Raw genomic sequence first — 72089 nt, 5'->3', positions numbered from 1 at the left:
CCCCCCTTAGAAACATTCATCCTCGGATGTTAAACTCTTTAAGAATTCCATGAGAATTTCGCCAGAGTTTTCCCTGTAACTATACCACTACCATCCTGTCACAACAACCTAAAATATACAGTGCCTCATAGGGCTACAACAAAAAACAATAATAATGGCCCCACACGACCAAGAAACTATAAGAAGGAAAGCGTTACGCACTTGAAGACAATAACGTCTCTGTCTGAACTTCTTCTGGGAGTGGAAAAAAATGTGGATACCTGGACTTCATATTTTATTCAGCCTCCCAAGTAATTTCTTCCCTATTATTGTTTCTCCAAAGAACTTTCACTAAGGCTACATCTTTAGTTCTCAGCCTCCGAACTTGTCTATCCAGGATTACAATGGGAACCTTTTCATATGATAGTCGCTCGGTAACCTGAACATTATCGATGGGTACAACTCTTGAAGGGTCTCCAACACAAATACGGAGCATGGATACATGGAAAACTGGGTGTATAGACTCTAAGTTGGAAGGTAGATCCAATTCATAAGCTACCTTGCCCACTCTAAGAATAATCCTATAAGGCCCAAAATATCGAAGGCTAAGCTTACCCTTTTTACCAAATCTCATAACTCCTTTCATCGGCGACACCTTTAGGAATACCCAATCATTAACTTAGAACTCTAAGTCTCATCGGCGATTATCCGCGTAAGACTTCTGTCAACTTTGGGCTGTTAATAATCGATCCCGAATAAGCTTAACTTTAGCCACCGCTTGCTGAATTAAGTCTGGCCCTACTAATTTCATCTCTCCCACTTCAAACCATCCAATTGGTGATCTGCACTTCCGCCCATATAAAGCTTCATACGGGGCTATCTGAATACTGGCGTGGTAACTATTGTTGTACGCAAACTCAATAAGCGGCAGATGGTCATCCCAATTACCTCCAAAGTCTAGCACACATGCCCTTAACATATCTTCAAGGGTCTGAATAGTACGCTCAGCCTGACCATCTGTCTGGGGGTGAAATGTTGTGCTAAGATTCACCTGAGTCCCCAAACCCTCCTGAAAAGATCTCCAAAAATTAGCCGCAAACTGCGCACCCCTCTCGGAGATAATGGATACAGGTATACCATGAAGTCGGGCTATCTCCTTAATATAAAGCATTACATAATCCTCGGCAGTGTGAGTAGTCCGGAAAGGCAGAAAATATGCTGATTTTGTCAGTCTATCGATAATTACGCATATAGAGTTAAACCTACACTGAGATCGGAGTAAGCCTGAAATGAAATCCATATTAATTACTTCCCACTTTCAAGTCGGGATTTCCACAGGCTGTAATAATCCGCCGGGCTTCCGATGTTCAATCTTCACCCGTTGGCAATTAGGACACTGGGCTACGAACTCCACTATATCCTTTTTCATTCCATCCCACCAATAACCCTCTTTGATGTCACGGTACATCATTGTTGACCCTGGATGGATAGCATAGCAGGAGCAATGAGCCTCCTCCATAACCTTATGACGTAACCCCGCAACATCGGGAACACACAACCTACCTTGATATCGAAGGACTCCATCTCCAATAATTCCGAATGGTGATTTCTTCTTCTGTGGAGTTGTATCCTTGTAATTGGTCAATGAAGGGTCTTCATATTGAAGCCTTTTCACCTCAGCCACTAAGGATGATGTGGTCGTTGTTATATCCTGTATTTTGTACATCGGGACAATCCGGGTTAACTACGATAAGTTAGGGACAAGACTATTCTGGGATACGAGTAGAGATTTTTGTTTGTTTCAAAAGCATAAGTTGCGTATGATTTTATTGGCATGGAAATATTAAGGAAACATTTGGGGTCAAAAGTTATTTTAGGAAAGTATTTAGTTCATGAAAACAAAAACAAAAAACAAAAAAGAGAAAAATAAGGGGTCATGTGGCCGGCCAACTTAGTGTGGGCCATGGCCACATGGATGGCCATTATATGAAATTAAAAGATGACTAAGTAGTCATCATATTCATCTTCTTCTTCACTTTAGAAAATTCAAGAACCTTGGAGACAAAAAAAAACTCCATTCGGCCATAGCTTGCAATTTCAAGACCAAGATTAAGCCATCAAAAAAATTGTTTCTTCAAGCAAACCTACTAATTGGAGGGTGCTTATTAACGTGGGAGTGTTGTTGGGATCAATAGACTACTCGTTTTCACCCTTTGCCAACCTTAGGCAAGTTGTGAAGTTGTGAAGAAAGGTGAGTTTTAATCTTGCTTTTATGTGTTATGAATGGTTTATGTGTGTTGTAGTATGCCAAAATGGATGAAATTCATGAAAAACTTGCATGTGAAGTTGAGGCCGTGTGCATGGGTATATGGCCGTGTACATGTGACATTGTGTTTAACATTATGAATTAATCCTAGCTAGCATGTTTGGTTGTTGTAGTGTAAAGAAATGGATGAGAACCACCTATATGTGTGTGTGTATGGTGTTGGCCGAAAATAGGTCATGATGTATGACAAAGAATGGATCAAGCCTATTTAGTATGTTGATTGTTGTCGTAGTGAATTCTATGTTGATAATAAGGATTTAATGATCTAAGTGGAAGTTGTAGTTAATGTGGGACGTTTGGCACCTTAATGCGAATTTTATGTAATTCTTGTATTTATGGAAATGACATTGTTAAGGTGTGGATTATTGGTGTAATTCATGAATTTGGGGAGAAAGGAATATGGGTGTGTTGCCCTCGGGTTTGGGCTGATTTTTGGGTGAGATGGAACTTTGGTTGGGTTGTTTGAAATATTGTGTGAATTGTCTAAAGTGTTCTTGAATATTGTTTGAATGGTTTTGGATTAGTAATCGAATGTATAAACGTTGATATTGGTTGGAATGTAAGTAGTTGAAGTGAGTATAAAGGAATGTTGATAAATTGCGTAGAAAAGAGTTGTTAATGTTAGAATGCGTTTTGAATTGATTATTGATGTTGTTAGTTTGGTTGTTGGTATTGTTGTTGATGAATTTGGCCGAGTTGAATTCTCGGGGTTATTGTATTTATAGGGGAAATGCTGCTCAAATTTCTGTAGAATTTGGTGTTCGTTTGGAATTGAATGCCTAAATGCCTATAGCTAATGTTTGATATATATTGGCGTATATAGATCTTGGAGTGCCCGAGACTTGAGGTTTGGCTTAGCTTGAGAGCGGACGAGGTATGTAAAGCCCTATCTTTCTTTCTTTTGGCATGTCCTAGTGTTAAGTAGGCTATGACGCGAGCCTCGGGGTAACTCCGCTCTTGAGATCCGAGCTTATATACGTATCTTATTCGCTTCTAAAGATTTACTCTCTTAATGTAGCCTAACTAAGTCACTTATGGTTTCATTTGTTTGGATTTCAAAAGTTATGTAAAGAATTTTATTCCTAAAAGACTCCGTAACTACGAATGTCCGTAACTTCCGTAGATGAGCTCGGATCGCCCCGAAACGTTCATAGGAGATTCCATAAGGCATAACATTCCCCAAATTTCATAGGCGGGCTCGGATGGGGTTGGTACCCGTCCGTGGGCCCCGAGACTTTTCTATGTTCGTTTCTAGCGACTTTCAGAAAGGACTTAGTATGATTGTCACTTTAACTTCCGAGTATGGATTACTTATTTACTTATCGAGTTTATGATAATTATTTTATACATATGGTTACTCACGGCTCTGCTCGTGCATATGATTGTTACATCCTTCGCCGAGTCCCGGGCCGGTTATGTTCGTGCGCGCTATGATATATTCGAGTATGATGTGTCGGTTCGGCGAGCCTCGCTAGAGGGCCGGGTTTCGAGTATATTTGGCGTTATGATGTGTTATGGCGTTATGATGTGTTATGTGATATGTCGGGTTCGAAGATATGAAACCTTCTGGAGTATGATGTGTTATGGCGCCAATGTCGGAGGGCGACCATATTCTAAGAGCCTATGCATGATTTGTTTTTTTAAAAAGTAAATATTTGACATTTTGCATATTGTATTTATTTTCCGCATCCTTTGTTTCGATTATGATTCTATTCTTTGTATTCCTTGCTTTGCATACTCGGTACATATTCCGTCACCGACCCCCTTTCTTCGGGGCTGCGTTTCATGCCCGCGAGTACGGACGCCCGACTTGGTGATCCCCCCCTAGGACACCTATACCTTCCGTTTGGGAGTGCTCCGTCCGGAGCCTATATTTTGGTATATATACTTTTTCGTTGCATATGTATATATTCATTCGAAGTCAGACGGGGCCACGTCCCGTCATATGATTCCGTTGTTGTTTTGCGTACGTAGACATGTATGTGGGTTATGGTTATTTCTGTACAGATATGTTCGTATGCTTTATGTTTGGGCGGTCCTATTCGCCGTGGCAGCCTTGTCGGCTGCATATGCGTATATTGATATGTTATGTACATTATGACAGCCTCGCCGGCTTTGGGATATATGCTTGTTCTTATGCGATAATCTGAGACTATGTGTGACCATTTGTATTTATGCGAGTTTAGTATGTTGATTCTGAGTATCAGGTGCGTATGAGTGTCCAATTCGGGCACTAGTCATGGCCTACGGGGTTGGGTCGTGACAGTCGTAGTCTGAGTAGTGACTCCTACATCTCCCGAATCTATTACTGCGACCCCCAAGTTGGCCTAAGCGAAGAAGCTCATGAGCCCGGCTCCCTTTTCCGGCCTACGGTATGCTAAACTACCCGCGGATTTGTGGGCGGGGGCGTGCTACCACATTCGCTTTCCCTGGGTGGTATAAAATATCAACGTCGTATTCCTTCGGCAATTCCTAACCACCGCCTGCGCCGCGATACTGCTGCCACGTTCGCCTTCCTGGGTGGTACAAAATATCAACATCGTTGTCCTTCGACAATTCTAACCACCGCCTGCGCAAGTTTAGCTCATGCAGCGAAGATGTCTTGAAGACTCTTATGATCTATATAGATGTCGACATGAACGCCATATAAGTAATGTCTCCAGATTTTAAGTCCATGAATCACGGCTGCTAACTCTAGGTCATGAGTCGGATAGTTCTTCTAGTGCTTCTTGAGTCAGCAATCATGCCTGCCGCATCAATACACAACCCAATCTCACTAAGTCAGATTGATAACCCCATCCCTTGGTCATAGAAGTGCCGAACCTATTCTTTAATTCTTGAAAACTCTGCTTGCAAGCATTTGTCCATTAGAACTTGGCTGTCTTCTGAGTCAACTTCATCAATGGGGAAGAAAGAGAAGAGAAGCCCACAAACCTTCTATATACCTTTAAACCCGTAAAAAACTACGAACCTCCGTTGGCGTCGTAGGTCGAGCCCAACTTGCTCCTCTATCTTCTGAGTATCCACTTTGATGCCCTTATCTGAAACAATATGGCCTAAGAGAGCCACGGAGTTTAGCTAGAATTCACATTAGGAGAATTTCGCATATAACTTCTGGTCTTGAAGGACTCTAAGTATCGCGCGCAAATGATTTGCATGCTCAGTCTCCGATCGGGAATAAACCAAAATGTCATCTATAAACGCAATCACGAATAGGTCTAGGAAGGGTCTAAACACATAGTTCATTAGGTCCATGAATACAGCTAGAGCATTAGTCAACCCGAAAGACATAACAAGGAACTTGAAATGACAATATCTAGTCCTAAATACTGTCTTCAAAATGTCCTTCCCTCTGATCCTGACTGGTGATAACCTGATCTCAAGTTTATCTTCGAGATACATCGAGCACCCTGTAGTAGATTAAATAAATCATCTATCCTCCAAAGTGGATACTTATTCTTAATCGTCACCTTATTCAACTGCCTATAGTCGATACACATCCGTAGCAAACTGTCCTTCTATCTGACAAACATTGCTGGGGCTCCCAATGGTGACGTACTAGGCCTGATAAAGCCCTTCTCTAATAGATCCTTCAACTGTTCCTTCAACTCCTTCAACTCAGCAGGGGCCATCCTATAAAGAGGGATGGATATCGACTGAGTACCCGGTAGTACATCTATAGCGAAGTCAATTTCTCGCTCTGGCGGGAGACTTGGAAGCTTGTCTAGGAACATATCTGGGAACTCGTTAACTACAGGAATGGATGGAAGAGTTGGCAGTTTTGCTTCTGTATCTCGGACTCGAACTACATGATAGATACATCCCTTCGAAATCATCTTTTTTGCCTTGAGATAGGAAATAAACCTACCTCGCGGCGAAGCCGTATTACCTTTCCATTACAACACTAGTTCTCCCGGGACGTAAAATGTGACAGTCTTCGTCCAACACCCCACATTAGCATAAGCAGAAGCTAACCAATCCATTCCCATAATAATGTCAAAATCGACCATCTGCAATTCTATGAGATCTGCTATGGTTTGACGACCACAAACAACTACAGAACAACTATGATAAATCTTCCTAGCAATAACAGGTTCATCAACAGGTGTACACATAGAAAATGGCTCATTTAACAATTCTAGCGCTATACCGAATTTTCCCACGATAAGTGGAGTGACATAGGAAAAATTGGACCTCGGATCTATTAACTCGTAATGTTATATGAACAGGCTGTCAACGTACCTGTTACAACATCTTGTGAGGATTCCAAGTCCTGACGACCTGCTAATGCATAAATGCGGTTCTGAGCACCGCCTGCACCAGAAGCTCCTTCCCTACCTCTGCCTCTACCAGCTGAAGACTGAGGGCCACGCCCAGAGGGACGCACGGATGCGAATGTGATCCGGGCTACCACAGCCAAAGAAGACATTTGACCCAAACTGACAACGTCCGCAATGTGCTCTACCATAATTACCACAACCCCGTGGCGGTCGTCCGATCGTCCCGAACTCCTCTCGCCGCCGTGACCCCAACATACGGGAGAGCTTTCACACTGTTCCGGATGGAATATAATACCCTGACTTGTATCCTTGAGTTTGAGTTGATGGTGGCCTAAATGGCCTACCCTGGTGCTCGAGTCTGAAACTCCCACTACTATCACCTCGCTGACTAGTAGTCCTAGCCCTCTTATGATACTCCCTGTCCATGCTCTCAGCCGCCCGCCGCAAAAGTCTACGATCCTTGCAGTTTTGTGCGAATGCCTGGATATGAGCAAGGTCCATATTATTATTCACCGCCGCAGTGGTACAAGTCTCAACATAGTCGGGATGCAAACCCGCTATGAACCTGTGAATCATGGCCCTCGAAGAATCAAAGATGGAGCATATCCAGCTAAGGAATCAAATCAGAGGAAATAATCTCGTACGTTGGAACTACCTTGCTTCACAGTCAAGAACTGATCTAACCTCGCCTCTCGTACCTCCAAGGGTAAATAATGATCAAGAAAAGCCTCTGAAAACTCAGACCAATGCGCTCGAGGTGCTTGAGAATCTCTAGCATGCTGTCACCGCTCATATTATAAGACCACTACATCACGAAGCCTAGAAGCCGCTAGCTCTTCTGCCTCGGTCTCGGTAGCATGCATGACCCTAAATATACGCTGAAGCTTATCAACGAAGTTCTGCGGATCCTCGTCCCGCTTAACACCTGAGTGCTTAGGAGGGTCAAGTCTCTTAAAAACTCACGAACCATCGAACTGTGGGACGCATCAGCCGTTACTGCTCCAGCAGGTGCTCTCGGTGGTCTCTGTGTCGTCACAATCTGGGTCAATAAGTGCATCGCTCTCTCGGATCCCGTCCGTCCGTACGGTGAGGGAGTACCGGGAGGGGTCGTCTCCCTCGGGAGCTCTCGAGCAAAGTGGAGTCATCGACGATAGCGGGATAGATCTTACCCCTCGGGCCTCGGTGTCCCTCGATGTGCCCTACCGCTCCCGCGCCTGCTCGCATCACCTCTCCGGTTAGCTACGCGCTCTTCCTAGTCACTGGCATAGCTGCACACAAATATGAAACGGTAAGTTTCGCTCAAATCTCCTATGACTTGGCTCTACAGCACGATTTAGATTCGGAAGGAAGGTAACCAATCCCTAAACGCCCTGTAGCTTCCTGTTTATATGAGGTGGTGCACAACACATCTATAAATAAGACTCTACTAGACACGGCTTGTAGACTCCCAAGGACAGACCTGCTCTGATACCAAGTTTGTCACACCCCAATTTCGGAGAGGCGTGACTAGCATCCGAAGCCAAACCAAGCCCAAGCGAACCACTCTACATCTGGAACTCTGGGGGAGTAATTCCCAAATTGAACTGGCAAGGCCTACCTGTACACAGACAATACTCGCAAACCGCAATCTAGATATATATATATATATAAATAGATACTGACTATCTCGTCTAAACTAGGGCTACTGACTATCTCGTCTGAACTGGGCATACACACACAAAACATGTATATATATAACTGAGCAAGCTGACGAGGCTGCTATGATCGTACAAAGCCAATAGTAAGACTTGAGGGTTAGGCATAGATAACTCCATGACTCATAGGCTAGGTATAATCAACTCTATGACCCATAGGTCAAGTAACAACTGCATGACCCGTAGGCCAGGCAACAACTCCATGACCCGTAGGCCAGGCAACATAATAGTCTATAGGCAACATATACACTAATTATACCTTCTGACATTCGATTATCTTATATAACTCAACCATTCTTATACTCGGTCTTAACTAGAGAGGAGTACTACAATAGGGTTATGGTAACCCAAGAATAATCTTCGTGAATAGCACATCTTTGTGCGAGTAGTCAAGAATGTCTCAATAGTAGGAATCATGCCAATGAAAAGAATGAATAGCCTTAACATGCCTGTTCGGTCTCCTATTACTTAACGTTTAACCTCCCAAGCTTGTAAATCTACATTCAAAAGGATTCATACTACTGTTAGGCTTATCGTCATATACCTATCTCAAATCTTCAAATTTAACTCCTTTAGAATCTGCCAAAATTCGAGCAGCATCTCCCCTGTTTATCTCCCTAGCCTGAAATCACAAGACCAATCACCAACAAAACAACAACAACACCAACGACAATAACATAATCATCAACACCAAAATATTTCATAAAACATCCCACACGATGTGTATCCAATTTCTCAACCAACAAATTTGTTATATGACCATTTAATAGCTCTACTTCTGTAAATAAACCTAAACCAATATTAATAAGGGAAGATCCATACCTTACTTCCGCTGGAACCGCAATATCTTCACCTCTCACCTTGTATCCAACCCCAGATTCACCATAATATGATATTATAATAGCAACTATACACTGTCAGATCCTAAATCCGGAGTTTATACTTAATTCGCGTTCAAAATTAATGATTGGAAGTTAGGGAAAATTTCCAGAATATTTGGAGGAGGTTTAGGGGTGTTTTGATGAGAAATGAGGGGGTAAGCCCCCTTTTATAATGTTCTAGAGTCGGGTTGCACTGACCTAGAATTTTCCCAGCACATTCACGCCACCTTGGGGAGCATTAGCACTAAGTTGCTGCCTGCTCCTCTACGCGTTCGTGCCACTCTACGGCGCATTCGCGCAGGGTTATTCCCTGCCGTGGCAGTCTGTCTTAAAATGCTCATAACGTTTGATTCCGATGTCAGGTTGACGCGCGGATTATTGCGTTAGAAACTAGACATCCTGGACTTCAATTTAGGCTTTTACTTTACCTCAAAACTCCTCATATGCTAAAAGATATTCTTTCTCCAAGTTGGACTAAAATTATCACCCATCTTTTTCCCAAAGTTCCAACAACTTAATTTCCTTAATCCACTTGCCCTCCAATCCTTCCCTAGCTTATTATATGAACTTAAATCCTTATAATCATAAGGTAGGCGAATATAATCTCATATATCCTAGAAGGCCAAATCCATCGACAGACACCTGTGGTCGTCCACTTCTTTTACTTGAGCACCTAAAGTGACCCTTGTTCCATTTAAACACTTCAGGCGGGTCATTCCTATTCCACTTAGACACTTTTTGCACCGTTATCGGAGCAAAACCAACACCAAAGGGGGCGCCACCTCATTGCATATCCACCCCAAAAGCCCCAATTTTTAATGGTCAAAACTCCACGAATTTACAAATTAGTGAATTTACAATTAAAATGAGTTGGACACAATTTAATTGAATGGGCACAATTTAAAATGAGCCGGCACAATTTAATTGGCCACTTAATCCACGTAGGAGACGATCGGTGTTGGTTTTGCTCCGATAACGGTGCAAAAAGTGTCTAAGCGGAATAGAAATCGCCCAATTCGAAGTGTCTAAATGGAACAAGGGCACTTTAGGTGCTCAAGTGAAAGAAGTGACTCACCACATGTGTCTGTCGATGGGTTTGACCATCCTAAAAGGTACTCCAGTATCCACAATTACACAACTAACACCTAACGAGTTGTAACGTACAGAACTATGAGGTATAACAACAAGTCGGCAAGGCTATCACATAGACATATGATATGCAGGCCTCATCTACAAGCCTCTAAGGAAAGTATGACTATACTATGGTCGGGACAGGGCCCCGGCCTGCCCATCCAATCTGTAGTAAAATATGAGAGACTTTAAAAGACTTAGCAACCCCGAACCAAAGGGAGCTCACTAATCAGCCGATATCAGATCCTGCTTAATAGGGAGGTCTATCAATCTGTCTATCTGTACCTACAAGAATGAATGCAGCGCCCCCCGACAAAAGGAACGTCAGTACGAAACTATGTACCGAGTATGTCTGGCAATAGATAACTGAAATTGAAATACATCTGAATATGAAATACATAAATCTTCTGAAATAAATAAGGATTAGAGAAACCTGAGAAGTACATCTATCTGCCTCAACTCAAATCACAAGCAAACTGTACTATCGAGTCTACCCGGCCATATTTGAGGCTCGGTGCTAACTACCCAACTATGCTTGGCTCGGTGCATCTCTACTCGGCCATAGATAGCTCGGTGCATCTCTACTCGACCGTTGGAGTCTCGGTGCTCTGTCTACCCTGCAGTACAGGCTCGGTGCCATTTTCTTATAACAACCCAACATGCTATCAACAACGTCTATACCAAACTATCATAATTCTATTACACAACCACGAGATCTAACACTGAAAGTACTCCCGACACGGGACAAATCAGATAATAGCAATATAATTCTAACGAAATAGAAGTGGAATTCTTTTGGAATGCAAGTTCTTCTGCTAGTCGTTTCTGATTCGAAACATGTCAAGTATAAACAGAGATTCGTGAAGATGAGAACATGTCTATTTATACCTTTCTCTAGGATCATGAACACAAGAAGCTGATAAGAGTCTTTCGGAAATACAATACAACACTAAGGAGGCTATACGCCTCTAAGACAAGCTCTAGTCGATAATCTCGCTTTAAGAAGTTCGTTAAACTCTTACTTTATAAAATCTCACTAACGATAAGGCCAGGCAAATCTTGTCTTACTGATTCGTAGGCCAGGTACATCCGTCTCCCGACTCCAAGTACAAAGCAAAGAAAATATATGTATATCATGCAGTATATTATGCATATGCTGAAAAATACTGAAAAGTGATTGCTCTTGCTTCTACTTGAAGTTGTGGTGAGTTTGGTCTTCAAACAAGTTGTGTGAGTTGAAGTTCTTTAAGTATAAGGTATGTTCTTCATCTTGACTTTGATATTGAGTTATTTTTGGAGGATTTTACTGGTTTAAAGTGAAGGAAAACATAGTATAAAGGTCGTAGTTCGATATATTGACGTTGTTAGCTTATGGGCTGATTTTCGAATGAAGTCTTGGATGGATTTGTTTGTCATGTAGTATCTTGATTATGTTATTTTTGATTTTTTTTTAATAATGTTTGGGAGTTTTTTTGGAATTTGGAGGAAGTAGATGATATATGGGAAATGTTGTCCGAATTCCGTTAACTTATTATAGCTAAGTTATAGTGTGTAAGTATTCCTATGGCTTGATTGTTGTATGAATCATCTTAGATGTAGATTTGCATACTTTGAGTGGCTAAGTAAGAAGCAAGGTATGTTAAGGTGGTTCCTTCTTTTCTTGGCATGATTTCATATATAGTAAGAGCGTAACGAACCTTGTGACTAGAGATTTGTCAAGTCGAGCTTGTCATATTGTTGCATAGCTTCCTACTGTTATGTTTTTTCTTCTGAGGGGTCGTATCCCCTCCTTATGTCCTTGAGTTTATAGAGAAACAGAAGAGACATGTTACAGTATCAGTATTTTTCATCATATGGATGGTATTCAGCATGATATATATACATATATTTTCTTTAGCCTGGCCACTTAGTCAAAGAGACAGATATGCCTGGCCTACGGGTCAGTGAGACAGATTTGTCTAGCCTTATGGTCAGTGAAATTTTGTAAAGTAAGAGCTTAACAAACTTCTTAAAGCGAGATTATCGACTAGAGCATGTCTTAGAGGCTTATAGTATCACTAGTGTTGTGTTGTATTCCCGAAAGACTCTTATCAGCTTCTTGTTTTCATGATCCTAGAGAAAGGTATAAAGAGACATGTTATTGTCTTCGCGTATCTCAGTTTATACTTGACATGTTTCGAATCAGAAACGACTAGCAAAAGAACTTACTTTCTAAAAGAATTCCACTTATATTTCTTTAGAATTATATTGCTATTATCTAAGTTGTCCCTTGTTGGGAGTACGTTCAGTGTTAGATCTCGTGGTTGTGTAATAGAATTATCATAGTTTGGTATAGATGTTGTTGATAGTATGTTGGGTTGTTATAAGAGAAAAACACCGAGCCTGTACGGCCGGGTACACAGAGCACCGAGCCTCTAACGGCCGGGTAGAGATTGCACCGAGCCATATATGGCCGGGTAGAGATGCACCGAGCCACGCATGGCCGGGTAGTCAGCACCGAGCCTCAGATATGGCTGGGTAGACTCAATAGTACAGTTTACTTGTGAGTTGAGTATGGGCAGATAGATGTACTTCTCAGGTTTCTCTAATCCTTGTTTATTTCGGCAGATTTATGTATTTAAGATTCAGTTACAATTCAGTTTCAGTTATCTATTGCCTTACATACTCGGTACATTATTTTGTACTGACGCCCTTTTCTTCGGGAGCGCCTTGCATTCATGCCCTCGCATGCATCGACCAAGACCTCCTCAGTAGATAGGACTTTATATCAGTTGATTGGTGAGCTCCCCCTTGTTCGGAGTTGCGTGTCTATGTAGAGTCTTCTTTTTATGTTTATAGACATGACGGGTGAGCCGGGACCCTGTCCTGTCCATGATTCAATTATGCTTCTCTAGAGGCTTGTAGATGAGTCCTATATATAGTGTGCAGTGTGATAGCCTTGCCGACTTGTATATACCTATTTCAGTATTGTTGGTTTTGTACAATCATAGCAGCCTCGTCGGCTTGCTCAGTTATATATATATATATATATATATATATATATATATATATATATATATATATATATATATATATATATATATATATATATATATATATATATATATATTTTGGGTGTGTGTACCAAGTGTTTATGTTTATCAGATTGTGGCCTTGTTGGCCGGTTGGTATTGTTTGTGTTTGCAGGCTCGGAAGGTAGACTTTGAGTGACTTAGTAGCAGCAAGGTATGTTAAGGTTGTTCCTTCTTTTCTTGGCATGATTCCATATATAAAAAGAGTGTAACAAACCTTATGAATAGAGATTTGTCAAAGTAGAGATTGTCCTATTGTTGCATTGCTTCCAAGTGTTATGTTAGTCTTTCTGAGGTCCATACCCCCTCACTGTGTCCTTGAGATTATAGATAGACAGAAGAGACATGTTACAGTATCAGTTTTTGTAAGCACATGCATGATATGCATACATTTTCTTTAGCCTGACCACTTGGTCAGTGAGATAGATATGCCTGGCCACTTAGTCAGTAAGACAGATATGCCTGGTCTACAGGTCAATGAGACGGATTTGCCAAGCCTTATGGTCAGTGAGTTTTTATAAAGTAAGAGCTTAACGAACTTCTTAAAGCGAGATTATCGACTAGAGCTTGTCTTAGAGGCTTATAACCTCACTAGTGTTGTGTTGTATTTCTGAAAGACTCTTATCAGCTTCTTGTGTTCATGATCCTAGAGAAAGGTATAAGGAGACATGTTGTCGTCTTCACGTATCTCAGTTTATACTTGACATGTTTCGAATAAAAAATGACTAGCAAAAGAACTTGCTTTCCAGAAGAATTCCACTTCCATTACTTTAGAATTATATTACCATTATCAGATTGGTCCCTTGTCAGGAGTATTTTCAATGTTAGCTCTCGTGATTGTGTAATGGAATAATGATAGTTTGGTATAGATGTTGTTGATAGCATGTTGGGTTGTTATTTAAGAACGCCACCGAGCCTCCAACGGCCAGGTAGAGATTGCACCGAGCCATCTATGGCCTGGTAGAGATGCACCGAGCCTCCGACAACTGGATAGAGATTGTACCGAGCCATTTATGGCCGGGTAGAGATGCACCAAGCCACGCATGGCGGGTTGTTCGCACCGAGCCTCAGATGTGGCCGGGTAGACTCGATAGTACAGTTTACTTGTGAGTTGAGTAGAGGCATATAGATGTACTTCTCAAGTTTCTCAAATCCTTGTTTATTTATTGATTTATGTATTTCAGATTCAGTTGTATTTCAGTTTCAATATCTATTGCGTTATATACTCGGTACATTATTCGTACTGACGTCTCTTTTCCTGGGGGCGCTACATTCATACCTGCAGGTACAGATAGACAGATTGATAGACCTTCCCAGAAGGCAGGATCTGTTATCAGCTTATTGGTGAGCTCCCTTTTTGTTCGGAGTTTCCAGGTCTTTTGGAGTCTCTCCTTTTTTACTACAGATTAGATGAGCAGGCCGGGGCCCTGTCCCGATCAAGGTGCAGTCATACTTTTCTTAGAGTCTTGTAGACGAGTCCTGTATATAGTGTGTCTGTGTGATAGCCAGTGTTTATATATATATATATATATATATATACATATATCCAGATTGCGGCCTCGCCGGCTTGTTGGTATTGTCTGTGTGCATGTAGGCCTTATCGGCCTAAGTTGGGAGAGTGGATTTTGTATCCATCACATGAAATAAGTTAAGCGGAAGTACAAAGGATTAATTAGTCATTGAATTAAATTGTCAGTAATTTAATTTAATTGATTGATATCTGTAATCTTAACACAGGGAGTTAAATAAGTGTAAATGAAAGATTTTGAAATTAAATTGAGGAGTGCAATTACAATTTTTTAGTGGAATAAATTTTAATTTATTGTGGTAGGATTAAATCATTCATATTCCGAATTAATAACACAGTAGGGAGCCTCGTTATTAAATCTGTGGTCCCTGCTATGCAGATATTCTAGAACTGGAAAAATAATATTCTTGTGGGGAAGGAAAAGCTCACACGGTTTTGCTAGGGTTTCACACCCAAAGCATGGCTATATTGTTATATCCCGTATTTTGCACATTGGGACAATCCGGTTCAACTATGATAAGTTAGGGGCAAAATCATTCCGGGATACAAAGTCGGGACTTTTGACCTTTGATTTTTGTTTTGAGATATAATTTGTTCATGAATTTGTTGGCATGGAACATTTAGGAAAATTTGGGACCAAAAGTGATATAATTGGAAGTTGCAAATCATGCAATTTTTTGCCCTTTGGCCATGTGAGTGGGAGGTGGCTCCCACACATTTTGTGGCCAATTTTAATTGGTCCAACACATGTGTGGGCCATGGACACATGTATGACTTATATTAGTATGTAAAAGATTACTTCTAAGTCATTCATCTTCATTCCACTTAGAAAAAAAAATCAAGAAGTTGAAGAACAACGCCAACAACCTCTCGGCCAGACCAAGAAAAACCAAGTCCAAATTGAGCCATCCCAAAAATATTTCTTTGATGCAAATCCACTAATTGGAGGTCCCTAAGTAACGTGGAAGTGTTGTTTGGGTCATCAAACCATCCGTTTTGTAAATCGCAAACCCTAGCCTATTTGTGGAGTTGAAGAAGAAAGGTAAGATTTAATCTTGTTTTATGTGTTATGAATGGTGTATGCATGTTGTAGTATGTTAGTATGGATGAAATTCATGAAATATAGTGAGTTGGAGTTGGGGCCGTGTGTGTGAGGTTTGGCCGTGTGTGTGTGTGTGTTGTGTTGGGATGATGAAATGATTTTATGTAGCATGTTTAGTTGTGTAGTGTGAAGAAAAGAATGAGAGTCATGATCATATGTATATGTGTAGTGTTGGTCGAATATGGGTCATATTATATGACAATGAATGAATTAATTCTAGTTGGAATTTTGAATGTCGTCATTGTGAATTCTATGTTGGAAATGAGAGTTTAATGACTCAAGATTGATGTTGTAATTGTATGGGCTGATTTGGAAGTTAATGTGCTTTTGATGTAATTTTTATATTTATGAGAATGACATTGTTAGAGGGTGGTGTTGGTGCAAGTCATGATTTGGAAATGAGGAATGTGTTATAGTTGAGGTTCTCGGGTTTGGAAATTTGTTTCGGGTAAATTGGAGCAATTGTTGGATTGTTGGAAATGTTGTATGAATTTTTAAGATGTCTTTGAATATTGTTGGTATGGGTTCGGGTTAGTATTGGAATGTATGAGCGTTGATGTTGGCTTGAATGTAAGCCGTCGAATTGAATATATTGAAAGTTGTTGAATGATGTAAAAGAGAGTTACTAATGTTATATTGCCTTTCGGATTGATTATTGATGTTGCTAGGTTGGTTGTTGATGTTGTTGTTGTTGATTTGGCGAGTTAAATTCTCGGGGTTGGCCTATTTACGGGGGGAAATGTTGCCCAAATTTACGAGAATTAAGTGCTAGTTTGGAATTAAATGCCCAAATGTCTATAGCTAATATTTGGTATCCATTGACGTATTTGTAGACCTTGGGAGCCCGAGGCGTAGAGTGGGATTAGCTTGAGTTTGGAGTAGCTTTGAGAGCGATCGAGGTATGTAAAGCTCAACCCTTCCTTCTTTTGGCATGCCTTAGTTACAAATAGGCTATGACACGAGCCTCGAGAAAATTCTATTCTCGCAATCCGAGCATGTGTATGACTCTTATTTGTTTCTTGGAATTCGTATGTTTGATATGATGAAATATTGGCCCTTATGTCTTTGGAATATTTGATTTTCAAATGTTGCATAAAAAGTTTTGTTCTTAAAGAATTCCGTAACTACGAACGCCCGTATCTTTCACAGAAAGGCTCGGATTGCCTCGATATGTTCGTAGGAGGTTGTATGGCGTATGATGAGTATGTTTTTCATAGGCGGTCCCGTCTCAGGTCGACACCCGTCCGTGGGCCCCGCGACTCTTCTTTTTTGTAATCCTGATGGCTTTTGAAAGAATTTGGTTTGGCTACTATTCCGATTTCCAAGTATGGTCATTTTACTTATCTTTTGAGTCTATGATAATGATTTTATACGTATGGTTGTTCACGACTGCTCGTGCATTACGTTGTATCTTTCGCCGAGTCCGGGTAGGTTACTGTTGTCGTGCGCGCTTTGTTATACTCCGGTGTTATGTTGTGTTATGGTTCGCCAGAGCCCTCGCTAGAGGGCCGGTTCCGCTTATATTTTGTGTTATCTTGTGTATGGCGTTATGTTGTGTTATGATGTGTGACGGGGATACGGAGATTTGAAACTTTACGGTGTTATCTTTGTGTTATGGCGCCATCGACGGGCGGGCGACCATATTTTCTAAGCCCTATGCATGATTTGTATTTTGAAAGTAAACATTTTGATATTTTGGAAATGCATTTACTTTACGTATACGTTCGATTATGATTCGCATTTGCTTACTATATCTTTTTGCTTTGCGTACTCGCACATATTTCGTGCGACCCCCTTTCTTAAGGCCACGTTTCATGCCGCGGTACGAACGCACGGTTCGGTGATCCGCCGGTCTAGGACACCCTTTCTTTCTTCATTTGGAGTGCTCCCCACGATTAGGAGCCCACATTTTGGTATATATTCGTTCGTTGCATATATACGTCTTTGTTCGGGGGGTACGGCGGGGCCGGCCCGTCATATGATTACGTTTGCCGTTTAGAGGTACGTGGACATGTATGTGGGTTGGCCTATTACGTACGTGTGTGTTTGTATGTTATATGTTACGGCGATCCCGTTTGCCGTAGCGCCCTCGTCGGCTTGCATTTGTATATGTTTTGGGCCGTTGCGCCATTTGATAGCCTTCAGAAGCCGATATATATATCTTGTGTTTGAGATGTGTTTGAGATAATTTGAGACGAGCGTCGATATTTGTACACGCGCAAGCTATACGTTTGTGATTCGGATGCGTGAATGTGTTTGGGTGCCCGGCTCGGGCACTAGTCACGGCCTACGGGGGGGTCGTGACGAAGTGGTATCGAAGCGGTTCGTCCTCGGAATGTCTACGGACCGTGTCTAGTAGAGTCTTGTTTATCGGTGTGTTGTGCACCACATCTATAAACGGGAGGCTCGGGACATTTAGGGTGTTATCTCTCCTTACGATCTTAGATCGTGCGATAGAGCGTGTTATCGGGATGACTCTTTCTCGACGAAATGTTATGTTTTCGGCGATGCCTCCGAGGAAGGCCACTTTGCCCGAAGGGCAAGTCTACGGGTTGGTGAGACCGGTCGAGGCCCGCGAGTTACTAGGGCCCGTGCGAGTGTCTGGGAGATTGTGCCCCAGTCGACCGTCTCGGCTACACCACCGGTATCGAGAGGGGCTTGGAGCGACGGCGATTGCCCAGTGCAGGCGGCTCCACCGCCATCTCCGGTTCGAGTGCCGAGCCTCCGGCTCCCCGGCCCGGGGGCGGATGATGGGGCCATGCGAGAGGCGGTCCGGCTTATTGACCGATTGGTAGCGAGAGGGGTCCACGGGCACGGGTAGGGGGTGATCGGGCGGACCGACGTGACGGTTCGAGGGCCGTGAGTTTCGACATGTAATCCACGAGTTTTCGGGTCGAAGCCCGCAGAGGAGGGACCCTCGGGAGTTTATCGGACGGATGCGCGTACATTACGGTTGATTAAGGCGACCGAGATCGTACGGAGATGGCGTCGTATCGGTTGCGGGATGCCGCAAATTGGTATGAGTCTGGATGTTGTCCGGAGGTGAGGGTGCCCCTCCAACCGTATGGGGGCGAGTTTCCGAGGTCTTTATGGCCCGTTTACGCCTCCGACGGCGACGGAGCCGATTCTGTTGTTGAGGAGGGCGAGGATGGTCGGGGAGTACGGTTTGGAGTTCGATTCGGACGGATATGCGTCCGCTTATGTGGGCGATATGGCCGACCGGATGCCGGTATGTGATGGGTCTAGATCGCTATATGGTCGATAGTTGTTTAGTGTTGGCGCCCGGCCGGTATGGATATTGCCGTGTCCGAGCACACGCTCGGGGTATGTGAGGACCGGCGCGGGCGTCGGCCGATAGAATATGATAGGGGCCGGCCAAGAGGGCTAGATCCGTAGGTGATCCACGGGGATTTTTGAGGCGAGGCGGCCTCGGCGCGGCGGGGACGGATATCCCCACCCGGCACGGGGCACACCCCCGCGGCTCGCGGCGGGGGATCGGAGGGTGCGGGATATTCGGGGGCGGGCCGAGCTCCCGGGGTTTCGGAGCTCGCGGTTGGACGGAGAGGTTCCAATAGTCGAGATGAGACCACCCGGACCTCCGTGTCCCTTGTGGGAGCGGCACCACAGAGGAGTGTTTTCGTGCCACCGGTGCGTGTTTTACTTGTGGACGTCGGGGCCGTCGATGAGAGATTGCCCGATTAGGGGTGGTGCGGGTAGCGCGGCTCGGCCTACGGGTCGGTAGGTGGTTCATCTTCATCCTCGGTAGCTATGCGCCTGCGGGGGCGGTATTCCGGCACCAGCGGGCCGCGGCGGAGGTCGTGGCAGAGCCTGCAGTTCTAGCGGTCCTTTGAACCGCATATATGCGTTGGCCGGACGGGACCGGGAGGCGTCGCCTAATGTTGTTACGGTATATTGCGGTCTTCTCTCGAGATGCATATGCACTGATTGATCCCGATTCTACTTTATCATATATTTCTCCCCTTGTTGCTAATAAAATTGGGATAGAATCTGAACCGATAGAGCCTTTTGAGGTAGCTACACCGGTAGGGGATTACTATTACGACGAACGGGTTTATCGAGATTGTTCGGTAATTATTTGTGGCATTGCGCTAAAGCGGTCTGGTAGAGTTAGATATGACCGAGTTCGATGTTATTATGGGTATGGATTGCCTAGCTTCTTGTTATGCTAATATTGATTGTCAAAAGAAGATAGTCGTTTCCAATTTCCGGGGGAACCGGTTATAGAATGGGCGGAGTAATACAACATCGCGGGGGAAAGTTTATTTCATACCTCAAGGCAAGAAAAATGATCGAAGGGCTATATTTATCATCTGGTTCGTGTTCATGATTTAGAAGCAGAGGCACCGACTCTTCAGTCAGTCCCAGTCGTTAATGAGTTTCTAGATGTATTTCCAGATGAGCTTCCAGGTCTTCCCCCTGAGCGGGAGATAGAGTTCGCCATTGATCTGTTGCCAGATACTCAGCCTATATCTATTCCTCCGTACAGAATGACACCTGCAGAATTGAAGGAATTGAAGGAGCAGCTGAGAGATTTATTAGAGAAGGGCTTTATTAGGCCCAGCACATCACCCTGGGGAGCGCCGGTATTGTTTGTGAGAGAAGAAGGATGGGTCGGCTGCGGATGTGCATTGATTACCGACGGTGAATAAGGTAACCATCAAGAATAAATATCCCCCCGAGGATTGATGATTTGTTTGATCGGTTGTAGGGTGCCAGTGTTTCTCGAAGATAGACACTGCGGTCGGCTATCATCGAGCACGGGTACGAGAGGCCGATATTCCTAAGACGACATTCGGGACCCGATATGGGCATTATGAATTCGAGTGATATCTTTTGGGCGACTAATGCTCCGTGTATTTATGGACACGATGAATCGGGTATTCGGACCGTTCTTAGACATGTTCGTGATAGTATTTATTGATGACTTCCTGGTTTATTCACGATCGAAGCGAGAACATGCGAGATCATTTGAGGACGGTACTTGACACACTCGGCACCGAAGATTGTATGCTAAATTTTCTAAATGTGAATTACGTCGACATCGGTGGCATTTATGGGGCATATTATTGGAGCTGATGGCATCGGGTGGATACCCGGAAGATTGAGGCCGTAAAGAATTGGCCTAGACCTACGACACCTGCGAGGTGCGTAGCTTTCGGGATTGGCCGGCTATTACGAGGTCGCAGAGAATTTTGCTTCGATTTCGGCGCCTTTGACAAGGCTAACTCGAAGGAGCTAAGTTCCGGTGGACGATGCTTGCGAGCGTAGCTTCGATTCTTGAAAAGAGAAGTTGACTACGGCTCCGGTTCCGACACTTCCGAGGGGACCGGATGGGTATGTTATTTATTGTGATGCTTACGGTATTGGTTTGGGGTGTGTATTGATGCAGCACGGCAGAGTTATAGCTTATGCTTCCCGGCAGCTCAGAAAGCACGAGAGAAATTATCCTACTCACGATTTGGAGCTATCCGCGGTGATTCATGCTTTGAAGATGTGGAGACATTATTTATATGGTGTTCACGTTGATATTTATACAGATCATAAGAGCCTCCGTACATCTTTAGCGAGAAGGAGGCCCGAACTTGCGGCGAGAGGAGGAGGTGGTTAGAGTTGCTAAAAGATTATGATGTTGATATTCCTATACCATCGGGAAAGCTAATGTTGTGGCGGATGCACTCGGTAGTAAGTCTATGGGCGATCCCAGCGGACATGCCATCGGAGAGGAAGGAAATGGTTCGCGAGATCCATCGGTTGGCTAGTCTTGGAGTCCGCTTGGTCGATTGGAGATATTGGGGTTTCTGTTCGAGGAATTGCTAAATCCTCTATTACGGAGGAGATTAAGCAGCGTCAGTATGAGGATCCTATCCTGGCACAGTATAGAGACACAGCCCATAAAAAGGAGAAGACCCCGTTCGAGATTACATCCGATGGAGTATTATTACACAGCGGCAGATTATGTGTACTTGATGTTGCGGGGGCGCGGCGGGTGAGGTTATGGGTGAGGCACATTATGCCGTTATTCCGTTCACCCGGGGTCGACGAAGGTGTATCATGATCTCGGATGCTTATCTTGGTGGGATGGTATGAAAAGAGATATAGCGAGTTCGTCGCTCGGTGCCAAGTGCCCGGCGGAGGTTAAGATCGAGCATCGAAGCCGGTGGATTATTACGGGAGATGGAGATACCGTCGTGGAAGTGGGAAATCATTAATATGGATTTTATTACACGCTTACCTCGCACTCCACGGAAGTATGATTCCATTTGGGTTATTGTTGATAGGCTGACAAAATCAGCCCATTTCCTCCTAGTCCGGACTACGTATTCAGCTGAGGATTATGCCAGGTTATATATTAAGGAGATTGTGAGGCTTCACGGAGTTCCTATATCTACTATCTCCGACAGAGGTGTCCAGTTCACAGCTAATTTTTGGAGATCATTTCAGGAAGGATTGGGGACACAGGTGAGTCTCAGTACAGCATTCCATCCTCGGTCGACGGACGAGCCGAGCGCACTATTCGGATTTGGAAGATATGTTGCGGGCTGTGTTATTGATTTCGGGGGTAGCGGGATGATCATTTGCCGCTTGTTGAATTTGCTTATAATAACAGCTACCACTCCAGTATTCAGATGGCACCATATGAGGCTTTGTATGGCAGGAAATTCAGGTCACCGATTGGCTGATTTGATATTGGTGAGACTAAGTTGATTGGCCCAGATGTGATCCCGAGCGATTGATAAGGTGAAGCTTATTCGGGAGAGATTATTAGCAGCCCAGAGTCGACAGAAATCATATGCAGATAATCGTCGTCGACATTTAGAGTTTCAGATTGGTGATTGGGTATTCCTTAAAGTGTCACCCATGAAAGGTGTTATGAGATTCGGCAAGAAAGGAAAGCTCAGTCCGAGATATATTGGGCCTTATCAGATTATCCGTAAAATAGGCAAGGTTGCCTATGAATTAGATCTGCCAGCTGATTTGGGAGCAGTGCACCCGGTATTCCACGTTTCTATGCTTCGTAAATGCATTGGTGACCCTTCCAGAATATTTCCTGTAGATGATATCCAGGTCACAGAGGAGCTATCTTATGAAGAGCAGCCTATAGCCATATTGGATCGTCAGGTAAGAAAGTTACGGAATAAAGATGTGGCTTCTGTTAAAGTACTATGGCGAAACAATAATCGGGAAGAAATGACCTGGGAAGCTGAGGAGCAGATGAAGAAGAAGTATCCTCACTTGTTTCCAGTGCCTACAGGTAATCTAAATCCCTTACTTGACTATGTTGTTTGATAAATGAATTGTTGTGTTAGTTGTAAGAGAAACTCCCCCGAGTGCTTATAAGACCCCGTAAGGTTAATCTAACATTCGAGGACGAATGTTCTAAAGGGGGGAAGGATGTTATATCCCGTATTTTACACATTGGGACAATTCGGTTCAACTATGATAAGTTAGGGGCAAAATCATTTCGGGATACAAAGTCGGGACTTTTGACCTTTGATTTTTGTTTTGAGATATAATTTGTTCATGAATTTGTTGGCATGGAACATTTAGGAAAATTTGGGACCAAAAGTGATATAATTGGAAGTTACAAATCATGCAATTTTTTGCCCTATGGCCGTGGGAGTGGGAGGTGGCTCCCACACATTTTGTGGCCAATTTTAATTGGTCCAACACATGTGTGGGCCATGGAAACTTGTATGACTTATATTAGTATGTAAAAGATGACTTCTAAGTCATCTATCTTCATTCCATACTTAGAAAAAAAAATCAAGAAGTTGAAGAACAACACCAACAACCTCTCGGCCAAGACCAAGAAAAATCAAGTCCAAATTGAGCCATCCCAAAAATATTTCTTTGATGCAAATCCACTAATTGGAGGTCCCTAAGTAATGTGGAAGTGTTGTTTGGGTCATCAAACCATCCGTTTTGTAAATCGCAAACCCTAGCCTATTTGTGGAGTTGAAGAAGAAAGGTAAGATTTAATCTTGTTTTATGTGTTATGAATGGTGTATGCATGTTGTAGTATGTTAATATGAATGAAATTCATGAAATATAGTGAGTTGGAGTTGGGGCCGTGTGTATGAGGTTTGGCCGTGTAGGTGTGTGGGTTGTGTTGGGATGATGAAATGATTTTATGTAGCATGTTTAGTTGTGTAGTGTGAAGAAAAGAATGAGAATCATGATCATATGTATATGTGTAGTGTTGGTCGAATATGGGTCATATTATATGACAATGAATGAATTAATTCTAGTTGGAATTTTGAATGTCGTCATTGTGAATTCTATGTTGGAAATGAGAGTTTAATGACTCAAGATTGATGTTGTAATTGTATGGGCTGATTTGGAAGTTAATGTGCTTTTGATGTAATTTTTATATTTATGAGAATGACATTGTTAGAGGGTGAATTGTTGGTGCAAATCATGATTTGGAAATGAGGAATGTGTTATAGTTGAGGTTCTCGGGTTTGGGGCTGTTTTCGGGTAAATTGGAGCAATTGTTGGATTGTTGGAAATGTTGTATGAATTTTTTAAGATGTCTTTGAATATTGTTGGTATGGGTTCGGGTTAGTATTGGAATGTATGAGCGTTGATGTTGGCTTGAATGTAAGCCGTCGAATTGAATATATTGAAAGTTGTTGAATGATGTAAAAGAGAGTTACTAATGTTATATTGCCTTTCGGATTGATTATTGATGTTGCTAGGTTGGTTGTTGATGTTGTTGTTGTTGATTTGGCCGAGTTAAATTCTCGGGGTTGGCCTATTTACGGGGGGAAATCTGCCCAATTTACGTAGAATTAAGTGCTAGTTTGGAATTAAATGCCCAAATGTCTATAGCTAATATTTGGTATCCATTGACGTATTTGTAGACCTTGGGGAGCCCGAGGCGTAGAGTGGGATTAGCTTGAGTTTGGAGTAGCTTTGAGAGCGATCGAGGTATGTAAAGCTCAACCCTTCCTTCTTTTGGCATGCCTTAGTTACAAATAGGCTATGACACGAGCCTCGAGAAAATTCTATTCTCGCAATCCGAGCATGTGTATGACTCTTATTTGTTTCTTGGAATTCGTATGTTTGATATGATGAAATATTGGCCCTTATGTCTTTGGAATATTTGATTTTCAAATGTTGCGTAAAAGTTTTGTTCTTAAAGAATTCGTAACTACGAACGCCGTATCTTTCACGAAAGGCTCGGATTGCCTCGATATGTTCGTAGGAGGTTGTATGGCGTATGATGAGTATGTTTTTCATATGCGGGCCCGTCTCGGGTCGACACCCGTCCGTGGGCCCCGCGACTCTTCTTTTTGTAATCCTGATGGCTTTTGAAAGAATTTGGTTTGGCTACTATTCCGATTTCCAAGTATGGTCATTTTACTTATCTTTTGAGTCTATGATAATGATTTTATACGTATGGTTGCTCACGACTCTGCTCGTGCATTCTGTTGTATCTTTCGCCGAGTCCCGGCGGGGTTACGTTGTCGTGCGCGCTTTGTTATACTCCGGTGTTATCTTGTGTTATGGTTCGCCGAGCCCTCGCTAGTAGGCGGGTTCCGCTTATATTTGGTGTTATCTTTTGTGTATGGCGTTATCTTTGTGTTATGATGTGTGACGGGGATACGGAGATTTGAAACTTTCTGGTGTTATGCTGTGTTATGGCGACATCGATGGGCGGGCGACCATATTTTTTGAGCCCTATGCATGATTTGTATTTTGAAAGTAAACATTTTGATATTTTGGAAATGCATTTACTTTCTGTACTTCTGTTCGATTATGATTCAGATTTGCTTACTATATCTTTTGCTTTGCATACACAGTACATATTTCGTACTGACCCCCTTTCTTCGGGGCTGCGTTTCATGCCCGCAGGTACAGACGCACAGTTCGGTGATCCGCCGATCTAGGACACCCTTTCGCTGTTTGGAGTGCTCCCTTATTCGGAGCCCACATTTTGGTATATATTCGTTCGTTGCATATGTACGTCTTTGTTCGGGGGTACGGCGGGGCCCCGTCCGTCATATGATTACGTTTGTCGTTTAGAGGTACGTGGACATGTATGTGGGTTAGGCCTATTGTACATGTGTGTGTTTGTATGTTATATGTTCCGGGCGATCCCGTTCGCCGTGTGCGACCTTGTCGGCTTGCATTTGTATATGTTTTGGGTCGTTGCGCCATTTGATAGCCTTGCCGGCTTCTGATATATATATGCTGTGTTTGAGATGTGTTTGAGACAGTTTGAGATAATTTGAGACAGCGTCTGATATTTGTACACGCATAAGCTATCTGTTTGTGATTCGGATCTGTGAATGTGTTTGGGTGCCCAGCTCGGGCACTAGTCACGGCCTACGGGGCTGGGTCGTGACATATATATACAAGGCTTTTCAGCCCTAAGATATACACCTTTCCTAGCCATAATACTAGCCACTCGAGTATTCTTGTTTATAGAATACTTCAGATACATAGCATAAGACTGCAAAAATAGCGTGCAGTGGAAGATTTGCGTAAAAGCTTTAAGAGGTTAGTATTCCAATCTGGTTTATGATTTATGTTGTCTAGATTACATGTAAGTTTGATCTTGGCTATTTGTTTGCATGCATGGATTCCATCAGTGTGTGTGTGTGTGTGTGTGTCTATATATATATATATATCCACGACATAGCTAGGCTGTGTAGGAGATCGTTCAAGCCTATCCAAAGTTGGACTGGAAAAATTGAAGTGCCTGTGGGCTCACGATGCGAGGAGGTAGATGAGCACCTTCTTACCAAGGTTTAACAGATGTGTGCTATGGCCGTAGCCTTCGTAAGACTTTATTGTTTCGTCAAACTGCCAGGTCCCTTAGCTCGTGCACCTCTCTCATGATGCACAAGCTTAGATAAGCTAGCATTTCTTTTCTTTTCTTTTTCTTTGTCTTGTTACACTCCAAATCACCTCATTTTGATCTATTATCATCTGAACTCATACCTAGACAAGAAAAGCATGTATTGAGTGGAACTCATCCAATAACCATGACATCTTTATCAAATCACACAAGACATGGGACATTAAGACACACAAAAACATTTACTTTTTGCCAATTATAAACTAGCCCTTCCCTCGTGTTTGTGGGAGTTGACCGATCAACCCCCAACACATTTGTAAGTCGGGCCTCGCTTTCGCGGAGGTCAACTATCTTTGGTCAACCAAACACACTTTTTTGTTCGCGATTCCCTCCCCGTGTTTGTGTAGCCAAATCTTGTCTACTTCTTTGTGATCACAAGCCTAGCTGTACTATTGCAATGCACCAAATAACAACAAAAAAATAAAGATGGTCTTAGCTTTGGAATGTGTCGAAACTCATATCAGCCCCTCGGGCTTTAATTAAACCATTTCAACCAGTCCCACATAGTAATATTAACTTGTACAAACCCAAACTATAAATTAGGATGCAAATACGCACAATGATAGGTTGGATTTTTACGATGTGCATTGGTATCTTAATTGAATGTGCTTTAAATATACCTCGTTTTCTATCATAGTTGATTTAGAATAGTTTCTCAACTTTCACCATGTTAGGACTTGATGAATATTTTAAAATACACTGACCTAAATTATATTTTTTGCAAAAACAGAAGGACAGACAAAGATCTCAAACTCAAATAAAAGAATGTAGGTTTTGTCTTTCGAACTTCAGACATGTACGTACGAAGTTGAGGACTATTAGTCTTAACTTCAAACATAAATGTTTGAGATTTAGATTGCACAAACTATATGCCAACTTCAGTCATGTACATGTGTTTAAAGTATGCCTGAAGCTTTTGAAACTTCAGAGGCATGAGTCTGAAGTTGATTTTGAACCGATTAAACTTACAAAAATTTATAAACTTTGACCATTCTTTAAATAGGAGTTCTCAAGCGGCTATTTGTGCACTAACCCACTCCCTTCTCCCTCGTTACATCGTTCTTTCCTGTTAGTACCTGTATCCTTCTTTCCTATTACTTCTATATTTTAAATTCTCTTAGCCAAGCTTGGGGGTGTTTTTAAGACTAGACATAGTTTGGGGACTAAATTAATAATCTGTGCCAAGTTTTGGGTATTTTAGCCACTTCAGCCTTAGTGTTATGGTACCTAACCTAAGGAAGGTCTTTGAAATCTTCCCAAAATATTATTTTAGGAGTTGTTTGGACATGCAAATTGGATTTCTTAAGTTATATTTTTTTTTCCAATAGATATAAAAAACCCACAAGTTGTGAATACCATCAAAATTTTCTCAATTCTTATACAATCTTACCAAATGAGAAAATAATAATTCATAACAAATTATACGCTACTAGAAGACCTTTTAAAAAAATACAACATCAATTGATCTAACTTTAGTTCAGTAAAAGGAAAATTGAACACGAGTTGTAGTGTAACTACTCTTTAATATAATCCTTCCACATGGTATGAACAATCTCCTCACGTCGAGCATTCATTTCCTGATCGGATCTTTTAATATTTCACATAAATGGTTGGTAAATATATCTACCAACTTATGGGTCAAGTTTTACATTTAAAAAAATTAAAATCATGATTTGGAATCTCAAATCACACCTTTTTGGAGAATTTGGGATTTGAAATCATGATCTGAAGTTGAAGCTGAAATTTTGTGCAAATTATATAAACAAACGTAGATTTGAAATCAAAATATGAAATCATGACTTCATATCGCATGGCGAAACGCCTACTTAGTCGGAAGTGTGAATTATATCTGGTATCTTCTCACTCCTAGCCTACACTCTCTTCTTCCTCATCATTCCATGATTCCCTTCTCTTTTCTCTTTCTCTCCCTAATTTTATCATTCTACTCATTTAGATTTAGATGAAACCAGGTCGAGAGATATGAATTGAAGTTCGTTACTGTTGAAACTAGTGCCTCAAAAGCTGGAGATTAGTTGCATTTTCTGTTGTAATTTAAAATATAGCTAAAAAAACTAGGATTAAGTTCAAATAAATAAGATTGCAATATTGTGCGAAATTTAATTTTTCTATTGCACATTTTTAGGCTATAACTGTTGGAATAATATTCGACTTATTTTACACATTTTCTTTAGGTTTTTCAACTATGAACTCATGTATAAATATGACAATGATTATTTAAGATGTGCAATTGAACTTAGTTCACCTATTCTTTCTTGGATCTTTCTCAAGTAATGTAAGATATATTAGGGTTTGCCCTGAATTTTCCACCTTATTTAAATTTTACCATAATTGTGTTTTACTTTAAAAAAGATTTCTTGGTAGAAAACGTTTCCTTTGTGGAAAGGACTCTACCATAGTTATCCCTTTTCTTAGAGGAGAAGTTTTGTACTTCTATAAATATAAGATATTCCCTTCAAAAAAATACAGTAGTATCCACAATGTAGTTCTTAAAAGAATCTTGTTTAGGGGGACATTATTCTCTCAATAGGTTATGATTTTCTTTATTAGTTTTTCCAATATGTAGGTCACTTAACCAAATCATATTATAATATTATGTTTTTTAGTATAGTTCTTTATTGTCTGATTTATTGTTGTCAAGGTTTGCAATTATAAGCTTCCGCATGGCTCTCTGATGATTTTGATCCCAACAAGTGGTATCAGAGCCAATAGTTCAATGAGGTTGAAGATAGGTTCAAGGTGGATCAGTTCAAGTTGCAACCAACTCGACGATATTGAAGATTTTGACCCAAAACAAATATATCTGGAGTACTACATGTGGAGACAATTTTCAATCATATTTTCAACAATCATGTGCTGCATATTTTTAAAACAAAAATAATTTTTAACTCATGCTTACTTTAACGCATGAGCTCCAACTTTCAACTCATCCTTACTTTTAACGTATAAGCTCAAATTTTTAACCCTTGCTAACTTTAAACGCTTGAGGCAATTTCAACCCATGTTCACTTTTAACGCATGAGCTCCAGTTTCAACCTGTGCTCACTTTTAAAGCACAAAGCTCAAATTTTTAACCATACCTACTTTTAACAATGACAAGCAACAGTGATGAAGATTATATGAAGATCGGGATTCAAGATTATTTTTCTAGAAAATTCAGGCCAATGGGAGATTTATTAGAGTTTGCCCTGAATTTCCTACCTTATTTGAAATTTACCATAATTGTGTTTTACTTTAAAAATGATTTCTTGGAAGAAAAGCTTTCCTTTGTGTAAAGGACTCTACCATATTTATTCCTTTTCTTAGAGGAGAAGTTTTGCACTTCTATAAATATAAGATATTCCCTTCAAACAAAAACACAATAGTATCCATAATGTAGTTATTAAAGGAGTCTTGTTTAGGGGGATATTATTCTCTCAATACGTTATGATTTTTTATATTGGTTTTTTCAATATGTAGGTCACTTGACTAAATCATATTATAATATTATACTTTTTTAGTATAGTTCTTTATTGTCTGATTTATTACCGTCAAGGTTATCAATTATAAGCTTCCATATGACGCCTTGATTATTTCGATCCCAACAAGATATAGCGGCACCATTAATCAAGGACCTTTCAATTAACAACAATAAACACATAGTTGAAGAAGAAGAAGAAGAAGAAGAAGAAGAAGAAGAAGAAGTTGTTTATATTTAAACACAATCACGAATTTATCCAACAAATGATTCCATCAAAATCCTAGAAAAGAAATCTAACTACTGGTAATATTGTTTAACAATATAGCATAGAATTACATAATGAACACGTAAAAGAATGGAAGAAATCGAAACTCTAAGACGAGTTCTCATCGCTTCTGCTCCTTGCGTGCTCTTGCCTCTAAAAGTGGTGTGTAACCATTCAAAAAGATGTTTGTTGGGGTATGTATATGACCTAGGTTGTGTACGAGATTGTTCAAGTCCATCCAAAGTTGGACTGGAAAAATAGATGTCGCATATGGGCTCATGATGCGAAGAGGATGAGCACCTCCTCGCCAAGGTTCAACATATGTGCGCTTGTAGCCTTCACAAGACTTCATTGTTTTGTTATACTGTAGGTCCCTTAGCTCGTGCACCTCTCTTGCAATGCAGGAGCTTAGACAAGCTAGCTTCTCTTTGCTTTTCTTTTCTCGTTTCTTTGTCTTGTTTCACTCCAAATCACCTCCTTTTGAACCATTATCACCTAAACTGATTCCTACATTAGAAAAGCATGTATTGAGTGAAATCCATTCAATAACCATGACATCTTTATCAAATCACACAAGACATGGGACATAAAGATACAAAAAAAACATGAAATTTTTGTCAATTAAAACTAGCCCTTCCCTCGTGTTCGTGGGAGTTGACCGGTCAACTCAAAACGCATTTGTAAGTTGGACCTCGCTTTCATGGAGTACAACTATATTTGGTCAACCAAACACACTTTTCCTTCGCGACTCCCTCTCCCGCATTTGTGTAACCAAAATCTTGTCCACTTATTTGCGATCACAAGCCTAGCTTTAAAATCGCAATAAACCATATGACAACAAAAAAAATGAAGATGTTCTTAGTTTTGAAATGTGTCGAAACTTTTAATCTAAACCATTTTTACAAGCCCAAGTAGTAATATTAACTTGTATAAGTACCCAAAATATAAATTGAAACGCAAATACATAAAATGATGGGTTGGATTCTTACGATGTCCATTGGTATCTTGATTGAATTTGCTTTAAAGATACCTCATTTTATATTAGAGTTGATTCAAATAGTTCTCAACTTTCACCACGTTAGGACTTGATGAAAATTTTAAAATGCAGTTACCTAAACTATAATTTTTGCAAATTTTAAGCGGGCTTTGACACTCTGCCTCACCTACTATTGCCATGCTTCGCACCCATCAGGTGCATGTCACGACCCATTTTGACTAAGTTGTGCGGGCACTTACCTTTCCCACCTCGGTAAGCGAACCCTCAACCCAACGATAAGTAACGACATAAATAAATCAAGCGAAAAAGAATAATTACGTAAGTCTCACATTAATATATAAATAGAAATAGTGCGGAAATAAGGAAAATACCCCCAGGGTCTGGTCTAAGCCATACAAGAGCATCTAAGTGAAATTATACAAGTCTGGAATATAATAATACGTCAATCTGTTTATGTCTCAGAGTAGAAAGTAAGATATAATAATAAGAGGAGTCTTTAAGGCAGCGAACGACTCGTGCTCACCCTAGAAACTCGATGCTATCTTTGGTGGCGACTATCGGCCATGGGAGATTGAAAGCAGACCCAACATGGAACTCTGCATTCATAAAGAAATGCAGCAAGTGCAGGTCAGTACAAAACTACAGTACTGGTAGGTATCATCGGCCGACTAAGTATGGCTAGCATAATTCAGACAATAAAGCAAGATAGGCGAATAAATCAACAAGTATAAGTCAAACATAATCGAAACCAAGTACACGTCATCGCCTAAGTAGAGCATCTAAACCCAAATGTGCCGCGTCTCAATATGTCCAATCCGAAACTAACATCACAAGTAAAACACCAAATCATCTCAATATAAGCCATGATGCAATGCAATGCACTAATGTATGAATGCAATATAATGTTGTGTACATATGTACTCCGGACGGAAGTATCGACGTCTCGGTAGCACAACCCAAGGTGACTCGCGAAGTCTAATGCCACTCGTCCCGGATCTTTGCCCAACAGACAGATGAGACTCGGATCTTGCCCACGGGGGTTCTCACCGGCATCACCCTGGGGGACTCGCAGAGTCCATGCACTCACTCAATCCACGATTCTAGAACAAACATCGGATATCGGACTCTCACGTCACTCAAGTAAAAATCGAGCCCAGCTCATCACAGTGTTTCATCAATTATCAACTCACTCAATCCATGATTCCGGAACGAACATCGGATATCGGACTCTCACGTCACTCAAGTAAAAATTGAGCCTAACTCATCACAGTGTTTCATCAAGTATCATCAAGGTATCAACAGTGTATCATGAATAGATGAGAATGCGTGCAATGCATGTGTCAACATTAATAATCTGATCAATATCACAAGTACCAACATGGGTACGCTAACAACATGTCAATGTCACAAGTACCAACATGGGTACGCCAACAATATTAGTGTCACAAGTACTAACATGGGTACGCCAACAATATCAGTATCACAAGTACCAACATGGGTACGCCAACAATAGCAGGAAAGACTACACAAGTTATATAGAACTCTATCCTCTTATCAACATTAACCCGTAAGATACTACAATATCACAATCAAGATGGAACAACAGATTCCAATATCTACTAATAACATGTGGCATCAAGCCATTACAATAGAACAATCAAGTCACAACACAAAGGGGTGGCTAGCCCCAATCACGCAACAGAGCCCAACCTAAGACAATATCCAACCCAACTTCATACCCGAAGGTTTACATGCTTTCTTCGATAATATCAACTAAATATATGCTTCGCTACATGAAGTCTCACCAAGGGTAAGCCATAACCTACCTGGATGGCCGAACAACAACATCAACAATCACTCTATACACTTGCCCTTCAGCTGAGCCTCAAGATCAAGAAATCTAGGCATATTTGAATTCTAGATTAGAAATCATGATGATCGATACTAATATTGCTATCATTCAATTTAGGTCAAAATCAACCCTAGAATTTTGAAAAACTGGCCCCACAAGGGCAAAACGGGAAACTCGGGGGTAAAATATCAAATTAAACACTAGGTGATCAAAACCCATCAACCATTTGCTAAATTAACTCAAGGATTCATCCAATTTCGAATTTCAAGCAAAACCCCCAATTTTGGGTATAAACCCTAACTCTTAGATTCAAGGATTCAACACTAATAATGAAAAATATATGATTAATAACCTTAGATACATCATAATCTAGCATAAACCCATCAATTTCATCATTAATAAGCCTAGATATAAACTCTATCAAAACCCACTTTCAATCTTCCATTACTAAGGGCTAACAAGGAAAGAGGAATCCTTAAGATGATTAGGAATAATGAAATAGCAAGAAGCTTAGGAGAGCTTACCACCAATAATCTTGACCAATAATCCTTTAGAAATGCTCCCAATATGAACCACTTTCGGAATAACAATGAATGAAAAGACTCGGAGTTTTATATCATTTAAGTACACCGTCCTTTGCCCGATCACCGCTCTGCGATCACTCGGAGCGCTTGCCGGCGCCGCCCACCCGGTGCCGAGCGCTCCCCGTCAAGCCGAAATGGCCGGGGACCGCTCCCGGCGGGAAGCCGCTCCGATTGGTGCCAGCTCGCCGCGTCTTCGGTGTCGAAAGCGGCGCCCGACACCGTAAACTACACCAAGTTTTCACATCACAATCCGATTTTCTGACTAATTCCCGAGGCCATCTGCTCACATACCACATACATAGACACACATAAAAACACGCTACGAACGCGCTCGTGGCCTCGGAATTCCCAACAAAGGTCTCGTTGACCGAGTCAACCTCCGATACCTTAATTCCAATTTCCCAACTCAAGTCCCAAAATGCATCCGAGTGCATTCGAAACCGAACCAGATATACGCACAAATTTCTAAACGACCATCCGGACCTCTCGGAATCGACGAATTTTCGAAAAAGGTCCGTTTACCCAAAAGTCAACTTTGAGTCAACTCTTTTTCACTTAAGCTCAAACTTCACAAAAAGTTGCCCGAACCAAATCTAAACACCTCGGGAAGCGTGTAAACGGTCCCCTCGGGTCAAAAGGGAGCTAACCAAGCTTGGGAAAAGGGTTAAAGCTGAAAACGCAATAACGATCAAACGGGTCGTTACAGTGCATGATCATCAGGGACTTAACATGAATAATGTTTGCAGGCAAGCGGAAGGATAGACAAAAATCTCAAACTCAAATGAAAGAATATAGGTTCCGTAGTTCGAACTTCAGACATGTATGTATGAAGTTGATGACTATTAGGCTTAACTTCAAACATAAATGTTTGTGATTCAGACTACTCAAGCTATATGCTAGCTTTAGACATATACAGCTGTTTAAAATATGTCTAAAGCTTTTGACACTTCAGAGGCACGAGTCCGAAATTGATTTTGAAACGGTTAAATTTACAAAAATTTATAAACTTCGACTATTCTTTAAATAGGAGTTCTGAAGCGGCTATTTGTGCACCCCTCCCCCCTCCCTTCATCGTGACATCATTCTTTCCTCTTAGTACATGTTTCCTTCATTCCCTGTTACTTGATCCCTTAATGCAATTAAGGAAAATAGTATAATACTTCGAGACCTCTGGATTTGGCCTCATTTATCGATGCACAATTAAATTATTTTTTAATCCTAATTACTCCCTTGAGCTTGACAATTTGATAGCCTTCACCCCCTTGACGCTAATATGACAAATAGTGTGGATACACTCTCTTTTAGGTGCGTTAGAGTAGAAAATCGAAAATCAACTTCCAAGCGGGATTTTCAATCATTAACTTAGCCATATACAATAGTTTATTTGTTTCAGTTGTGTATTTATTCTTACTCCTTCGTAATATACTACACATATTATCTCAATTTTTTATTTTTTAGGAGCATTGACAATAGTTCTAAATGTGTATTTTTATTTTTTCGCTAACTTTGTAAAAAATGACTTGACTTGAAATTCCACAAATTTTAGCGAGATAATTCTATTAGCTAAAATAATGGAGTGTCAGGTGTGTATTTTTATTTTAACTTTTCTTTATATGCAATAAATATTATTCTAAATGTGTATTCTTTCGGGTCAAATTTGAAAAAATACTTAGCTAGAACTCCATTATTTTTAGCCAAATGAAAAGCTTAAGCCAATATAATAGAGTCCCAACTGTGAATTTTCTTTTTATTATTTATTTAGAAGCAACAACTATTTATTCTAACTGTGCCTTTTTTTTCTGGCAAAATTTGCTAGAGCTCCATTATTTTTAACAATTATTTTTGCCAAAATAATAAAATTTCAACTATTCTTTTTATTTCATCTTTAGGTACAACGCGGATTTAGTTTAACTGCTAATTTCTTTCTTTTCGGGCCAAATCTGTTAAAAAAATTGGATTAAACTCCAATGTTTAGTCGAATAAAAATATTTAGCCTAAATAATAGATTTCTAAATATATACTTTTACAAATTTAGCCATAAAAAATATCCAAACAAATTAATGGCTTAAAGAGGGTCAAAAGATATATTTTATTAGTACAATATCACGTGGACAAAAATATTCACATAGCGGCGAGTACATCACACCACCTGCGATCGTCCAGAGGGATGAAGACTACCAAATTACTAGTTACTAGTTAAATATAAGGAGTACTTAAAATAAAAATAAAAATTGTTTAAATATGCACTGAATAATAATGACAAATTTAGAGGCTCTCGAAATTTTATGCTAAAAGCAGTACTTGTGGGTAGTATGACTAAATTGAAGTTAATAAGATATTTTCCCCTCTTGCAATTTAAATAGGAAAAAATGACTTTTTCAAATCTCTTATGTATTTTCTTTCAAATCATTTATTTGTAAAAAATAAACATCTCTCGTAAAAGGATCATAAAACTATTTTTTTTTTTTTTTTTTGTAAAGGGCTTAAAAACCATTTCTCCCATTGAATTGGAAGAAATAGAGGGTGTTTGGCTAAGCTTATAAGCTGGTCAAATTAGCTTATAAGCATTTTTCATCTATCTTTGCGTTTGGTAAAAATAAAAATGCTTATAAGTCAAGTGCTTATGAGCTAAAATAAGCCATAAGTTATAAGTTAGTCTTCCCAAACTTATTGTTTTTCAGCTTATAAACACTCTTAGTTTGACCAAAAATTTTACTATTCTATCCCTAATATTATTTTGTAATTCCTAGAATACTTTACTTAAATAAAAAAACCCTAACCCTCTCCATAAAGTCAATCTCTCACCATGTTCAAGACATCTCCGCAAATACAACAACTCCCGTCGGTCATCATCAGCATATAACAAGAATCTGAAGCTCTTCTACGTAAAAAGCAATTGCACGAATTGATTTCGGTGACAAACTTTTATCTCCACGTTGCGGTAGTTTTGAATAGATATGTAGACGACAGATGGTATCAATATTAGATGAAGATGTCCGTCCAATAAGTAGTTGCTAAGAAGTCCATGTAAACTAGCAGTTTTTTAATTAATGTTAAGCAAGTTTTTTAATTAATGTTAAGCAAGACAGTAATTGGTCTAAGAGGAATTAACATATAGGCTGAACATATATGTTTTCAACAATAGCTATATATTAAAATAAATGAATTGCATGTTTGTTCCATTCAAATATTTTTGTGTACCATTTGAGAGTTTAGTCAAATTACTAATTATTTCATTATAGCTTATGATTGTATTTTAATTATAGCTTATAATTGTATTTTAACTTATAATAAAATAATTTATATTTATAAAACAATCTTATCTAATTAATTTTGTATTGAAAATAAAAATGAGGCATAAATTATTTTGCATTTTGAATAATTTGGAATTTATAATCTTGTAAAAATAATGCTTGTATTAGTGAAAACAACTTTAAGGACAATAAGTCATTCTAACAGAAAGCCTGATTATCAGCATTTTTTCTGTCAAACACTTCAACTACTTATTATAAGTTTCAGCACTTCAATTCAAATACGTAATTGCTTATTTATCAAATCAATTTCAACATTTAAAAATACTTATCAACACTTAATGCTTATCAGCTACTTTAAATCAACTAAGCCAAATGGGTTCATAGTTTTATAGCCCTTTACAATTGTTTTATTCTTTTTTTAATTTTATGATGTTTTAACAAAAATTTTATTTTTTAAACATAAGAAATCTGAAAATATGATTTTTTTTTTCCATTCAAATTATAATAGCACAAAACATGTCATTCCGTCCTAAAAAGTTAACTAAAAGAAAATAGGAAAAAAAGAAGAAAAAGAAATGGGTTAAGACTCCGGTTGGATCTTGGTAGAAGATGGTATAGTGAGAATAGTCCATACTTGATAGATCAGGTACAAATTCCTTGAAAATTCTTTTGTCTCATATAATTGATAGTATTAAAAGGCACAGCTTGATAAATTGGGAATGACAGGACTACTGATCTTTTTTCTCTGCAGAAAATTCTCTAATCATTCTTGTGATCTCTCCTTGGGAGTGTAATTATCATGGCGACATCCGAAAAGCAGAATACATTGGATTACATCAACCAGATGTTTCCTACAGGTCTCTCTCTTTTACTACTGAATTTACATTTCAAAAACCTATGCTACTTCGCATCTGAATCTGATGTAGTTAATTTCTTAATTACAATGAAATTATGATTTTACTGCTTTTGGTTCAGATTTCGCTTTCAATTCCAGGAAATTAATTTCTTTGATTGCTAGTAATTGTTAATCTGGCACAAACACATGTGGGATTCCCAAATGCTTGTCTTTATAGAAAATCCCTATAAAAAAAGAAATTCCTTCGTTGCTACAATGCAGCTTCAAAGCTTGCCCACCAACTGTTTGATCGAATGCTTGAATGACTAAGCTTATAACCAAGTGCACCATTGAGCCTTTTTATAGCAACGGGTACCATCATGTAATATTAGATCAATTTTAATATGTACATAAAATATCTAGTTTTACGGAAAGACCATGGGTTCATGTGCCCCAAAATTTGCACATAAATTCGCCCCTGTCTGGGTCTGAAAAATTGTTGTTATACTTTTCTTGTTCTTGGCAAAAACTGTGTGTACTGTGAAAATTTTGAGGAAGAGACAAGTGTTTTCTTCTTGTCGAAATGGTTGGAGGAAAGTTTGTTAGGAATGTAATAGAAGCAAGCGTGCCTTGGTGTAACTGAAGTGGACTGCATAATAATCAATCCCCCAACTTTATTGTTGTTGATTAAACAAGTGTATGTTCAATGTACAGATAAGGAATAACGGAATCACGTTAATCTGAGACAATTACGTTAGCTATATCACACTGATATCTGTGAAGTCTCACTTTAGATGATCCTTAGTATCAAATGGTGGCATATGAATTAAATTTTAGAAGGGCTTGATTTGTAGCTGGGACATATAACCTTGGCTTGCACTATTGACTGATTAAGCATGAGCTACTTTATTTTATTGTATTTTTATTTTCTGGTTGATTTCGCATTACAAAGTATAGATTTACAACAACAATCTATATTCTACACAATACAGGTTATTCTTTTACACCACATATTAATTTGGAACAGAATGGAGTGCTTAACCTTGGATTTTTTAAACCCTTAAAAGTTTTGGTATTCTTTCTCTTCGGATCAACCAAAATTTCTAAAGAGGATGATGAGGTATAATATTATTGAGTTAGTTAGGTTGATGAGAATAGAAAAATTATCTGCCTAGAAAGATCAGAGTAGAGAAATTGCAAATGATTTTCAGGTTTTATGTGAAAAAGATCAAAGAGTTTCTCCCTCAGTTAGATCAATGGATACTAGAGCTTGGAAGGAACATAAGTTATTTTAGTTTTCTTTATTTTATCAATGGATACTGAGTAAGGCTTATAACCTTCAAAATATTAGATAGGTGTAGTTGTTACTAAAATTATTCATTAGCTTATGTCTCGAATATAATTAAGACCTGGGGTCATTGTCATGTTTTAGCTTAGGCATGCTGATCTTAGTCAATTTCGTCCTGTTTTGAATAATCCGTTGACACATGGTTGTTGTGCAGAGGCATCTCTATCTGGTGTTGAGCCCCTTATGCAGAAGATACATAGTGAAATTCGTCGTGTTGATGCCGAAATATTGACTGCTGTTCGGCAACAGGTGAACTTTTTGTCTCTCCTTTCTCATTTTCTACTCTTTGCCTAGCTTTCTTCAAATACAAATATTTACATACAATTACGTCATGTTATATGACTGCGGATTATAACCTTTAGGCTGTAAGTGCTGATGATTCAAGGAGAAAGCTTAGTGTAAACAGACACTAAAATTCCACTGTTCTTATACTTTTTACTCAATTAATCGATAAAATCTTGATTATTCTAAATTTTTTTAAAAACTACTCTCTAGTGTTACACCATGTAAAAGCATAAGATAAAAAAATTCTTTATCATATTGGAGTAAGTGATGAATCAATCATCTATGCCTTAATTCTAACAAGTTGGTGTGGGCAACTTCTATATCTTTTCCACTCTATTCCGCAATTCAAACCATGTTGGGATAAATGATAATGGGGAAAAGGTGATAAGTTATTCTGAACGTCCATCATATGTTATATCTCAAAAGAAAAAGAATAAAAAATCCATAATGTGGTTCCATTTTTGTTTCTGATCATGTCTGGAATTATCAAATGGAAAATTGATATTCATTGATTAATGTTTCAATAAATGACGAAAGCTAGATGAGAATTTGCCACAACTGTCAGATAGATTATAAAGAACTATTTGCGTTGATTTGAGGTGTTTAAATGCGATTTGTGGTTATTATGATTGCCCACTATTGCTAACAAGGCCTAGCCCAAATGACAAGGCTAAGACAAAAAAGACCTTGAAGATCATGTATTCAGTACTTTGTATTAAAAAAAAGGTACTTTATATTCACCTTTTGATTTTCTCAAGTATAAAAAGATTATAAGAAAAGATTGCCCCTGATATTTTTGGAGAACCTGTTGTTTTGAGTCTCTACCTTTTGTATACCACTTGCTTCAATAAATTATTATTTTACCAAAAGGAAATTTCTTGGACAATCTGTATCACGATACAGGTCTGCCTGTAAATTATGTACCTCTGAGATTGCATTAGAAGTACTTTACCTTGACTTTATTTTGCTAGGAATTCTTCAGCATTACAATGCCTCAGTCCCAAACGAGTTGGGTCGGCTATGTGAATCCTCGCTGATCATATTTCTCCATTTAAACTTATCTTATGCCATAGTCATACCAAATAAAAGTAAAAGTAAAAAAAGAAGGTAAATATATATAAATAACGGAGTAGTAAAAAAATAATGTTAGAAGTTCTCTATCTTTTTTACTGGCATATAAATCTAAAATACTCCTAGAAAATCATCGAACCTAAATTAAAGTACTAACATGACTAAAGCATATTTCTAACTAGTTGATACCAAATACATTAAGCCCCAAGGGTTAGTTCAATTGGCAAAGGCTGAAAGACTTGTGTCTTAGGTCACAAGTTCGAGCGTTGTGCCAAGTGAACTAAGTTCAGTATTTAATTAGAGACGATAGAGAGCAGGCTCATAATCCCCGAGGTTCGAAGGCTGTGGTTGGCCCAAAGTGTTGGCTCCAGACGGATTTCTCGATCATAAAAAAATTGATATCCTTTAAATAGATCTTTTTCTTCCATTGTGCCCTATCTTTAGCTAAGTCTATATGAATTCCAAGAGATTATAGGTCTTTTGAGACAGCTTCCTTCCATGTAATAAGGTCTTCCTCGTCTCCTTTAGCACCTTCACTCATCATAATTTCACATCTACGTACTGGTGCATCTGGATTCTGGAGGTTGACACACGACATGATTAAACCATCTCAAATGAATTTCTCCCATTTTATTTTCAATACGTGCTGCTTGCACGTTCTGACGAATGTGGTCATTTGTAATCATATCTAATCTTGTATGACTACATATTCATATTATATTAGCATCCGCATCTCTGCAACACTCATCTAGTGGGTTTGCTGCACTTTAGTGGCCTAAAATTCACTAGCATATAACATTTAGTCTTATAACTGTTCTGTAGAACACACCTTTCACTTTGGTAGGTATCGTCCTATCACATGACACCCCATTAACACTTCTCCATTTCAACCATCCATTTTTTATTCTATGAGTGATTCTTCATCTATCATTTCATTCTCCTGGAGCAACGTGCCTAAATATCTGAATTATTTACATTTTGCTAGGAATTTACCTCATTGAAGAGTTTGTTAGGAATTCTTCAATAAGGTAAACTTAACAGACTTCTGCACCATATTTTGTTATGCTTTTCCTTTCTTCTTACTTATTTTTTTTTATTTGGTGAATTTTGAAGGTAAGAAATACATCAATTTTGACTTTCCCTCTGTAGAGAAAAAGAAGAAGAGAGGGAGGAGAGATGAGAAACCTAGAATGTTAAATTCATCAAGATCACCTTATTTAAGTAATTGCTGCTAATATTTGTCCTGATCAATGAAGCTTCATGATATTTATTCATTTTTAGTTTCATAATCAGAACTATGTTTTTCTGGCCTTTCGCTTTTTCATATTTCAGAGTAACTCTGGAACCAAAGCCAGAGAAGATCTTGCTGCAGCTACGAGTGCTGTGCAGGTATGTCATTAGACTTGCTCTCTTCTCTGTTGTATGGCAGAAGCTTAATATGTGTGAAGAATAAAATCTATTAGCTCTAGATACAGCAAAATATTCTGAAATTTCTATTTATGTGAGATATTTCGTGGCTTAGTATTCACTATTTGACTTTTTTTAAACCAGGAACTCATGAATAAGATTCGAGAAATTAAAACCAAAGCAGAGCAAAGTGAAACAATGGTTCAAGAAATATGTCGCGATATTAAGAAATTGGATTTTGCAAAGAAGCACATAACAACAACAATTACTGCCCTTCACCGCCTAACCATGCTAGGTTGGTCTCATCTTTCACTGTTAAGGTTCTTTTGATTTTTTTTTGTTTTGTGCTTGTAAGAAGATTTCAGACTGATCGCTTCCTTCTTCATGCTTACAAATACATTGTTGGTGAAACCGATAAATCTCTTATTATTTCATATACTATGCACTTTGCTATCCTTGGAAAGTGGTAACATTCTTATGTATAGAACACGAATCCGCTACCTGCACAAGTTTTTTTGTTAGATGCTAGGCTGTATCTGAATTCAGGAAAATTTCAAATTTGAGCATGCGGTTTGACACCTTTTAAGCAAGGTGGATGCTGTGGAATAATGAATTGGTGCGGAGGAGTTTTGAGACTTAAGCCTTCATTTTTCCCAAGAGTATGTAAAATCAAATCTTGTCCATATTTTTGCAGGAATTAGGAGAGATCCATTGCGTGTTATCTAAGCGTTTTTCCCTCCTTTAGACTCTATATCCTTTTAAGTGCTTGTTTGCGAGTAGGTGGATCACAACTTATTCATGTTTGTGTTGTGCTGCACCAAGAAAAAACCTTATAAAGATAGAAATGGAACTCTAAGAAAAGAAAAGAGAGGAGAGGAGATAAGTGATAGTTTTTTAAAAAAAAATTATTATTATTATTATTATTATTTTTTGTTTTTTTTTGTTTTTTTGGTTGGTAAATAAATTGATTTTACCTCCTAATAATGCAATATTTTGGTTCAATGCAATATTTGGTTTTCTCTCTCCTCTCATCTCTCATTTTCTCTCTCCTTTCATAAGTAACGTTAAGTGCCTCCCCCCCCCAACCCCCCACCCACCCCCCCCCAACCAGGCCACCCCAACCAGCGACCGGCGACCACCGCCACTGGTTTCCGGCCGGCCAGATCTCTTTCTCTCTCCTCTGTTCTCTCTTTTCTCTCCTTCTTCCTTTCTTGTTTTTTTTTTCTCTTCTCTCTCTTCTATACTGCGACCGCACCAGTAGGTTTTCGGGCAATTTCTGCACCGGTCGGTGAACAGTGATTCCGGTCAGTGAACAGTATTTTCCGGCAGAGAACAGTGTTTCCGGCGGCAAACAGAGATTTCTCGGTGGTGAACAGGTTTTACTTACTTGGAGTTGGTACCTCCAATAGCCCATTTCCTGTCATTTAGCCTTATAAATTTTGCCTTATAAATTGAATACCTATTTCTTTGCTTATAGACTATTACTAACTTGTGCTCTATTATTGATCCTTCGTTTGTCTTAGATTAACCTTTCACTAGCGTTTATTTCTTTCGCTTTGGTGAGGGATGGTAGACTAGGGTCATGTTCTCGGTTGGGATCGGGGACTAGGGTTGGGAGGGGCTAAGGGTTGAGGAGGCTTACAGAATTGAGAGTAAGTCTTGGAATATTGGGACTTTATCGGGAAAGTCCATAGAATTAGTTAAGATTCTTAAAAGAGGAGGATTAATATAGCTTGTGTCCGAAGACTAAATGGGTAGGACCTAAAGCTAAGGATGTGGACGGGTACAAGCTTTGGTTCTCGGGCAAGTCGAGTATAGGAATGGGGTAGGGATCTTGGTAGATAGTGAGCTTAGAGATCGGTGGTAGAGGTTAGGAGGATCGACGACGGGATGATGGCGATTAAGTTAGTCGTTGGAGGGTTCGCCTTGACATTATTAGTGCCTTCGCGCCACGAGTGGGTTTGGACGAGAAGGTAAAAGGCGGACAGGGGGAGGACTTGGACGAAGTGGTGGTAAGTATCCGCTGTGAGAAGTTATTCATAGGAGGGGATTTGATAGACACGTTAGATTGGGTGCATTTCGAGGGGTTATGACGAGGTGCGTAGGATTTGGCTTCGGGGACGGGAATGGTGGAGAGTCTCGCTCTGGATTTGTGAAAGCTTTTTGGATTGGTGGTAGCCACTCGTGTTTTCCGAAGAAGGAGGGAGCAACACGAACCTTTCGTAGCCCGATGCAGGCTGCCTTGAATAGACTTGCTTGCTTAAAAAGATGATAAAGGCCTCTGCCTTAGACTGTGAGTCCTAAATGCGAGTGAGAATCTTACGACCGACATAATGCTTGGTGATGGATTTGGAGGTAGAAGAAGAAGAAGAAGAAAAAGGTTGTGGATGACCGTAGAGATTAGGTGGGGGAGTTTGACCGGGCGTCTAGTGCAGAAGATGGGGGGAGAAGTTGATGTGGCATGGGAGCGTGGGATAGTAGGGGGATGCGGCGATGTGTGGGATAGAGAGCGACCGATTGCGTTCGGAAAGGCTAGAGAGGTGTTGGGGTCTCACGAGGCCGCCGTGGTGAACAGAGGGGGATTGGTGGTGGAATGGAGAAGTCGAGGAAGGTGAAACGAAAAGAGCGTATGAGAGGCGGTAGATAGCGAGGATGATGAAGAGAAGCGGACGAACGCGGGGAAAAATGTAGATGGTGAGAAAAGGAGCGGAGTTGCGGTTTCGGCGGCCAAAAGCGATCGCCTTTGAACGCCTTTATGCGAACTAGGGCCCGAGAGGTGGGGGATAAGAAAATTTATTTAAGCTCGCCCGAACGAGAGAGAGGAAGGCACGCGACTTGGATCGAGTGAAGTCGTCGAGGATGAGGATGGCGAGTGTTGGTACGAAGCCGCGTTAGACGGAGATGGCGGTCGTACTTTTCGCCCAGACTCTTGAACGAAGGAGCGGACGGAGACGTTGTGTTGGAGGGTGGAGCCTCCGATGGCGGCCGACTTTGGTTATTGTAGGAGTATAAGGTTGAGGTTAAGGGAGGTTTGTTCGTAGGATGCGCGAGGCCGTGGACCAAGATTCTGGAGAATTTTGGAAGAATGCGGGCGGAGTAGGCTTGGGTGGGCGACTAGATTGTTTAATGTCATTTTCAAGACGGCGAAGATCGGAAGAATGGAGATGAGTCTGATGATTCCGTGTACAAGAACAGGGAGACATTGAAAGCTGACAACAAACTATAAGTGCATGTGCTAAGTCATACTATGAAAGTGTGGGAAAGGGTGGTGGAAATGAGGGTGAGGAGAGAGGTGTGTCTATTTCGGAGAACCGAGTTTGGTTTAAATACTGGTAGGCTAGACTATAGAAGCCGTTCGCTATTGTAAGGAGATTGGTGGAGCGATATAGGGAGCGGAAGAGGGACTTGCGCGTGGTATTCGTTGACCTAGAAAAGGCTACGACAAGGTGCAGAGAGGTCACATGGAGATGCTTGGAGGCTAAGGTGTACCATGGTGTACGTTAGAGCGATAAAGGACGTATGATGGAGCTAAGACCGGGAGTAAGGCGGTAGGAGGAGGCTCGCAGCTCCACTGTTCGATGGGGTTGCGTCGGGGATCGGCTCTTGCCGTTTATTTGCGTTGGTGATGGATGAATTGACGCGACAAATACAAGTTGAGGTGCCTTGGTGTATGTTGTTCGCGAGATGGACATAGTGCGATTGACGAGACTCGCAACGGAGTTAACGATAAGTTTGGAGGTGGAGACGAACGTTGGAGTCTAAAGTATTTAAATTGAGTAGGACCCCGAGACGAGAATACTTGGAGTGCAGGTTCAGTGGCGTACCGCGTGAGGGGGATTAGGAAGTGAGGCTTGGTACCCAAGCCATTCAAAAGAAAAAAAGTTTCAAGTACCTTGGGTCTATTATATAGGAAGATGGGGATATCGACGACGATGTTTCACATCGTATTGGTGCAGGATGGATGAAATAGAGACTCGCCTCGAGGTCTTTGTGTGATAAGAAAGTGCCTCGAAACTTAAAGGCAAGTTCTACAAAGTGGTGGTTAGACCGAAACTTTGTGTACGGAGCGAGTGTTGGCCGATCGAAATGCCACGATTAGGGAAGATGAAAGTCGCGAGAAATGCGAATTGCGGTGGATGTGTGGACACGCTAGGAGAGATAGAATTGGGAATGGAGATATGAGACAAGGTGGGAGTGGCATCGGTGGAGGACGTTAAGATGCGGGAAGCGAGAAGTGAGATGGTTTAGGCATGTGAAGAGAGAGAGACGAGAGAGATCTTTGCGGTGCGGAGGTGTGAGAGGTTGGCTATGGATGGTTTCGGGCGAGGTAAAGGAGGCGAAGTATTGGGGAGAGGTGATTAGACGGGATATGGCGCGAGTTTCGACTCGCGGGACATGACCTTAGATAGGAGGTTGTGGAGGACTCGGATTAGGATAGAAGGCTAGGTGGCTTACCACTTTCACCATAGTAGTTGCGAGTTTCGCTCATTTGTTTATTACCTTTGGTTTATGCGTCGATTCTTGCTTATATTTGTTGGGCCGTTGGTACTTTGATTATTTTATTTATCTATAGTAGTTAATGCTCCTTTATTCACAGATCGTTCTACCATGACTTTCTCGCTTTTGGTATTCGTGTTATCATATTGTTTTCGATATGCTTGGCCCTATCTGACCTTTTGTCTTGTTTTCCTCTTATCTTCCTCTCTTGAGCCGAGGGTCTTTCGGAAACAGCCGCCCTACCTTTCAAGGTGGGGGTTAGGTCTGCGTACACTCTACCCTCCCCAGACCCCACATGGTGGGATTATACTGGGCTTGTTGTTGTTGTTGTTGGTAAATAAATTGATTTTATTACCAAAGTGAGAGTTACAGATCAGAAAAAGACAAAACTGGGCAGCCCCCAGCTCTGTAGCTACAACTACTACTAAGCACAAGAAAAAACTAGCTATTACAAAGGATAGAAGTTTAAGTTGGACATTAACATAGCCAGTTTTGGCCTCATTCCACCCTGAGATGAACTCCCTGGACAATCATGCTTAGCAACACTGAGCCTTCTCTAGTTTTTTCTTGAAAAATCCTGTTGTTTCTCTCCTTCCATATGTGATACACAGTTGAAGCAAGGGCCATTCTATATACCTCAGCATGTGGTTGCTTCCCTTTACAGTGTTTTACAGCCCAATTTGTTTCATCCTCCCATCTGCATGCTTGTCTATTTATCTTGAGCCAAAGTAAGACCTTTTGCCAGATCTGATTTGAGTAAGAACAGCTAAAAAACAGATGAATGATGCTCTCTCCCTCTGATGCACATAGCACATGTTCAACATTATCACACAGCCCCATCCAGCCAGTCTATCCTTTGTGAGTAGCCTATTATGAAGTGCCAGATATAAGATGAAGATCCAGTGATCCACTTAGGGCAAGCAGCATTATTACAAATCAATTTCCTCCATTCAACCTTCTGATAGTCACCCCTAAGCTTTAAATACAGTTGTTTGATTGAGAACTTATTAATTTGCTGGACGTTGTTCTCAGTCCATCCAGCAGTTTCAAAGTATTTAGAAGCTTGGAGTATTTTCCTGATCATCCAGGATGCTTGAGGTGCTATAACACCCCATATTGTTCCTTGTTTCCCATAGTACATATGAATCCACTGCACCCACATCTTATCCTTTTTTTTACTCAGGTTCCACAATAACTTGCATATGGCAGCCCTATTCCAAGTCTGAACATCCAAGAAATTTAGACCCCTGCTATTCTAGGAGTGCATAATTGTTCCCATGAGATCAAAGCTTTTTTTGATGTATCCACTCCTCCTGACCATAGAAATCTTCTACATAGACTTTCAATACATTTGATAACTTTCTTGGGCAATATGAACACTTGAGACCAGAAAACTTGGACTGAGAATAGCACACTTTTGATGAGCTGAGTTCCTCCTGCATAGGAAAGAAATCTAGAAGTGCAGCTTTGTATTCTGCCCATAATTTTATCAATCAAGGGTTGCAACTGTAGTATTGACACTCTTTTAGTACTAAGGGGCACACCTAAGTATCTGAAAGGTAAATACCCCTGCGAGAATCCCAACTCTTGCAGAATTTCCTCTTGTACTTCACTAGGGACACCTCCAAAATAAATGGAACTCTTGTCATTATTAGCAACCAAGCCAGAAGCTACTGAGAACTCCAAGAATAGCCAATATAAAAGTTTTACAGAACCAGTGTCTCCTCTAATAAACAATAGTAGATCATCAGCAAAACTCAATTGAACTGTATGCATCCTTTCACACTTAGGATGATAGTTAAAATCAGGAATATGTCTCAGTTTCTTGTAAGATATTCCATTGCCAATGCAAATAAAAAAGGAGACATTGGATCACCTTGTCTCAATCCTTTCTTAGCTTGGAATGGAACACTAGGCTGACCATTGATAAGAATGGAGTATGACATTGTGCTAATACACTGGGAAATCCACTCTACAAATCTAGCTGGGAATTGCAAATGAACTAGAATCTGTTTGAGATAAGCCCACTCAACAGAATCATAAGCCTTCTTCATATCCACCTTTGGCATACATCTAGGGGACACATTCTTCCTACCATAGCCCTTAACCAGTTCATTACTCAAAATGATATTATCATTAATCAATCTTCCTGGGACAAAAGCAGATTGATTCTTGTCTATCAATCCATCCATTACTGTTTGTAGTCTGTTGGTAATCACTTTGGAAATAATTTTATATAACAGAGTACAACATGAAATTGGCCTATATTCAGAGATTTTAGTGGGGTGGTCAGTCTTGGGGATCAAAGTCACAGTAGTGCAATTAATAGCTTTATTGAGTAAACCTGTTTTAAAGAAATCCAGTACAGCATCAGTTATTTCCTCCCCCACAGTATCCCAGGTCTTCTTGAAGAAAAAAGCATTAAAACCATCACATCCTGGGGCTTCGTCATCACTTATACCCTTCAAAGCTTGCACCACTTCTTGCCTGGAAATATTTTCTATCAATTGTAGCTGTTGGGTTCTAGCTAATACTGGCCTATCTCTCATTACCAATGGATCAACAGCAGGCAACTGAGAAGTACTGGCTCCCAACAATTGCTTATAGGACCCCTATATTTCAGTCTCCATGTCAACTCTGGTACTAGCAATTGTCCCAGCAGCAGTTATTAGGATAGTTATTTTATTTTGTGCTATCCTACTCCTCAGACTAGCATGGAAGCAAGCTGTATTTCCATCTTACCCTCCCCAAACCCCACTTGTGGGATTACACTGGGTATGTTGTTGTTATTGTAATACTTTCTTCAATTGTCAGCCATTTCTCCAGCTGCACCTTAATCTCCTTCTCTGTATCAATTAAGATTTGAGGTTGCCCAGGCTGTCTCATGGAGCTTTGGAGATCTTGCAACTTCTGTCTATAGATTTTGATCCTATCCTCCACACCTGGGAACTTAGAAATATTAAGTTGCTTCACAGCTAGTTTCACATCTTTAAGTTTTTGCCACGTACCTACAGTCTACAGGCCCTTTGTCTCTGTTGCCATGCTTCCTCAACTACCTCTTGAAAATTCTCATGAGCAGCTATGTGGTTTAGAAACTTGAATGGCCTTGGTCTTCTCTGTTCCTCCTGCCTCAACCTAATACTCAAGGGTGAGTGGTGAGAGCACCCCGGATCCATTATCAATAGTTCCATCAATTGCAAATCCAACATCCATCTAGCATTAACCAGAGCTCAGTCAATACAACTATAAGTATGGCCATTTGTCCAGGTATACTCCCTCCCTTCCACTGTACTTCAAGATAGTTGTGCCATTATCCTCCAAAAAAGTGTCAAAATCCGTTACTTCAGCTCCAGTAACAGTGGATCCTATCAGTCTATCCTCAGCTCTAGGGATAGCATTATAATCTTCCATGGATAGCCAAGGCCCCTGTTGAGCACTACTGAGCTGCCTAAGTCCCAACACATACTTTTTCTATCTTCAATAGTGTGTAATCCATAGATAGCAGTAAAATTAAAACAATGTTCAAAGCAGTAATCCTCACTGTTGAGTGGATATACTGTTCAGAAGCATCAAGTAAACTGCAAGTAATGATCTGCGGATCCCATAGTATCCTTATTCTCCTCTGGCACTATAAGCATAGTTATTTAAACATGACCATCCAGGTGCAATCTTCTTCAACACTTGTGGTGCATGATGTTCTTTTATTTTGTGTTCTGAGATAGCTATAATACTAACTTGATTAGTTCTAATAAACAGTGTTGCTTCCTTCTGCTTATGAACTTTATTCAAACCCTAATGTTCCAGGTGACTAGTTTCATTGAGATTGAGGCAAATCAGGACCCCTACCACCCCCCTTCACTGCTCCAGCTTGTCCCTTCCCTGCTCCTGTCACATGTCTTGTAGCATGATATGTAGTATATTAAAGTCATTTGTTGTTTTGAGCTGGGGTTTGGCCAAAGCTTGCTTCTGCACACCTTTTGTTGCTGATTTACCTCTCACTTCTGTCCATATTTCAACCTGCTCCTGCTGACTAGGGAGTTGATTGATAGTGATCTCAGTAATACCAATACCATCTGCTTGCACTGTTTTAGTAGTAATCTGAGTTGCTAGTGGCATTATATCCCCAACTTTAGGAATTAAACTGACCTGTCTCACACTCTTCACTGGCCTTGAAGAAGTATGGACAATCCCTGCAGTACCACTATCCTTAGTACCACTAGGTTCAGGCTTATCAGCATTCACCTTGCCTGCTGGTTCAGGGATATTGGGAACATTCATATTCACCTTGCCTGCTGGTTCAGCCTCATTTGCTCTATGGTGCCACTCCTGTTTCTGTTTGCCATACTTTGCCTTAGGCTTAGCTTCCTCTTTTGGTTTACATTTATGTCCTATGATTAAGCATGTGGGACAATACATTGGCACCCATTCATATTCTATCTTCTGTGGGAACACTCTTCCATTTGGATCCTCAATTTTAATCTCAGTGGGCATGGTCCTTGTAATATCCATTTCTAGAAGCATTCTAGCATAGGAGACCCTATCAATCTGTGTTGTGTTGTACATTCATCTGCATAGAGGGGGATCCCCAACCCACTCCCATTGTTTCCCAAGGACTGAGCACCCCAACAATTCAAAGGGAGTTTTGGAAATTTGTCCCAAACAGGGATAGTCTGCAGTACTTCCTTACTTAGGTCGAACTCAGATGACCAAACTTTCACTATAATCAGCTTATTATTCATCATATGGGGCCCTGAATAAAGTACTTCATCCCTATCATCCAAACTATTGCATTTGACAAGAAAATGTCCATCATTATGATAATATACCTTTGGATTAGCTATATCTTTCCACTTTGCCACAATATACCTCTCAACTGCTGCTATGGTGGGCTCAACTCCGACAACGTACATTATCAGGGCATGTTTCCACCGTAGAGTCTCAAATTCAACTTCCTCTTTGCACAGTTTAACCACTGTTTCGCCATTAACAATGGTTGGAGCTACATATCGCAAAGTCATCCCTTGTGCTTCCAACCTGTTACTTTTGAAAATAGTCGCCCATCCAACCTGTTACTTTTGAAAAGAGTCGCCCATTTCTATTTCTCGGTTTCCCCTGTAACTGCTGTAGTTAGTTCTGGGAACAGCTCAGTCCTCGTTGATTTCGCGTGGTGTCTCGGCACGAGATTGAGTCACCTGCGCCTTTTCCTTCATAGCAGCATCAATTGGAGTTGGAATTTGAGCATTCATAATTGGGGTTTTATTATCCGGCAAACCTGGCCATTGTTCCACTGAATCTGGGTTCAAATCAATTGAAATTTCTCCCGATTTCTTTGTATTAGCTGCAGTACCTGTCACCGCCTTCCCGCCGGCTTTATTTCCGGTCTTTCTCTGCCTTCCTTTCGCCATATCCGGCTAGGGTGCACGTTAGCTCACTTATCGTGCGCCGAGAGAGGAGTTAGATGGTGGAGCCACTTATAGATGGAAGCCACTTATAGATGGTGTTAGAAGCATTATTACATCTTGCTTTTTTTTTTTTTTTTTTTTTTTTTTTTTTTGATGAAGTAAGATGCTGTCATTGATATAGGGCAACTGGAAGGTGCCGTATTACAGAAGCAAAAGCCTTCAGGCCTTTGAAGCAAAAACATGTTAGTCTCCATTACATTAAAGCTGCATTTAGCCTTCAGCAAATGTATTGGAGTTGATATCCCTTCAAAACACCTGCGGTTTCTTTCATTCCACACAACCCAAAAGATTACTGCTGGAATCATTTCTCAGACCTTCTTGATGGTTTTGTCAACTCTCCAAAAAATCCAGCTAGTGTAAGCTTCCTTAATGGTCTGAGGAAGGTTCCAAGATAATCCAAAAATATAGGAAGAAATTCCAGATATCAGAGGTAACAGGGCAGTGAAGAAGTAGGTGATTGACACTTTCTAAGCATTGGTGGCATAGATAACATCTGTTAACTAGTGAAATTTTCCTTTTGCAGAGGTTGTCCTGAGTTAAGGCTGCTTCCTTAAGAGCTGTCCAGGTGAAGCAGCAGACTTTGAGTGGCATTTTTGTTCTCCAAACATGCTTCCAGGGCCAATCCTCAAGCACACCATTATGAGAGCACAAAACATTGTATCCTTCTTTGACTGTGAACTTCTTTTCCTTTGAACTTCCCCATAAGATTCTGTCTGGTTCCTGATCAGTGAAGATGAAACCCTGCTGTGTGGCTAGGAGAGCAATCAAATCATTGATCTCCCAGTCATTTAGGTTCCTTCTTAATGAGGGTCTCCAAGTGTTGTGCTCTCTGTTTTGAGCAATAAAAGAATCCTTGTCGCTGGCAATAAGGAATATGCTAGGATAAGAGTCCTTCAGTAATTCATTTCCAATCCAGCTATCTTTCCAGAATTTCACATTCAAACCATTGCCCACTTTATAGGATATGTTCTGAAAGAGGGCTTGATGGAAGCTGCTGATATGTTTCCAGGGGCCAACCCTATGTGGAAATGTGCTATCCTTAGGACTCCAATGATTCTGAGCTCCATATTTGGCAATAATTATCTTTTTCCAGTAACCTGCTTCTGGTTGACCATGCCTCCACAGCCATTTCATTAACAAACTCTGATTATGTAGTTTTAGATTCCTGATGCCTAGTCCACCATTAGCTTTTGGCTGAGTGACTATAGGCCATTTCACCAGAGAGAATTTGTGTGTCTCACTGCTTCCTTCCCATAAGAAACTCCTCCTTAATCTGTTTAATTGTTTTAGGACAGAGACTGGCATAGGATATAGTGACATGTGGTGTAGGTTGGGATGCTGTCAAGCACACTACTAATCCTCCCATAGAGAGGTACTGCATTTGCCATGTTGCAAGCCTTTTCTCCACTCTTTCTACCACACCATTCCATATTCCACTGGATTTGAATTTGGCACCCAGAGGCAACCCAAGCTAGGTGGTGGGGAAGGAACCAATTCTGCAACAAAGAATCTCTGCCAATTCTTCCAAGTTCTGAACCTCATTGACTGGAAATATAGTGCTCTTGAGCATGTTTATGTGCAAGCCTGTTAAAGCTTCATAAAGGAGCAAAATGAGGTTGAGATTGGTAACTTGGGATCTTTCAGCACCACAGAATTTCAATGTGTCATCTGCATATAGCAGATGTGAGACATTGATTGAGTCATTTGGATTACAGCCCACCTGAAAACTCTCTGCTATTGCTTTGGCCACAATCTTGTACACACTTCCTATTAGGCTAATAGGTCTATAGTCCCTTAGCTCTATCGCCCCTTTCTTTTTGGGGATGAGGGCAATGAAAGAGGCATTACAGGACCTCTCCATGTGGCAATTGAGGTGGAAGTGGTTGATAGCCCCCATTAGATCTGATTTGATAAAGTTCCACGCCTTCTGGAAAATGGCCATGGTAAACCCATCAGGCCCTGGTGCCTTATCAGGAGCACAAGAATTTACTGTTGCCAAAATTTCTGCCTCTTCAAAAGGCAACTCCAGACCCTTGCTCTCTTCTGCTGTTAGAGAGGTCAGATTCTCAAAAGCTGTTGTGGGTCTCCATGGCTCCTTTTCTGTATATAGAGACTGATAATAATTCAAAATTTCCCCCTTTATGTGATCCTTGTCCTCCGTAAGTTCTTGCCCAAGAGTCTGTCAATGCAGTTGTACCTTCTTTGAGAGTTTGCAATTCTCTGAAAGTACTTGGTGTTCCTATTCCCTTCTTTAAGCCAAGAACACCTGGATTTTTTGCCTCCAAGATATCTCTTCTGCTAGAGCAATCTGCTGGAGCTCTAGTTTCAAATTAAAAGCTTTGAACTTCTCATCAGTTGTTTGTTCTCTCTGGTCAGCTATCTGATCCAATATCTTGAGATCATCCAGAGCCTTGGGTTTTTAGCCAGCATGCCATACACTTCCCTATTCCATGTTGATATGTCCTCCTTTAGGGACCTAAGCTTCTGAATAAAAATGAAGTCAGGAGAACTAGAAATAGTATAGGATTGCCACCATTCCTCTACCATTTCCATAAACCCTTCATACTTGAGCCACATGTTTTCAAATTTAAAATAAGAAGGATTTGGTACCCAAGCACCACATTCCAGGATAATTGGTTTGTGGTCTGAGACTGACCTAGGCATTGCTACCTGCTTCGCATCTTTGAACACATCACTCCAGTCATTTGAGTATAAGAATCTATCAATTCTTGAGGCTTGAGTGTGGTTCTCACCCCTGGACCTAGTAAATTGAGCTCCATTTAAGGGAGGATCAATTAGTCCCAGCTTCTGAATGATGTTTGAGAAATCACGCGTTGCCTTGGACCTCCTAGAGGAGATAAGTCTTTCACTTTCATATCTACAAACGTTGTAATCACCAGTAATTACCCATTGATCCGACCATAAACCTCTGACAGCTGCAAGTTCATGCCAAAATTCATGTCTTTCAGGATTTGTATGTGGACCATACACCCCTATGAATGCCCATCCGAACTCTTCAGTTAAGCTTTCAAATCTGCAAGTGATTGAAAAAATCCCCCGTTGAGTATCTACACAATTCCACATCCTCCTATCCCACAGTACAATAATTCCTCTTTTGCTCCCATTAGCCTTGAGTTCAGCCCATGAAGCCCATCTGCTTCCCCATATTTGACTTGACAAAGAATCATTCCAATCCCCAATTTTGATTTCTTGTAGGCATACGAAATCAACTCTCCAATTTCGAATTAGAGACTTCACCATTCTCCTTTTATTCCTATCATTGAGGCCCTGTACATTCCAACTAAGGATTTTTACCTTCATTTGGGGTACGAGTTTTGAAACTTGCCCCTACCCTTCCTTTCATTGTTGTCTTGAAGTCCCCAAGCCAATTTTTTAAGTTTTGATTCCCTTTACTCCTCCCTTTTTTAGAACTTGGACTTTGCACTACTCCTAGCCTCCTGTTGTTGTTGAGCCAATAATTGGGTCTTTCGCCTCTCATCCATTCTTAAAACAATATCGAAAGATATCATGTTCGAAGCCTGTTTCATTGATCCCAAATGCTTTGCAAGCTTTGACCATTGTAATTTTTGACCATCTCGATGTTTCTATTACTGAAGGCTTGTCCACCACTTGCATGCAAAGCTCTTCTCTATCATGCCATGGAAGAGGAAGAAATTCATTGAAATAATTCAAGGAAAATTCTGATTCCATATTAGAAACAACCTGGTGAGGCATGTGTGATGTCTGTTCTGATTCGTCATCTGCGCCGGAGCGGGAGAAGGAAGGTTCTGCTCTTTCTTCAGTATCCATAATATTGTTCGTATGGAGATTTGCTGCTAGAGGGTCGAAGGAATTCCACCGTTCGAAGGAGGAACACCTCTGTAAACATGGGTCGGCTGTGTTTCTTTTAGCTTTCCATGATGGGATAAAGTTGGGCTTTTTCTTTTGTCTCCTCTGGTGTGGGCCTTTCGAATAATAACTATTAAAAGAGCCCAATACCCCTTTTCCTTTAGAAATTTGGGCTTGTGTCATTCCTTTGTTTTGAGGTTTTGCTGGCTCATTAAACCTCAAGCACGTGCCCCTCACGTGACTTTTATGTGCAAAGGATGGGCCCTTCAATTGTCTGCCAACTGTAGCAGCACATGAACTTTCTGGCACTTCTGAAACCACTGAATGCCCGTAGGGACCAATGGATATTGGGTTGGACCGAAACTCCGAAATAACAGCAATTTCAAATTTCAAATCCCCCAGAACAACTCTAACTGTTGCCGGAATTTTTTTGCCTGTGTTTCTGATGCAAATTCGAGCCCATAAAAGATGGTTCCTGTTTTTTGTGTTCTCAATTGGGTTGGACCGAAACTCCGAAATAACAGCAATTTCAAATTTCAAATCCCCCAGAACAACTCTAACTGTTGCCGGAATTTTTTTGCCTGTGTTTCTGATGCAAATTCGAGCTCATAAAAGATGGTTCCTGTTTTTTGTGTTCTCATCTTCTCCGATGTACCCACCGCACTGATCCCCAATGGATTTGAAGGTTTTCGATGTCCACGCATTGAGAGGAACTCCAAAAGGTTTAACCCAAATATTTTCCGGCCTGTTGGACTCTGAGATTGTGCCAAAATCTGTAGTCCACCATTGAAGAGCAAGGTGTCTGCCTTTCCAGAACCAATCCCCTGCTAATGTTCTCGTAGCCTCATGCCTAGATGGAAATTCAAAGAGAAAGCAGTTATGGTCTACGGGGGTTACTTTAAGCCCAGCACTGATCTTCCATCTACTCAGGAACCATTGCTGAATTGTTTCAGTATTGGGACTTATGTGGAAAGGATCGTTGAAGACACCAATCAAGAACCTGGAGAGGGAGTGCTCTGTTTCACCTACTTTTGAAGATGTAAATGTCGATTTTTCTGGCCACTTTCCAATTTTTGCAGCTTCGTAGAAGGTTTTCCTCAGAGGAGAAGCTGGACGGAATGGGCCATTAATGGTGGGCTTTCCCACGAATCAAAGAATTTTGTCTGCAATATCTCCCCAACCACTGTTGAAATCCACCTCCGGAACGATCACAGCTGATTTCCTTTCACCTTGACGCACTTCCAGTCTTACGAATCTACCATAGATGTTGTAATTTTGATGAATCCTGTAATGATACTGTTGTTGAGTTCTTCCCCGTCTTCTGTACATATCCCTTGTTCCCTTTGAAGCTTGCTTCAGAGCACTGCACATCCATCTTAAGTTTTTTTCACCGACATTAATTCTGCTAGAAAATAGACTGCTCCTTTTGATGAGAGTATACCATCTGATCTGTGAGTCCCCATTGCTAATCAATTCAAAAGATTTATCCCTTGAGATAAAAAAAAAAAAAGAAGCTTTTTGCTCCATTACGAGGGAGGAGGAGGAAAGAGAAAAAGAAAAGAGAGAAGGAAAGGTTGAGAGAGAAAGAGTGAGAGAAGGGCAGCCCGGTGCACTAAGCTCCCGCTATGCGCGGGGTCCGGGGAAGGGCCGGACCACAAGGGTCTATTGTACGCAGCCTTACCTTGCATTTTACGCAAGAGGCTGTTTCCACGGCTCGAACCCGTGACCTCCTGGTCACATGGCAGCAACTTTACCAGTTATGCCAGGGCTCCCCTTCCACAGAGGTAAGGTTTGTAGGTGTAAATACATAACTGAAATGAATGGGAACCTTAAAGACTGTTTGCTGATGGTTCATGCTGCACAAGGATCTTGTCTATGTTCCATGATATCATTTTCCCGGCATCAGATACTTTACTTTTTTTTTTTTTTGGATGAATCGACGTCAGATACATTACTAGCTATGAAAGGCCGTAGAAATTCAAATGTGTGTTTAGTGAAGGACATAAGTGTTGTACCCAACATGGATACTAGCACACGTTTCCTCTCAAAAGCGATCATGGATAATGAGAAAAGGAAAAATATATTTATTCTTTTCTACTGTTATTAATAATTGAAGTTATGTGATATGAATTATCAACAAAAGCGCATCTATGCATGGTTAGTTTAGCCCAAAAGATTCATCATCTCAACGCGTTTCTCCTTATAAAAAAGAGATCATTTCAATGCGATTCTTTTGTCCTATAACAGTATCTGCAGTAGAGCAACTTCAAGTAATGGCTTCCAAACGTCACTATAAAGAGGCAGCTGCACAGCTTGAGGTATTTGACTATTGCTCTTCCACAGTAAAACTTTTCATTGTTTAACATTCACCGATGCGTGCCAACTTGCTACTATAATTATTTCTTGTACAACCATGCATGTTGTGCACTAGGTTTAGTTATAATTGAAACTTCTGTTGTTGCAAGATGCTTGCTAAACCAGAGGAGCTGGATTCTATAAGAAAAGTTCTGGGTTGACCCATTATTCTTACAATATTGGTGTATGAAAGGAGAGTCTTTGTTTCATTTTATTACTTTTTTGGCTCATGAATTTACTATTTATGTGGTCAGTGTCATATAGTGGGGTATGATTATAGGCTTCACTTAGCCTAAGGCTTCTTCTGGATCTGGTGGTTTAATTAAAATGATATGTTTCTACTCTCAAACTTTATTTTTGCTCCGTAACAAGTTGGAACTCTAATATAATTATTCCTAGAAATACAATTATATATATTTCTAAAATATGTTTTTCTTGAGAAGAATTACTTCTATACTTGACTTATTTCAGTTGAAACTACACTTGTTCTTGTGTGCCTCCCCTTTCTCGTCCCTCTTTTCTGAGGTGAATTTATGTTGTCGGTATGCAGTAGGTTTCTTGAATACTGATTTATTAGCAAAGGTTAGCTATCTCTCTTAGATATAGCTTATCTCGTTGTAATTTGTATTGGCTGAAACAATTATATGAAGTTATACATATCACACTAAATGCCTTAAGCAACCAACAAACGCACACTTTCTTCTTTAATATACTAATGCTGTTGCTCTCCGCAAATAGGTTGGATATGCTTCTAATTCTTATCTTCTGATGTTTCAGGCTGTAAACCAGCTCTGTAGTCATTTTGAAGCCTATAGGGATATTCCTAAGATTACAGAACTTAGAGAAAAGTTTAAGAGCATCAAACAGGTCCTCAAGTCACATGTGTTCTCTGACTTTTCCAGGTGTGTACTAGAAACTCTGGTAAAATTACTGTCGGACATGATTGGCAAGTATATCATAGAAAATACAATATTGCACCCTATTGGATTGGCTTCAATTAACCGCCCATGGTAGCTCGGATGTACCTTTGTCAATTCAAGAATCAACATTCTGTTCTTGTCTTCTCTCAAAAGTTGCTGTGATAGGTTCTGAATAAGAGCTCTTAGATATAAGAAAAGACCGAAGAAGATTCTTACTTTTGATTTCACGCACATTGAAATTATTTCTAAGTTCTCTATTTAGCACTCATTATGATTATGACTTGTTTGCTAGAAGTACCTTTTCTCTGTGCATGAGTGAACTGCTTCTTGTGCCATAGGAATCATATATAAATGGAGGGTCTGAGTTGCCCTGTTGGCATGTGTCTTGCTGGCTTAAGTATCCCCAACTCTATCCCTGTCCACCAGAAAGTTACTGTAATTACCTAACAATCAATTTTCCATTCCATGTCTAGTATAATTAGTGAACGTATATCTGTGGTTATCTAGTATGCATAGAACTCATGGAATTTTCTGCTGACAAATTCAGGTAGTACGACACTGATACGATAATGTGCAAGTTGTTATGTCTTTAAACTGTCTCCTTGAGTTAAAGCATGTCTAGTATTCTTTTTAGAAATCAAAGTAATAGAACTCCTAACACATTCCCAACTTCTTTATTTTATTCTTCTTGTTTTCGAGTACTAGCACGTCTTTTCACATTCCAGTCTTGCCAGGTTTGTGAAACACCTTGTATAAGAAACGTTGACCAAAGTTTCTGGAATTCTTTTATCCAAATTAAAGTAATAAGAGCTGATTAAGATTTCCAACTTCTTAATTTTGTGCTTCTTGTTCTTTAGTAGGGTGGCACAATCACACAAGTTCCTTTCTTGCCGAGTTTGTGAAGCACCTTGTCAAAGAAGTGGTTCTGTTTAAATATTGGCTAGGGGATATTAATTACAAGAGATATTTATAAACGGCTAGTCTTTGCGCACACGCGATGCACATGTATCCTGAGTCGATAAATATATTTTAAAAAAAATCACATCAATAATATTAAAAGATATCTTTTAAAAAATTTAAAGAAAAAATTATAGATTCTTGAAAATAATGAATATTGAACTACTGAACTTATTTAATTAACCAACATCTGAATTGCATTTTGTTCCAAAGCGTGTTGCTGAATAAGTCCATCCATCATTGCAAAACTTAAGTGAAATTTTGCTCCTTTTATCAACAATAATTTACCATGTTTTCTTATGAATTTTAAAACAATCCATCAATTATACTACTAGTTCATTAGCATAAGAATTTAAAGGGTTAATCTCGAAAATTGTATAAATTTTTGGATACATAATTATATTAAATTAATTAAATTTTCCATATATACATTAAAATCCCAAACACAATTGCAATTTAATTTTTAACAACTATTGTTGAAGAGACAATCTAGTACAACTTTATCAGTTATTGGGAACTTTATTTACTTTTTTGGTACAAAATATTAAAGGAACAGTATTTGCGTGAAGGATAAAATGGTCTTTTAATTTTCAAACAGCATTATGGTAATTCAACTTTCTACTTTGGGACTTCCCACTTTTAATATAGTATAGATGATTACAAAAGATACAGTTTTATTCCGATAATTTTTCAGTAAATGAGTAAAGTGGAGGTTTCAGTTTTGACTTTAAACTTCACTGGATTTTTCTTCTTTAATGATTTTTTTTTCCCAATGCTTTACTTCCTTGAACTAGATGAGTTCACTCGCTAAAGCATGCCAAAATCAAAGTAACACTTGCATAATAAAACATAAGCATGCATGCATATATACATACTCTGCATATATATACACATAAATAATTCATATATTTCACATCTTTGTTCTTTCTTGTTTCCATCATTTTTCTCAACTTTCTTTCATTACTTACAGTTTAGGCACAGGGAAGGAGACAGAAGAAAGTAATCTTTTACAGCAGTTATCAGACGCATGCTTAGTTGTTGATGCTCTCGAGCCTTCTGTTAGAGAAGAGTTGGTGAAGAATTTTTGTAATAGAGAGCTCACCTCTTACCAGCAGATATTTGAAGGAGCAGGTTTGTCCAACTGACTATATCCTTGGTTACTGCCAAGTTTAATTAGTCTATATGATATTTGGATGTCTGTCGTTCCTAACTGCCTATCACATTTGTAACTACAGAACTAGCTAAATTGGACAAAACTGAAAGAAGATATGCTTGGATCAAGCGTCGGCTAAGAACAAATGAGGAGATTTGGAAAATTTTCCCTCGTTCATGGCACGTTGATTATTTGCTCTGCATCCAGTTCTGCAAGTTGACAAGGTTTGATATTTGGTTTCTTTTCACCTTTTTTCCGGCTGTCTGAAGAAAGCATGATTACTTTGATGAATCTAAGCAGTAGTGGGATATACCATGTTGAAACGAATTCTTCTGTGGGGATTCCTCCCCAGCATCTTATATACCTGAAGCTCACATGGTCCTGGAATTTTTTTCTCAAATTGCATTGCTTCCTCTATCTTTCAGAAGAATTTTCAATGGTATCATCATGGTTATTACTAGTAAAAACACACGGTCTCTGACATCGATTCCAAGAGGAGACTAACTTTGCCTGTCCTATCTGACAATGCCCTTTCTCAACAACATACCCATTGTGATCCCACAAGTGAGGTCTGAGATGTTGGGGTGTACGCAGACCTTATCCCTACCTTTGTGGGGTAGAGTGGCTGTTTGCAATAGACCCTTGGCTTAAGAAACGTTTTCCAAAATAGGTTTGAAAAATACAAGACTAAAGAATCTACGATGAACGTTTAACTGCAGTAATTTTTCTTTAAAAGATTTTTATTTGCATATTCTTTCGTTTTAATTGATAAGATGTTGTCTTCTTTGCACCCGCAAGGGTGGCTCAGTTGGTTGAGCATGAGACTTCCACAATGGAGGTCTCAGGTTCGAAACCCCCTGCCTACATAGGGGATTTGCCTTCTGGTTCGAGCTCATCGCACGGGCTTGCCTAGTGCAGGTCACCTCTCCTATGTGGTATGCGGGCTATTGCACAGGAGCTGGGTTTACCCAGTGCGCACCCAAAGGGTAGCGGCTGCTGGTTCCCTTGTCATAAAAAAAAAAAAAAGATGTCTTCTTTGCTTTCCTCCTACTGTCTCGACGTCTCTTTTGGCTCACTCTCTTATTTTCATTCTAGGTCTCAACTTGTGGAAATCCTTGTTAGTATGAAAGAAAAGCCAGATGTAGCAACCTTGTTAACAGTAAGTTTCTTTCAACTTTTGGCTTAAGTGTTTTGAACTTTTCTCTTTTCATGACAGTGTGGATGAGATAAAATTGTGGCCTTTCTTTGGCGAAATCCTATAATTCTTTTAAGGTAATAAATAAAAAAAATCTTTCCCAAATCAATTTTTTTTTTGCTAAGCTTGTATATGGAAGTATGAAAATCTTGCTTTTAGTATAGTTTATACTTTTTCTCGTCCCTTTCCCGCATCCCTAGCTGTTGATACAAGTCGTTTAAACATCTCGCCTATGGCTTTTTTTAATTGCCTTCGTCACTTCTGAATTCTCTTGTATTCTTCAATGCTTCTTGGTTATTTAATGTGATGCTTGAGATAAACAAGCTTTTGACTCTTTTTACTAAATGGACTAATCAATGCTCCTACACTCTACCGAGCCTTCAGCAAAACTAGAGGATGATAGTTCATGATAAATCTCCGTGGATATATACTTTACAACAATTCGCTCACCCATTCACGAAACAGAAGTATAAAGTACAAACCCCGATACCTGTTTCTCCTCCCTTTTGGAAAGTTCTCTTTTCCTCCATTTTTTGCAGAGACTTATATCACAAATCGGACATCAGAAGAAAATAAATTTGGAGTGGAAGCTGAAAAAGCAACTTGACTGTTTTAGCTTTTGCATATTATTTATACATCAATATCTGTCTTTATGCTGATTTTGGAAGCTGAAAAAGCAACTTGACTGTTTTGTCTTTTTCATATTATTTTACATCAAAATTTGTTCTTATATTGATTTTCGCTGGTATTGTTTGAAAACTCTTGTGGGCGCTTCTAGGCTCTGCAGCGCACTTTGGAATTTGAGGAGGAGTTAGCAGAGAAATTTGGTGGTGGAACCCGCAGCAAAGATGCTGTAGATGACAATGAAGAAACAGAAAGGAGTGGAAACAAGAGTCAGACAGTTTCAGACATTAGGAAAAAGTATGAGAAAAAGCTTGCTGCTCATGATGGCAGTCAACATGAAGTATGTGTCTGAGATTCTATCTTTTAGTTGTAACATCATGCCAAGGTGGATCTGATAATGCTATATTGTACAGTCGCTTATACTGGCTTGTGTTTCTTGTCAGGAACAAGATGGACCAAAAGATACATCAGTGCCGGGAGCTGGTGTATGTATTTCTAGTTTCTAAATATTGGTTGTTGGTGGTGTAACAAATGGTCTTGTAGTCATGCGAAACTAGGATTTTGTTAGACTCAGATGCATGATTATCTCCATCTCTATCTTCCGTCACATTCCTTATGACTTATGAGAGGGATGAACTTCTTGGATCATTACTGTAGAGTTTTGATATGTTGTTGCGGAATCTTTCCTTTCACTAATCATATTTGCATTCTGCACAAGATTTTCGATAATTTTCCTGAACACATTCTTTTAGTCAGAATTTAATAAACTTGATAGTCTTTACTGCCTACAAGTTGCTGTGATGAATTGAAGGCAGACTTGCTCTCATAGTCCATGCAGAGATCTCTAAACTTACATGTATATTGACATATCATTATGGAACGCCACTTGGGGCTCTGCTAGAAATAGCATGGTCACTTAATAGTCTTGCCAAAGTTTTCTTGTTCTGCTTTCTAGACATTAAACATTATCCTTTCAGTCTAGTTTTTCTACGGATTTCAAGCAGGTGAATGATATTATGTTTTGTTGCATGTCAGTTCAATTTCCGAGGGATCATCTCGTCGTGCTTTGAACCTCACTTGTCAGTTTATATAGAGCTGGAAGAGAAGACTCTTATGGACAGTTTGGAGAAAGAAATGCTGGTACAAGCGTCAATACCAGTAACTGTTCATTGTGTTAATTCTTCTCAAGTAGATATCCCCTACTGATTAAAAATTTTGTCTCATACTTAGGAAGAGACATGGGAAATTGACGAGGGAAGTCAGACTAATATTTTGTCTAGCAGTATTAAGGTAAAGTATTCAGTACTTTTTGTAATTCCGCATCAGGGGCCCACCAGGAAATTTCGAACAGGTTTTTGGGATTATTTTTATATTAAATTGAGCTTCTATATCATCAAATGCTGCATCATTTGTAGAGCAGATATGATTGCAGAAACGTTGCATATCTACAGAGACAATATGATTGCATAAATGATACGCATATCTACAGAGACAATATGATTGCATAAATGGTACATTATACTCCCTCCGTCCCAATTTAAGTGTCTTAGTTTGATTGGGCACGGAGTTTGAGAAATAAAGAGAAACTTTTGAAGCTTGTGGTCTTAAATTAAAGATGAGTGTAGTCCTTTAATCTTGTGGTGTTGAACTTGCCATTTAAAATGTTGGAATTGAAAAACTTGCTAAATATAGAAAGAGACACTCTTTTTGGGACGGACCAAAAAGAAAGTAAGACACTTAAATTGGAACGGAGGGAGTACCATTTTTGGGTAACCCTCTGTTATATGATTTTTCTGTTCACCGCGACGTTTCATCATTTGATAGTGTGAGGATGTTGCTTTTGGTTACTGTGTCGGTGTTTTCTCTCTCTCTTTTGTATTCCTACCATTTCTCTACTCTGTTCTGTCATTTGTTAGACAATCTTTCCCCTTATGCTATGAGCAGTTTACATGGATATATCATGGGTTTTATCTAACATGACTGAGGTTTGATGCCTTGAAGAGTCAACTCTTTAATCACTTATAAATTATATCAACAAGAGGAACAAGTCATGCCAGATGAAGATGATATTCTAAGGCTCTGATATTCAGTTTAAGGAGATGCTTAAAAATTGTAATGTGAACTATATGGTAATTAGATTTTATCTCGTCCCTTCTGCTTGCACTGACTTGTTGCCTTTTGTTTTCTTAAGGTCTTTGTAATAATCAGGAGGAGCTTGAAGCGATGCAGTGCTTTGACGAAAAACCAGACATTATTTAATCTCTTTAAGGTGCTTTTGCTAGATTATATGATAAGTTTGTTTCTTGGCGTAGTATACTTTCTTGAGTTTGTGAAAGTTGATAAAAGAAGATTTTAATAACTTTAGAGCTGACAAGAACCTATCTTCGTTTATAAGCTCACAAAAGCGGGAATTAAAAAAAAAGAGAACAAGAGGAAAAAAGGAATGGGTATAGTTTATGGTTTTGAGGAGGAGAGTTGATCCATTTTGACATACAAATGAAATGTCATATGGCAGCGTTCGACAGTGACTCACCTTAGTAACAAAGGATTAGAACCCTAGCCTTTCTAAATTTGAAATGACACCTTATTTAATTCACTGGCAGAAATTTACAAGACCTCTAGAATATATTCATGTATGTAATGATGATCCAAAACTGATCTATGAGTACAGAGGCTTTACACTTCCGGATCAATGAGCTAGGCCAAGGGTCTACTTTAACTAACACTCTGATTTCTTTGTAATAGGCATTTCAAAAAGTTCTTAAAGCTTATGCTACAAAGCTTTTCGCTAGATTGCCAAAGGGCGGTACAGGAATTGTTGCAGCTGCCACGGGAATCGAAGGACAGATAAAGGTATAGTGTCAATTGTTACCTGGAAGCGCGGCTATCTTTTTCTGCTACTAAATTCTCCACTTTCTACCAATGAAATATTTTCTCCAGACTTCGGACAAGGATGAAAGGGTTATCTGCTACATAGTAAATACTGCAGAGTATTGTCACAGAACGGTCAGTTCTCTCCTTTATGGGTGATTTAGGTATTAAATTTAATAACATATCCAGTTCTGTGTACTAAATTGGAATTCCTTTAACCAATGATGGGAAAAGGTACAGAACTATGTCACTTCTTTAGTGCATTTTTGAGTTCGTAAAGGTTAAAGAAATTTACACTACAACATAAGGTGATGAGAAACAGTTGTCATAGAAATTCACAGAATATTTCCCAAAAATATCATTTATTTTTTTGCTGTCTCCTCAAACTCATGCCAAACTCCAATTTATCGTGTTAGCAGTGCGGAGAGTTAGCGGATAATGTGTCGAAGCTGATTGATGCTCAATTTGCAGATAGAGTGGATATGTCTGAAGTACAGGTAGAACATGCTTTATTGGTTAGATTCATAAACTTTCTTAGGTTGTGTCATTGCTTTAGCATTTGAATCCATTTTCAGGATGAATTTTCAGCAGTTATCACAAAATCATTGATTACATTAGTGCATGGAATAGAAACAAAGTTTGACTCTGAAATGCTTGCAATGACCCGGGTTCCATGGAGTACTCTCGAAAGTGTTGGTGATCAGTCAGAGTATGTGAACTACCTACTACAATGCCACCTTCTGACAGAAATACTTGTGATGATTTTTTAAAATCTTGTAAATTTTCCTGCAGCTACGTCAATGGCATCAATTTGATCCTTACCAGTAGCATTCCAGTGCTCGGAAGCCTTCTCTCTCCCATTTACTTCCAATTCTTCCTGGATAAGGTGAAAATAGTTTTTATAGTTTTATTTTCAGACAATTAAAAAAAAAAAAAAAAAAAAAAAAAGATTTAAGGCCTTATCTGTGTAAATACCTTGATCTCTGCAACATTTCTCAAACATTAAACTCACGTTTTCACTATTATGCAGCTTGCGTCATCTCTTGGTCCACGGTTCTATCACAACATCTTCAAATGCAAACAGATATCAGAGACTGGAGCACAGCAAGTACGGATAATCTTGATTTACTATCGGTTCAATTATACAGTTTTTCTCATCAACATAAATCTTGACTCTGTGAGCCAAGCTGGCTCTCTTACTACTGGAGCAGCTTGACTGGCTTATTAAGTGTTGCAATGTCAGTGCCATGTAGCTTAGCAAATGGTGATCATCTTAATGTAGTTTTATTATAACTGGCACGACATCATTGCAGATGCTTTTGGATACGCAAGCGGTAAAAACTATTTTGCTGGAAATTCCTTCTCTCGGAAAACAAGTAAGATTGCCAGCATATCAGAATTTTGGGATCCTTCTTTTGTTTGTTTGTTCCATTTTTTTTTTTTGGTCTGTTTATACTTTGGGGCAAGCACATATTTGCACTTTATTCATGAAGGAATGTGTAATTTTGATGAAATAAAGTGGCTCATAGCTGAAACTGTCAACGCGATTGGTCGTAAAAAGCGAAATAGACAAAGGTGACAGTTGCTCTATTCTCTCCAGTCTCCTGATGAATATGAAACTACACTGTTACAGAAAAGCAGTTATAATATTTCTAAATCCTTCGCCCAAAGTCTTCTCCATTGTCACTACTATTTTGTGCACCGAGTTTGTCTTCTTGAAGTTATTGGCTCCACTAAAAGCCTTTTTGCTAAGTCTCTGAATGCCCTTGGTACAATAGTTTAAAACAAGAACATTGGCTTAAAACTTTTTTTGAACTTCTCTATTTTGAACAGACAGCAGGAGCTGCTAGCTATTCAAAATTTGTTAGTCGTGAGATGAGCAAAGCAGAAGCATTATTGAAGGTCAGTGATTGATAAATGTCAGGCTGAAATGATGCTCTTGTATTCCTTCCTCTGGATAGTATACTGAGTTTGCTTTATTTAATAGGTCATACTGTCTCCAATAGATTCTGTGGCGGATACATACTGTGCGCTGCTGCCAGAGGGAACACTCGCAGAGTTTCAGCGTCTTTTGGAGCTTAAGGTTCTGCTATTCATTTTATTCTCCAGCTTTTCTATATCTAAAATGTTATTCCCTAGGTTGCTATGAGAGATAGGCAGTTTGCTGGAAGTTTTTATTTTCCATTTAGCATAATACCAAGAGTAAGATTTGAAGTTAAATGATCAGGTTTGACTGACTGGTTTACTTTGGTTCGTAATGCTATTTAACTTTTGCTATAGAGAATAACTAACAGTTTTGATGCCTAACATGCCAGACAAATCATGTCATATGGTCCTAGACATGGTTTTGCTTGGTCTTACTCTATTTGCTTTCAACTTTGATGGAGTGCTACTCGAGATTATTTAAAGAGATTATAACCCAAAATTTAGCGCGAATCATACAGAGACATTATAGCCTATAAGTTGCTGCAAGAAGCTCAGAACTCAAATCAGTTCACTACTTAGCTTTTATAGGATCTTGAATTTTCATTCATATCCTGGGGCATGAGAGCTGAAACGCTAGTTGCTCACTTTTTGTTTATCGATTGTCCTCATGCTTTTCTCATCTTCTCACAATGTTTAGAATGCACTTTGTTGCAGGGCCTGAAAAAAGCTGATCAGCAGAGCATACTGGATGACTTCAACAAACGTGGGTCAGGCATCTCTCAGCCAACCATCATGTCTGCTTCAGCTGTACCATCTGCTCCAAACACCTCAATACCACCGGCCATAACTAACTTCGCATCATCAGCTGGGGCCATCACTTCAAGAGAAGATGTGCTGACAAGAGCAGCTGCTCTTGGAAGAGGTGCAGCTACTACAGGCTTTAAAAGATTCCTTGCTTTAACAGAAGCTGCAAAAGATCGCAAGGATGGGCCGTTCAGGAAACTATTTAATGCATGAGAACCAATTTCTGAGCTCATCATTCTTGGCAGGTCTTTTCGGTTATTAGCTTCTTTGTATCTTCTCTATACCCCATTATTGTAATATCAACTGTCGTTCATTAATTTTTTCCAGGAATAGCAAAAGTTATTGGACATTTTTTTTTTTGCGGTTTAGATTGTAAATTAGAGTTTATCAAGATGAGTATCAGATTATTAATCAAAATTTTGAAATTGATCCCAGAGCTTTTTCCACTTCTAATCATCTTGGTCCATGTGAGGCCGGCAATATGGATGAAATGTATACCCGTCCGTGGTAGGAATCAAGCCAAGCGCTATCTTTCAGGCTCTACTAACAGAATTAGTTTTAGAAGGTTTAAATTAAATAAGTGTCTTGAGACATTTGTTTTGATGTCTGGTGTTCATTTTGACCATCTCACCCTATGGTGGAAAATCACCCAAGTTGCCGCACCTTCTAGCTAGTCGTGCCTTCTCCGATTCAATCAGGGGCTAATCTGTTTAATTCCATCATGCAGCGGCCATCGCCTACCCTAATGCTCCTGCTGTGAACTTTACTTCTGCCTTTGAGCTTTCTAGCTTGCTGTGCGCCAGCTAGCGGAATGCTTTCCGGAGTGCTGTAATGCAAAATTTTCCAAAACGTGTTGCCCGGTTTTATTCGAGTCAAATCACCTTCTCTAACCAACCTAAACATATGCGAAAAATCATTTGCAAAACAATCTGATCTGTTTTCTTACCTTGCAATTAAGTCTGTTGGCTGCAGCAAAGGTACCTTATTCATTACCAGTGATAAGTAATGATACTGATCTTTGTGGATTGTATTTTAAATCTCCCATGGATAAGCTTCTGTCTCTGTACAAACAGTGTACTTACACACTGGTTTTTGCATATGGTCGATGTGAGATTGGGGTGAAAAGAGAATAACCTTTTCTTTTTCTGTGTCATCAAATTTTTGCCTTATCGATGGGATCTATAATTGTTATGCTGATCTCCTAGAGGTAGCTGACACGATTTTTCTTCTTACATATGATATGAGTAATGATATCAGAGACATTTTATAGCTCTAGGTGCCTAAAAAGGTGAACTAAATATTTGACAATTTATACCTAATAACGGGCGACTAAAGAAGTTAGGTTTTGCATTTTTTGAACTCGAAAAAGAAAGAAAAGATGAGTCCACAACGTAAATGACCCAAAAAATATCTAAACGTACCAAAATACCCCAGTAAAAAAAAGTGACCGAAGTACCCTTTGCACATTAGATTAGTGCGTAATAGGACCAAATTGTAATTTTGCAGTTTAGTCCTATTGCACACTAATTTAGTGCGCAAAGGGTAGTATTTTTTTTCCACACAATTTAAAGCTCTCAAAATTACATTTTTTTCATACTTTGACCTAAGATTAGTCATGTTTCAAAACTTCGAAATATTAATATTTTATATAGAACTTGATATCTATTTTTGCGGACAATAATGTTGGCTCATTACATCAAGTTTATCTAAACGTTTGGATCGTCGTTTTAAGGGTTATAAAGTGTCCCGAAGTACGTTTTGTTTGTTTGAATGTTGATATCTTTAGGTTTAAGTCTTTTATTTTATAAGATTTTATTTTAAGTGTTTTATTTTTTAGTCAAGGCACTACTTTTTTTCGAATGTACAAATAAAAATATTATATTAAAAAATAATTCATCCAATACGAGAGGTTCAAAATAATTCATTGCAATAACCAAATAATACATCATTATTTATAATAACAAAGTATTTAAAACAATACATCAAGTACGAGAGGCTCTTCTACTACGAGACGTACTTGCACCACCACGACCTCGTAGGCTACACAAATGCTTATCATGGCCAAACTCCTTACACGTAGAGCACCTGCGAGAGTATGTCCTATCATTGACATCCATTTGATTGTGAATCCGAGTTCGTGCGTTAACCCGAATTTTACGGATATACTCCTTGTTCGCAACCATTGAAAATGGCTCGTTTGGCCAATAAGCTTGATCACCAAGTGGGTAGAAGTGGCCGGCATATGCTTTAGCGTAACTTTTGACGTTGTATTTCGATGCCACATAACTTGATACCGTTTTTCCCGTTGCCTCGAAATACTTGACGGCATGAGAACACGACATGTGGTATGTTTGCCTCTTACCACAACTACACGTTCTCGTGCCCTCATAAACGGTATGTATGTTTCCTCCTCTACCCTCATAATAACCTGTTCTGACTTCATACACATGTTCAGCCAGGCTATACTCGGTCATATTGTGCAGCTGACATTTTTTTCTGCGATGCTCCATCATTTTTGAAGGCTTTGGCATCCATCTCCCTCCCTCTGCTAATATGGCTCTGGCTTGCTTTGTTGTTATCAAAAACCGCTCCACCACTTGCATGAAAGTCATTCTTACCATTGCAGTAACGGGTAGTCTCGGAGCATATTTTAGCAAACCATTGAATAACTCCGAGCTATTTGTTGTAAGCATCCCCCATCTCCTGCCTTCATTAGCATGTAATGTCTATTTTTCAACTTCGATTTTCTTCAACCAAGTATATGCTTCTGGACTCACTGCCTTGATCATCTCCATCCTCACAAGCCATTTTTTTTTGTTGATGCTTTATCGTAGCCGCCCACATCAATTTGTTGAGTGTGCCGTTTCCAAACTTCGTTTGAAATTTTGCCTTGATGTGCCTTAAACAATAGCGATGGTAAGCAAATGGAGGCTGTCACCCCTCCAAAGTAGACATGTTGTGCATTATGCCTTGATGTCGATCAGATAGCACGCATATGCCCATACGATCCTTAATAATATCGCTCAAATGTGTCAAAAACATCTCCCATGTCTCGTTGCTCTCGTTAGCAGCAATTATTAAAGCGAGAGGGAATATCGACCCATTGGCATCCATTCCTACTGCAATCAGTAGCTTGATGTCGTATACACCATATATATGTGTGCCATCTATGGATATGACTGGCCGGCAATGAGAAAAACCATCAATACATAGTTTGAAT

The 72089-nt window shown here is 39.8% G+C and overlaps 1 protein-coding gene across 2 annotated transcripts; it reads left to right on the top strand.

Annotated features, from left to right (window-relative positions):
- Window positions 1-38014: 38014 nt before the first annotated feature.
- Window positions 38015-69303, top strand: LOC132059541 (vacuolar protein sorting-associated protein 53 A). 2 transcript variants are annotated; one of them, XM_059452167.1, is made up of 24 exons: window positions 38015-38167; window positions 39648-39742; window positions 42182-42238; window positions 42401-42551; window positions 58312-58382; window positions 59197-59321; window positions 61267-61427; window positions 61532-61673; window positions 62545-62608; window positions 63423-63608; window positions 63712-63753; window positions 64304-64408; window positions 64499-64558; window positions 65460-65537; window positions 66014-66121; window positions 66209-66274; window positions 66559-66636; window positions 66715-66848; window positions 66932-67025; window positions 67170-67247; window positions 67453-67515; window positions 67973-68041; window positions 68127-68222; window positions 68780-69303. In XM_059452167.1, exons 1-24 carry the CDS (start codon window positions 38110-38112, stop codon window positions 69080-69082), a joined length of 2484 nt encoding a protein of 827 aa, XP_059308150.1. In that variant the 5' UTR covers window positions 38015-38109; the 3' UTR covers window positions 69083-69303. The 2 variants fall into 2 exon arrangements, with proteins under 2 accessions (XP_059308150.1, XP_059308151.1); XM_059452168.1 differs by lacking the exon at window positions 63712-63753.
- Window positions 69304-72089: the final 2786 nt, after the last annotated feature.

This window comes from Lycium ferocissimum, chromosome 6 (assembly GCF_029784015.1).
Source record: "Lycium ferocissimum isolate CSIRO_LF1 chromosome 6, AGI_CSIRO_Lferr_CH_V1, whole genome shotgun sequence".
NCBI classification, from domain to species: Eukaryota; Viridiplantae; Streptophyta; class Magnoliopsida; order Solanales; family Solanaceae; genus Lycium; species Lycium ferocissimum.
Note: the sequence above shows the minus strand (reverse complement) of the source record. Positions and strands in the feature narration are given on the sequence as shown.

Coding starts and splice junctions, on each gene's coding strand:
- LOC132059541 (XM_059452167.1), top strand. CDS start 38,110: ATGGCGACATCCGAAAAGCAGAATACATTGGATTACATCAACCAGATG. Junction 67,026..67,169: donor TCCAATTCTTCCTGGATAAG/GTGAAAATAGTT, acceptor ACTATTATGCAG/CTTGCGTCATCTCTTGGTCC. Junction 67,516..67,972: donor TTCCTTCTCTCGGAAAACAA/GTAAGATTGCCA, acceptor TATTTTGAACAG/ACAGCAGGAGCTGCTAGCTA.